We start from the raw sequence: 72,089 nt of genomic DNA, 5'->3' as shown, positions 1-72,089 counted from the left end.
TGAGCTGTTCTGACCCGAGACAGTGGTGGTATCACCGGGCTACGGACATAATGCTGCCTGCGCCCCACTCTCATCATGATATTTCTCGCTCAGCCTCATAACGCATCGTGAAAGATAATAAAGTTGTCACTTATGTGAAGAATAGCATATCTTTAGAAAAAAAATTTAATTTTCTGTCTCAGTGTCTTAGTTTACATGAGGATTATATAGCACGAGTCTTTCAAATGGAAAGGAAATATCAGGTTAATTTAGCCAGTAAATTCAGTACCATATGCGGAAGTGATTACACTGTCACAGTGTTGCCTAATGTTTGTGACGATGTTGCCAATTCTTAGCTGTGCTACTCCGTAGCAGTATGCGAGGAGAATCCCGTGCTTGTGTCATAGGATGATATGGAGAGAAGGCGCGGGGTTTGGTTAACACGGAGCGTTTTCTCCTACCAGTTGTGTCAAACATTCAGCTGTATAATTTTCCATCACGATTCCAGTTTCCTACAAAATATATACGAATAAAACACTTACCTTGTTACTTTGTGACAAAAGATTATTTCAGTACAATAAAAAGTCTTTGGAAATCACTTATGCCCACCTGTCACAAAAGTAGAATAACCAACACTTTGCACCTCGAGATCGATTGCAACTATGTGCAGTCTTGTGACGTTTAAATAAATTGCCTTAACGGCCCTAAATCGTGGTTTGTGAATCATTTACCGGACGTACTCTACCGCATTTCACTGGTTGGAAGGCAGACAGCTTACTGACGAATTCCACAGAAGGAAAAGTGGGACAAAATGTCTCCCACTGGAAGGTCACGTTGTTTTATTTAAATGATTACAAAATCAGGTAAAACGAACAGTCAGGTTGTCGGTATAAGCACATTACTGTTGTCAGTATGATGTTGCACTGCCCAGGGCCTGTAATGATAAAGGGCCCGTGTAGGTCAGACATATTGTGTACAGAAGTGGAAGAGAGAGCACCACTAAATTCTAATCCGTATGCATTGCATACACACAGAAATTACTTTACAGTGTACTTATCGAGCCCAATGAGTGAATTTCGTATTTTCCGGTGAGAAACAATACTGACAAACAGTCTTCGCTGCATTAGGTTACTTAATATGGTGCAACTCTGAGCTAGAATTTATGGTCAGCGACTAAGTGTAAGTTCAATGAGTCAAATGCGAGTTTTGCAACTGTAAAATACTTTCCTACATTATAGAAGCGAGTATTAAATTTCAACTAATATTGCGAAAATTTGGTACTTAGATAGCTTAGGATGCAAATCTTTCTTTGTATTGCAAAGGAAAACAAATGATTTTCTAATAACATTGTCTGTCATACACAACTAGAAACATGCCATGTGGACCAAATCATATGGAAGAACTGACAGCCACGTATATCGGAAGGCAGTAAGATCACTTGCCTTTCGGTTTGGCAGAACTCATTTTAGGCGCAAGTAAATGAAGAAAGGCAGCGCGTTGTTGTTATGAAGTAACGTCTTCATCAATTACTTTAGTTGTAATGTAATCTACGAGTAATTGCTGATGTTTGATATTAACATGAAAAGGATTCCATAGACAGGGAAAGAACCTGTTCTTGGGAAACTCCTTCTATAGTGAGCAAAAGGCATCCAATGATGCAGCGGTATGAAGAAAATGATAGTAATGGCGACGGTAATAATGGAATTATCCCGTAACTTCACACTTTCCTGTGGATTTTCTCGAACTAAGAAATTCTGCTGAATTTGTGAAAATTTCAGAATGGTTTCACATCGAGCCTATGATACCTAGAAGAGTCTTTACATCCTGATGACATGAGAATAGCATAATCTCCGCTTCAGAAGCTTGCTTCTACTTAACCATTTAATAGACTCTAGTTTTTCCACCGTGGCTAATTTTATAATCTAAGCACATCATCTGTTACAGCACACTCCTGGGGCTGGGAAATGTGGCCACAATGGTCTGGCGGAACGAACTATCACAGGTGCAATGCGTGGGTTCAGGCATTGACTTTTAAGAGGAAAAAACAGATTTACTTTACCCCTGGCATTAAACATCACGTTCCTGCATTACAAACTGGGCAGAGCCGGTTTAGCGGAAGACATGGTATACAGAAATACAGTCGCCAGTAAACTTACTTACATTAGAAAATTTTATTGTATTTGAAGAACCGATAGCCATTTCAAGGAACAGGGCTCTTACTGCACTTGTACTTGACTGCACTAGAGACGTTGAAAAATTTGGTGCTGGACTGTGATTGGAATTCGTATCTCCACTTTCGAGGACCTGAATCTCTCGGAACAGTATAGTTCAATCATTTCGTTCCTTTTCTCAAGACTGCTATATTGTCTAGGTCTCCTCCAAAGGTAAGTATGTGCGTCCAAATCCAGATCCAGTACAATAATATTCATAATTTCATGTCAGCTGGTAAGAAAAACCGATAGGAAACTTTTTATTTTACTTAGTTAACAATCCGATTACGTGTTGGGTTCGTATCTCCATCACAGAACTTCACATCATGCACTTCATCACGTGCACACCGGCCTGTTAGTGAAAATCAGCGTACATTGTTAATGTCTGTTCATGTGTTGGCAACAATCGCAATAGGTGTCGTTATTTCTGGCCAAACACGCACACATCTTACTATTGGAGAATAAGTAACTGATACTTAAGCTATATTCGTGGATGCACGGTAGGTGTGCATTTCGATTGTCGCTTAGACACAAAAGTTTGTATCCTTATTTCATATTCAAACACATAGCAGCTGGTAAGAAAAACCGATACGAAACATTTGATTTTACTTAGTTAACAATCCGATTACGTGTTGGGTTCGTATCTCCGTCACAGAACTTCACATCATGCACTTCATCATTAAATGCATGCACACTTTTTTACTTCAGAATAGAGGTATATTAGACATATTTCGTGGTTAATTAACAGGGACGAAAGGGTCTTGACAAAAGTTCCAGTTTACTACAAAAACCGTCATATTTTATTTTCAAGTTTAGATTTGATTACTGGTATTAGCAAAAACTTCGGTAATTCATGACTCTTCATGGCTATTCATCAATATGATATGATTAGATTAGATTAAATGAGACTAATTCTTGTTTCATAGATCATGAATACGATATTTCGTAATGATGTGGAACGTGTCATTTTAATGAAAGATTTCTTTACACACCATGATTCAATTTCTTTACAATTTTTTACTCTCTATCTCTCTCATTCTTTTTGGTTTTTATCTCTCTCTCTCTGTCTCTGTCACACACACACACAAAATCTTTTTATTTGTTTGTTGAGCTCGACTATCGGCGAGGCACGAAAACGTCTTTGAATGAGTTTCTTACTTTTAAGTACACTTACGAAAGAAATATAAAAACAACTATGAGAGTTACTGATTTATGATGCTTAGTTTGCAGTCAGTTCTGAGTATTATTAGTAGTTACGCTCCAGTTCCTAAACCTAGTTACAAAAATGCGAATCAGACACATTGCGTACTCCAGGCCGTAGCAGCCGCGACTTGGAGACACCAGCTATGTTAACTTCCCAGCCCGCTGTAAGATCACATCGGTTCGACTTCTTCCTGCAGGTATTGCAACTGAGATTTGGCCTCAAGGCAATGTATGTTTAGCAACTCTGTGATCGACGTGTTACTTTCTGGTGTGCACGGAATTAAGCCACAAAGTTCACTTGATTTTACCTGTCATTCCATTGAATAATCTGAGTTATTATCGCTTGAAGTGTAACAGAAGATTGTAAATTTACGGTTTTCAGCCCATGAAAGTCGTTGCACTTGGAAATCCCAAGTAATCTCGTCCTTCATATAGCGGTTTACGAGTTCTAGCCACTATTGATCTCGTAGGAGGAAGCTAAAGCACATACGTCTCCGCCAACTCTGTGGTTACGTGCTGACATGTGAAAAAGCGTCTGTTATGGTTCGCAGTGACAGTCTCAGTGAGTGTAGCGTTTTTATCCCTTCTGTGAAAGAGCTACGAACAGTCAGATCAAACATCGATAAAGAAATTGCAAGAAAATACTTTCGGCTCATAGTGCAATGGTGAAAAACTTACAGTGCTGCACAACAGGTAACGCCTCTTTCCGCTGCGGACAAGAAAATTTTCGGTTTCTAGGTATACATTACTTTATTTATGAAATGCCACATTTGCATACCACTTGAGTAATACACAACATACCAACTAAACACAGACCTAATCAAAATCTAAGTGAGTTGTATTTTACCAATTCGTGTCGATAGAGGCACGCTCATGTACAGATACTCAGTTTTATTAAAACAGACTTTTTTCGTAAGGTTAGCGTGGGTGGTTGTATTTCAATTTTTATAATACATTTATCGATTTTCGTAAGGTTAATCATCAATGATATATGCGAATTCTCTGGTGTTATCTATAACAGTCTGACAATGCACATGCAGTTTATTGATTACATGCATGTAGAAAACTTGTTCTGAGTTAAAGCTGTCAATCAAGGTTTGAAGAAGAATACAATGCCACTACCAGACGACAGCTAATGTAGAAAATACTTTTCCAACGTATTTTGGCACGATGTGCTCTTTCTATACATAATACAAAAGTTTCGAGATTCGTCTGCTGCCTGGTTGTCTATTAAATCTGAAATGAATAAAATGTAGCAGAAATTAGCTCTTTTCCCACATGCGACTATTTAGGGTTGAGAAATGAAGGGAAATATGTTATAAGTTCCATTACATTGATAACTTTAGTAGACAGCTGAATTGCGTTTTAAAAAATATAGTAGTTGTGGTACTCGAACTCGAGACATATAAACTACTGCGTGCGATAGTTAGAATTATGCTTCTAGCTGACACATAGCTACAACAGCTCGAGAAGTCAACAGCAATTCGTCCAGAACTTCTGCATTCCACAGCACTGTGGGATAATGCATATGGCGAGGTCAACACTTATGAGAGACAAACGGTTATACCTTTTCTTTTGCACTGCACGAAGATTTCAACAAACAGATAGCGCAATAGAGTAGCTCAAGTGGAAAGGAACACTTCCTATTTAAATTTCTGTAACCTACACTGTTGGCAGTTACGTGTTTTTGTTTCGGTGATTACAAAATACAGTTGAGTGTATGCACTGGGTAGCCGAGGCATCTAGTTCATGGTGATTGGTTCGACGAAGTAAATAAATTTACTGAACATGCTGTAAATTGATACAGGGAGCCTGTTTGTCAGAATTCTGAGCCAGTGTGCCAAAACGACGTTATGAAAGAAAAATGAATCACTGAGAAGGGGATTTGGTGGTCTGTTGGGCTGATGATAGGTTCATATATCTATGGTCTGGGTTCAGATCCAACTTTGGTCAGTGATTTTAGATAGGGAGAAACAGATTCCATTCTCTTCTGGCTACACCAAGTGAAGAAGATATAATGGCACTATGGTCGGAAATTCACTTAAAAAATGATATTCCTTCTCTACCAAGTAGACGTAAGGTTGAGCCACAATAAAGTCTGGAGTGGCGACGTGTAGGAACTCTATCACCAGTAACCCTTCTTATACTAATTATTTATCTCTAGTGACGAAACAAACGCTATGTAGGATCACAGGACACTTATTCCATCTTTTATCCGAGCTTCGGTATGTCGACAAAATTGGTTCTGAACTGGGAATGCAACTCAGATCGCCCTTAACGCGGAATTTGTTGCCTTCGTCATAATACAGCTCGGCTTCAATTTGTTGCTTGTTCAAAACTGCAGATTCCTCAACATCTCCACATATTGCGCGTGCGTGAGTTCGAATCCTGGCCCGAGACTAAAGATTTCATTATGTATTATCAAGCTCTACCATGAGAACACCTATCTGCTGGTGGATAAAAATTTCGATGTTTAATGTATTTTCATTCGTTGTCAACACTAACGATATTTGACGTTTTTGAATGTCAGTGAGACACAGAACAATTTGTGAGATCACTGTAAGTTCAAGATGTTATTCAGAGCTGCTTGTGGAGAAAAATTCGGTAGCTGACGTCTCTTTGTGTGTAGTCAACAACGATATGTGCGGGGCTCCATTCCCAGTCAGCACTGAACTCTTCGTCATATTATTTCTAGTTCAAACATGCTCACATGTCGCTGCTGGTGCAACAACGTTCGATTTCTCTAGAATAAAACAGCGATAGGTGCCGGGTTGGAGTCCTGGGAAGGAAAAAATTAATGTTTCGACTCATCATTTCAGTTAAAACATCTAGCTACTGCCGAGAAAATGCGATATGTCACTGTTGATTGTGGTTTTATATCTACCCGATTAGATCAACGGGTTCGAATCCCTGTCCAACACAAAGTTTTACCTCACGGCGTTTCAAATAAGTTACTTGTTAAGAAGCAATATTTAACATCTCTCGTAGTTTGTTAACAGGGACAATAGGTGCTGGGTAGGAATTCGCTCTGTTAAAAATGTTTGCGTTATGTTATTTAAAGTTGATATTTGCTAATTGATACTTTGCTTAGTCTTCATGACCTTGGTTTGAATCCATATGCATAACGAGACGGTTCGTCGTGTCATTTGAAGTGCATACATATTCTCTACTAACTGCGCGTGAATAACTTAAATTTTTAATGTCATTTTGTGTTAAATTATAAGTACGGTATGTTAATTTGAAGAGGAAATCATGAACACGACGAACTTAATACGTGCATTACCTACCTGACGTAATTATTAGAGTGTTAACATTTCAGGTATGTCATTTATTGTAATAAATGTGAGCTTACTAGCCTTAAGGACAGTCTTACCTGTGATAAGGTGTTCCCTGATATTTGTAGTATCGTAGTATTACTTTACATCTTGAGTTATTGCGATACAGAGTGGTGTTTTGTAGTGGTGACTTGCTGGAACCATTTACAATAGTCAAATGACTGTGCCAAGGAGCGATTAGATTACCTGCTAGACAGCTGCGTTATGTGGGTTGCATGCGAATCAGACGAAATGCAATTCAGGATACTTTTGAGCATGACTGTACATTAATCACTGGTGTAATTGATGGCATGTTGAATGCAAGCATGCAATCATACATGCATTGAGTTGTACAGGTGCCGAATGTCGGTTTGTGGGATAGAATTCCATACTTGTAGCACTTGGTCGGTGGTGTCGGTGGATTTGTCGTCCGATGATGTCCCATATATGCTCGACTGGAGACAGATCTGGTGCTCGAGCAGGCCAACGCAACATACTGACGCTCAGTAGAGCTTGTAGCGCTACAACAGGGGTATGTGGGCGATCGTTATCCTGTTGGAAGACACCATCTGGAATGCTGTTCATGGATGGAAGCACAACAGGTCTAATAACCCCACTGACCAACTAATTTGCATTCAGTGTGAATGGGATGAACATGAAAGTTCTCCTGATATCATACGAAATCGCACCCCAGACCGTAACTCCGAGAGTAGGTTCAGTGTGTCTAGCACGTGGACAGGTTGGTTGCAGGCTCTCAACAAGTCTCCTTCTAACAGACGGCCATCACTGGAACAGAGACCGAATCAGATTTCATCAGGAAACACAACAGACCTCTGACCTGCTCTCCATTCAGCTATCGCTTGACACCACTGGAGTTATAAATGCCTGTGGTTTGGGGTCAGAGGAAAGCTCGCTACAGGGCATCTGGCTCGGGGCTGTCCTTGAAGTAACCGATATGTAACAGTTCATTGTGTCACAATGCTGCCAACTGCTTCTCAAATTGTTGCTGCAGTCGCAATACCGTGGGCCAGAGCCATATGCCAGAGATGTTGGTCACCCCTCTCGGAAGTGCCACGTATCAGTTTGGAGCCCGGTCTTTTTGCGGCTGTTACGACTGTCACAGACTGCCCCTACCAGGCAGACTGCACTCCAGACACCCCTGTGCAGAATATAACATAAATAAGCACTCGCAGGCGCAACCAAGTGGAAAACAATTCTTCGTAGCAAACAGAACTTGCTAGAGACTAATGCGAACCTTCTTCTGCAGAAGTCGCCCCACAGATACACGGAAATCTGGAGTACTCCGACGGCCTCCGCCGGCTTTATAAGTCCAGCGCAGCCCCAGTACGGCCAGTTCCTCGCCAAGCTAGGACCAGCTCCGACGGACCTCACCAACGTTCTTGATGAGTAGTCGTCTGCATGTTATTTCTTTTCTTGTGTGTATATAGTGACTGTTTGAGAAGTGTAGTTCAGTTTCAATAAACGTCATTATATTGAGTGTTCTACAATACTGAGTATTCTTCAGTGGCGACAAGTATAGTATAACGAACCGACGACCATCATTGTTACGATAGCAGCACCTACGGAATGGCAACAATTCTTTCAAGGACTTCTGCACCACTTTTTGGAAACTCAGACACAACTGATCACCGAAATCCGAAGCCTCCACCGCCCCACAACGCCACCGCCGTTCCAAGCATTCAACGCTGAAGTTGCAGAATGGGAAACATACGAACGATGTCTCCGGCAGCACTTCACGATTCATCAAGTCACCCAAGAAAACAGGCAGCGCGCTTTTTTCTTGCCATGGAACCAATCGAAGATGTATGTCCTGCTCACGAAACTACAGCCGCTGGACCCCGAATCCCTCATCTTCACCGCTATCTGTGCGACGTTAAATGCCTTCTACAAACACCGTTATCATGTCCTCGCAGCCCACGTCGAGTTCTACGAATGCCGGAAGAAACCCAAGCATCCCTATCGCCAGTGGGCCGCCGATCTGCAAGGTCTCAGCAGGAAATGTAAGTTTCACACACATTTTTCCATGGAATCATACGCTGACGACATGGTGCGTTACCACTTAATAGAGGCAGCGCAGACAACGCTTTCCGCCACGACGCCCTCAAGTTAGAAGACCCGTCCCTCGAGCAGGTCATAGAACTAGTCTATAGGTTCGAAATTTCTACAGCCGCCGATCGTAGACTGGTATCCTGGGCAGATGTAGCAGCAATCCGTGACGACGCCACGACGGACGCCGAAGACGTCGCAGCAATCCAGGGCTCAACGCCGCGCTCCTACCGCCGCCGCAGTCGGAGAGCGCCTCCACAACAAGACGCCGAGTCGCACCCTCTCGGTCGGAGCCAGAAGCCACTGCAGCAACAACACAACAGCACCGTCGTCGTGTGGATCGTCTCCGCCTGCTCTCCTGTCCCACCTGCTATTCAACACATGATAGAGAAGATCGCCCAGACCGCTGGGCGCAATGCACACACTGCCGCGTCCGTTTATCGGGCTAAAGCAACCACCTCCAGCAACCGCTAGCCCAGGTGGACAACTCCTCGACATCAAACATTTTTATAGACGTCACTATCAATGATAAGCCTCTGCGTCTGCAAGTGGACACCGGCGCAGCAGTATCCTTGATTAATTACACTTCATATGCCAACATTGGTTCACCACCCCTCTCTCCAGCCCCTAGCGCCTATTGGCGTACAATAAGCAAGAGATAGCTCTCCCAGAACAATTCACTGCTCAAGTCAAGTACAAATGGGTTCCAGAATGAGATTTTCACTCTGCAGTGGAGTGTGCGCTGATATGAAACTTCCTGGTAGATTAAAACTGTGTGCCCGACCGAGACTCGAACTCGGGACTTTTGCCTTTCGCGGGCAAGTGCTCTACCAACTTTTTTTTTTTTAACCGACCGGGACTCGAACCCAGGATCTCCTACTTACATGGCAGGTGCTCTGTTCATCTTTTTTTTGTTTTTGGAAGGGAAAAATAAACATGTACTCCGATTTGTAATGGAAATAGAATGAACATAGTATTTAAGAGTTCTAGGCTGCCGTTGCGCAATATAAGAAAAGAAAGGAAATGTCTTCTTGAGGTGCACAAAAGACTATCACATCATTGTCGAAAGGAAAGTTGCTCCGCTGCTCTGCGAGAGAAGGAAAATGTTGAGAGGAAAATGGGAAGGAAAAAAAAAATGCCTTCTGCATTGGTGAGCATCTGAATAGTATCTTAAAATTCCGGCAAGAAATAAACTCCCAGGAAGCAAATAGGATTCAGACATACAGGCAACTGGCAACCTCTACTATCCAAATATTGTATTTGAAGCATTTAACCGTTAATTATGATTTTCAGCATATTTCCAAATATCCTCCTGTAGTCACAATGTTGGCTTATTTTAAAGTGTTCAATTTCTATGTAAGAATAATAGTCTAGAAAAGTAGCATGCTTATTCTGCATAATAAACGATGCTGTGTGGCCCATGATCCACGTTGTAGCGTTGTTTTTTGCTCGTGGATACCTCCGTTTTTGTGGCTGAGTGATCTCTAAAAGTTCTACACCACTGGGCGTCGTACGGTCTATCACTGACAATCGTTGACGAAGAAATGTTGTAATTTCTTCTGCATGTCCGCAAGTGAACCTATGAAGGATCGTATCGACTCTTCCGCATGCGTCACAGTTGGGCGTTGGTTGAAGGCCTATTTTATGTAGCTTTTCATTCGTTGCTACTTTATCGTTGACTGTGAGATACCAGTCTGCTATGACGTGTGATGGTAACATGTCGTTGTGCACATTCCGCCATATTATACTCCAATGTGTATGTGGATATTTTTCTTCGAGACGATTCCTGTGGTTTGTTGTCATGAGAAGGTCATAAAGCTTCCTGTTCGTCAGGCTTCCGGTATCGACGATGTTGTGTCGAATGTAGCTCATTTCCATGTAGTATAGTCGCACATGTCGGTAAGAAAGTGGAATGCCGGCGATATTAACGGGTGGGTCCAAGCTATGAGGATTCCACCGCTGAATGAGGTTTCTGATGAGACTGGTCCTCCGGGTACGAAACTCCTTCCTGATGCGATTTAGGAGCAGGATGACACATTTTTTGTGTACTTTAATGAGGTTAAGGCCACCTTTGGACGAAGGTAAGGTTAAGGTATCGAACTGAACTTTGAAAATATGCCCCCTAAAAATAAACCAACATAACGCTTGTTGTATACTCTTGGCTAGGTGGTCGGAGATTGGAAGAATTAGCGCCAAATAATTCATCTTGCTCGTAATGGCGATCTCGATGGTCTTAACTTTCAGTAGTATGTTCAAGTCACGGTCGGAGTGAAGCATCAAAGCAGCACGTAATTTATGAAGCATGTGTGACCAGTTCTTCGTCAGGAATTTGTCTGGTTTGGCTTCAAAAGTAACACCGAGGGTTGTGTGAGAATCCTTTACCTTGCACCAGGTAACATGGGCTATGTCTCCGATACCGCCACCGATTTGCAAAACTGTGGTTTTAGTTCTATTGAGTATTTCTCCTGAAAGAAACGTGAATGTTTGTAGAAGAGTTGCTGCTGACAGAAGTCGTTGCGATGATGACACAGTTACGCATATATCGTCAGCATACGCAATGCATGGGGTAGTGACAGACTCGACGCTAAGCCCGATCCCGCTATGCACTAAGTTGTTCATGAGCGGCTCTACTGCAATGGCGTACAAATTCATTGAGAGAGGACATCCTTGGCGGATGGACTGCTCGATGGAAACTTCTTTTGTAAAATGGCCATTAATGAGAATCCGTGAAGAGGCGTTTGTAGTAAGTTTGCGAATTAATTCTATGAGATGAGGTCCAAATCCTAGTTTCTTCATGCTTTGAAAGAGGAAATCATGACGTACACGGTCATAAGCCTTCTCAAAATCTAGAAAGATCAGAGCGCCCTGTCCTTTAGTTTCAGCATATGAACAGATGATGTCCCTCAAATCGCAGGCAGCTGAGATTGCACTTCGACCTTGCACTGCACTGTACTGGTAACTGCCTAAAACCTTGTACATAACGGTTTGCATCCTTAGCTTAATCGATCTGGTGATGATTTTGAAGTCGGCATTCAGGAGTGTGATGGGTCGCATGTTTTCGACCTTCCTGCTGTTCCCTTTTTTCGGTAAGGGCAGGATGATACCTTCCGTAAATGCCTTGGGTATGACTTCCAGGTGCCAGAGTTCATTCGCTATCTCGAGGAGTGTCGGACCGAGGACGTTCCAGTATCGCTGGTAAAACTCAGCGCTGAGACCATCAGGTCCTGGTGATTTCCCTTTCTTTGCACTGTGAACCGCCAGTCGGATTTCGTCCTGTGTGAAAACAGATTCCAACTTTGCATTATCCTGTTGTGACAAGCGACAGATCAAGGTCCTAAGAAAATCCTCGCACGAGTGTTCATCAACGAGTTGCTTCTTGTAAAGTTGACTATAATAGTCGTAGACGTGCGAGATGATGTCACGTTACTTCGTGATGGCATTCTCAGCGTCATCAACGACGGCTTCAATCAACATGGCTTTACACCGTTTCGTCGTTCTCAGGATGTGATACAGAGAGGCCCGTTCTTCGGCGGCAACGTCCTTAGGGTGGGCTCGCACGATGATGCCATGCATTCGTTGGCGTTGAATCGCCGTGATTTTCGCTTTATATCGTTTGATCTTTACGTCGATGTCTCGAGAAGGATTGTTAGTGCGACTGTACAGTTCTCTCAAACAGCGATAATAAAATTCAATAGTCTGTTTCTGCCAAAAGCTTTTTTGTCGGGCGTAGCTCATGACGGTCAGGCGTAATTTAGGCTTAGCACACTGAATCCACCACTGTAGAACGCTAGCGTAACGACGTCGGTGCCGCTGGAGCTGTTGCCACGTTAAGTTCACCTCCTCTTCAAGTTGGGCATCCTGCAGAAGGCTGACATTCAATTTCCAGTAGCCCTTCCCACGGTAAATTCGCTGGCGGTGTAGGTTGAGGTAACACTGATATGCACAATGGTCGGAGATATTGACAGGAGCTATGTCACAGTTCACAGTGTGTCGCTGGAGGGCATCGGACACATAGATCCTATCCAGCCGACTGGCAGAATGACTGGTTACGAAGGTGTACGCTACCCGTTCACCGTGCAGTTGTTCCCATGTATCGTGAAGACGCATGCCATGAATTAAATGTTCAAGTTCGATACATCTGTTCGTGTTAGGAGTTTGGTCTCTGTCGTTGAGCACACAATTGAAGTCACCACCAAGGATGAGATGTTCACGATAACCGCTAAGAAGAATGGGAACCTCGGTTTTATAAAATTTTGCACGATCTCTCTTATGAGTGCTACCTGAGGGGGCGTACACGTTAACAATCTGCACACCATTCACTCGAAGAGAAATGCCACGACCACTGGGCAGCCGCTGCACATCCGTAAAGGGTATACCGTCGCGCAGAAGGATGGCAGTGCCTACAGCATCCTGAAGATTGATGTTATCAATAAGAACGTAACCGGGCACTTCCAAGGCTATGACTACCTCCTGTAGGAGGGCAATGTCAACGCTGGTACCATACAAGAAATCATTTAGCGAACGGAGTTTCACCGCACTTTGAATTCTATTGACGTTAAGTGTGGTAATGTTGTAGGTTTGGCTGTCACCCATGATGGTTCAGAGGACAATGAGCTGTGAGTTTCGCATCGTCCTTCTCTCCGGCTTTGAACCAAACTCGTTGGTAACGTTTGGAGTACGAAACGAAATGTCAAAACCAATAACGGGCCAGGGAGGGGAAGGTCGCAGCGCGATGGTCATTGCGCGAGAGCAGCTACTGCTGCATCTCCTCGTTCTGCTGCCACCACGGCTCATTGCTGTCGGGGTGCTGCGCGGTGCGCGCGCCGCCCTGCCCGCCACCGCCGGCTGAGTCTGTCAACGTGGTCGCATCCGCCTGGCCACCACGCGGGGCTGCGACTGACGTCAGCGAGTTCCTGCGAGATCGCTGCTGCAGCTGCTCGCTGCTCTGCTCGCTCTTCCTCTTGGCCGTTACGGTGCTCTGATCCCTTTCAGCGCTCAGTAGTGCCTTCAGGTGTTTGGTTTGTTCACGAATGCGTTCTTGCCTCGCTGTGTCCTCGCAGCGCACGGAGCAGGAAGATTGAGGTTCAGTCTCGCTGCCACTTTCTGACATGTGTACGGGTCCTAAATCATTCGACTTTTCCTCTTTGCTACTATTCCCTTTGCTTCTCCTTCGGCGGCCTTTCTTCGTGTCTGCTACAGTCTCTACCGATAGGGGTGGTTCAGGCAAACTGATCTGCACCCGCTCCTGTATCTCACACGGCTTACTTTCAGAGGTGGCTAGAGCATCGTTGGTATCCAGCGGTAACTGCCCCGGTGAGGATGACGGTGCCGAATCGACGTCCGTCCTACCGCGAATGTCTTTGGCACTGCATTCCACCTGAACTGGCACCTCCGCCTCGCTGACATGTTCCGGCTGCCGGGCTGGTGGTACAGTCCCCGCGACCACCTCACTCAATAGTGGTACTAGCTTTTCACTACCGTCTGCAGGACGTTCCCGTGGAAGTTGAAATGGACGTCTACGTGTACAGTTCATCCGCAGATGTTCAGTTGAATGGCAGATCGAACAGGTAGGGGGTTGACCAATATAAGTTACCTGTGCACGACAGCCGCCAATGGCAACATACGAAGGTATATGCTTTTTCAAGTCTACACGTACACTGCGCACCCCGCTGTTAACTTGGTAGCGATAGGCACTCGACCATTTTTCATTTGTAACTGACAAAACAGCGCCGTACAATGACAGAGAACGTGCAATCAGATCATTAGGGCACTCAGGTGGCACATTAAATACCCTGACGGTTCTTACTCCGTATCCCGAAGGCACTATTTGGACATTACTAATACTGCCATCATTATGACGGAATGGTCTCACTCACACCAACATGCTCCTCAGCGAATTTCTCGTATGTGTCACGCGAAATAAATTTTATAAATAACGAGTACTGCACAAAGTCCAACTGGAATGTGTCGACTATATCTTCAGGCAATTTCAAATCCTCAAAGATCCACTCATGAATTTCAAACGCCGTCGGTCGCAAGGCAGCGCGATCGAAAACACACTGAACGCTGTTCGCTCTGTTAATTGTCTACATCTTACTTACAACAGTTATACAGAAACAAACGTTAACAGCGCTCGCACACGCTGCTCAGCTCTCCACCTCAGCACTGCTCGCGACGTAAACACTGGCCCGCGCTACCGCCCGTCACCGCGCGATGTGCACTGGAACCAACTGAGCTACTGGAAACATTCCCCAGGCTGTGGCTAAGCCATGTCTCCGCAATATCCTTTCTTTCAGGAGTGCTAGTTCTGCAAGGTTCGCAGGAGAGCTTCTGTAAAGTTTGGAAGGTAGGAGACGGATACTGGCAGAAGTAAAGCTGTGAGTACCGGGCGTGAGTCGTGCTTCGGTAGCTCAGTTGGTAGAGCACTTGCCCGCGAAAGGCAAAGGTCCCGAGTTCGAGTCTCGGTCGGGCACACAGTTTTAATCTGCCAGGAAGTTTCACAAATGGGTTCATTGTCCAGTCACGTTTCTGTTTGTAAACAATTCCTCCACAGCAGACTTAATCGGACTGGACGCCTTCCGCTTATTCGCATTTTCCATTGTGGACGACATTCACCTAGTGTCTCAGCTCGTTCCTTTCCCTGAAGTTGAGGCACTCTGTAAAGATTTCCAGGACCTGTTTCCACCAGGCATAGGCTGCGCCAAGGCCTCGCTCCAACTCCGTCCCGCCGCCCGGCCCCGCTACTTCTGGGCACGCGAGGTACCAGTGGCACTGCAACAGCCGCTCAAAGAAGAACTCCAACGTCTTCAAGATGAAGGGCTTCTCCATTCCGTGCGGTTTAGCTTGTGGTCCACGCCTTTAGACACCGTGCAGAAACCAGGCAGCCGCCTTCGCCTCTGCGGTGACTTTGAGTCTACGGTGAACCCACAGCTTCTCGTTGACGACTATCACCTTCCACGACCTGAAGATCTTTTTCCCAAAATTGGCAGGGGGCTCCTACTTTACCAAAATCGACCTAGGAGAAGCATATCTCCAAGTTCCTCTTGATCTTTCCTCCCGGCAATACACTGTCATAAATACTCCTTTCGGCCTCTTCCAACTAAACCGACTCAGGTTCGGTTTAGCCAGTGCTCCTGCAACCTTTCAAAGATACCTTGAACAACTTCTCGCTGATACCCCGGGCTGTATAAATTACTTAGACGACATATTCGTCTCCGAAGATCACATAGCCAGCATCCACCTCCTCTTCCTCCACCTCCGAACTGCAGGTCTGAAATGTTATACTTCCTATCTGGGTCACATCATTTCCCAGAATGGCATTTCTCCATCTTTCTCTTATATCGACGCCATTAACAACCTGCCCCGTCCCCAGGACCTTCATCAGTTGAAATCCTTCTTGGGCCAAATTTCATATTACAGGAAATTGGTCCATTCTGCAGCTCAATTGGCAGCACACCTGTACCACCTCTGCCGCAAAAATGTCCCATTCTGTTCGACCCCAGTCTGCGAGACCGCCTTCCATACCCTCAAAACAGCAGCTCCAATCTGCTGCATGTCTCATGCCTTATGATCCAAATCTTCCTTTGATACTTGATACGAACGCCTCTGAGTATGGTGTGGGCGCCGTCCTGTCTCACAAATTGCCGGATGGCACAGAGCGCCCCACAGCGTACATCTCAAAAGCTCTCTCCACAGCACAAATAAAATATTCCCAAATCGAGAATGAAGCACTTGCCATGTTTTTTGCCTGTTCCAATTTCTATCCCTTTCTCTATGGCAAGTCCTTTCATATTATTACTGACCACAAAGCGCTCCTCTCATTATTTGCGCCATCCGCGCGATTACCGAGCAAAACATCCCAACGTCTCCAGCGTTGGGCGTTGTTCCTATCCCAATTTCGCTACACCATGCATTTCCATCCCACCTCCCAACACGCCAACGCAGACGCCCTGTCGCGTCTACCACAAGGTCCGGACCCTGCTTTTGACCAGTTGGACCTACTCGTTTTCCAGATTCATGATGAGGTCCAAGAGGCTCTGAAGGCATTTCCCGTAACAACTGTCAAAGTAGCTGCAGCCACCACAGTAGATTCCCTCCTCTGAATCGTCGGACACTGCATACTCCATGGTTGGCCATCCTCGCCGCCTCCTCGCGATCAACACCGCCTCTGGTTGTACTATTCCATCCAACACCAGTGTTCGGTGGTGGAACGAGTCCTCCTTCGCTTAGATTCAGCAGGACCGATGGACATCATTCCAGGATCCATGCAGCCGACAATCCTTCACATGCTGCACCAGGGGCATTGGGGGATTGTTCGCACCAAATCCCTCGCAAGAATGCATGTTTTTTGGATCGGTTTCACGTCTGACATCACAGAGATGGTACAGCGCTGTACCGTCTGTGCCAAACAATTGCCCTCCCCCCCCCCCCCCCCCCCCCCGCCGGCCAAATTCCTCCCTGGCCTATGCCGAATGGTCCCTGGGAACACATCCACCTTCACTTCCCATTTCTGGGCCACCAATGGCTCCTAGTCATGGATGTATTTTCCCATTTCCCATACAGCGTTCGGTGTTCAGCAATCACAATGCACGTTTTGCTTGGAAGGCTTACTGCAAGCTATAGCCACAGACAATCGACCATGATTTCGAAGCCAGGAATTTCTCTCCTTTTGCACCGACAACGGCATCGAGCATCTTCTCATCCTGCCGTTCCATCTCCAATCCAATGGGGAAGCGGAACCCCAAGTCAGAACTTTCAAGACACAAATGCTCAAATATACCATAGACCACTCCCTGGAAGATGCTCTGACGCTATTCCTCAGTTCCTCTCCAGCCTCCCCAATATGGGACAAAAGCCCATCGGAAGCACTCCACGGCCACCAACCAAGGACCCTCCTACATCTTCTCTTACCATCTCCATGAATTCAGATTCCTCCTGGACAGTACCAGTTATTCCCTGGCTCCTTAGTCTGGACGCAAGGTTTTGGCACTCACACGAGTTGGCTGCCCGTCGTCATCCAGCCTACCCAGGATCGCCAACTATTTGATGTCATCTTGGATGGCCACATAGTCCGTCGCCATCGAAATCAATTGTGTCCCTTCTACCCTGAACGTCTGAATCGTACTCTACAACGCGGACCACCGCCACTCCTAGAATCCATTCTGGACCACCTACACAGACCTCTTTACTAATAACATCTACTCGTTGTGTGGGTGACATTTCAGGGCACCAGTCTCCGCCACTAGCAACACCAACACAGCAGCTGCAGACCAGCTGCCCAGCCCCTCTCTGGCGCCTCCCAAACAGCCGATGGACAGCGATGAAGACGAACCGATGCCATTGGTCCCATCCATGCCGCCATCACAACCCGTAGGCTGGTCAGCCCGCATCGAAGGACGTTCAGCATCATATTCTCCAAGAGGAAGCCTCCACAGCCTCCTCTGGGGAGCCACAGGCACAGATCTCCACGACGTAGCAGCTATCGATCTTTCACGCCGCCCCCCCCCCCCCCCCCGCGCCCTGGAAGGGAGGTATGTTACGTCTGTCACAATGGCGCCTGCCTGTACACCATATTACATACAAAAGCACTAGCAGGCACAACCAAGAGGAAAACAATTCTACAAAACAAACAGAACTTGCTAGAGGCGAGTGCGAAACTTTTTCTGCCGAGAACGCCTCACAGATACACGGAAAGCTGCAGTACTTCGCCGGCCTCTGCCGACTTTATAAGTCCAGCGCAGCCCCAGTACAGCCAGCTCCTCGCCGAGCTAGGAGCAGCTCCGACGGACGTCACCGTCGCTCTTGATGAATAGTCGTTTGGATGTTAATTGTTTTCTTGTGTGTATACAGTGATTGTTTGAGAAGTGTAGTTCAGTTTCAATCAACGTCATTATACTGAGTATTCTTCAGCGGCCCCGTACATTATCGTGACCACCAATACCAGCAATTGTGTATAGTGTGTAGTAGCTGCATTCCTGCCAACTCTTCCTGCAGTACCGAAGAGTGAACATCCCGCTACTAGAAGCCCGACGTCTTTCAAATTCAGTGACGCAATAATAATGACGTGTTTGTTGCCTTAAAGGCATTCTTGATCAGCATCAACTCACCACGTCTAGTCTGGAAGGTAACTAGCCCTCCCGACCGTTACAGCACGTATGTAGTGGAAATTTGATTTGCAATCTCATAGTGATGTTACTAGCGCCACTCTTATGCGAATGACGCGCAATTGGAATAGACATTATCTTTCAAATGAATAAACACGCTTACCAGCTCTCGTTCCTGTCACACAAACCCTTCTTGGTGTTGCGATTACTTTCCATCAGAGTATTACCTATTGACTGCGCGTCACTATGTTACTGCCTTTTAACTAGTTTGATGTTTGTTTTATCAAAACTTCCTGGTGTGAAACTAGGCAAGAAAATTTATTGGCTACTACTCTCCATCGTTGGCAAAACATTTTGCCCTTCCCAGTCCACCCCACGGTACATTTGGTACAGTATCTGGCTGACCTGTCGCTAGAGCGCTCAATTTGGGACTCATATGTTTAATTGACTATTTGCACTGTCCTGTGTCCGAGTTAATTGTTTACTCTAAACCGGTGAATGTGCGCGATGGCCCTTTCGCAGTCAACAATTTTTCCAATCATGTTTCGCAAGCTTATTATGAAGAGAGCTAAAATTCATGGGGAGGAGCATGTGAATTGTAGATGCATAGCCATTCCGAAAAATGTGACAGGAGAGGACTGCAAATGTCGAAGACGCTGTTTTAGTGTTATTGCAGAAGACAACAGAACTGAAGCATTAGCATATTTTGTGAATGTGGAATGACCAGGAGCTTTTCCTGCAAGGACTGATCACTGCTAGCGGTGTTAAAAGACACCGCCCAGGAAGTGAGAAGGAGTGCGGGCGTGAATATTCTTCTAGCAACTGTGTCCTCGTTGGAGACAAACGATTTGAGGTATGCAGAAAAGCTTTTCTAGGTATTTATGCAGTAAGTGATACGAGAGTTGAAAGAATTAGCAAACTGCTGTGCAGTGGGCAACATCAAAAGATGGAAGACGGCAATGTAGGTGTGTTAACGCTGTGCCGTCAGAGGAAACTGCAAAAATGGCAGATCACATGTGATCATTCCCCCTTAGGGAGTGTCATTGTGATATCCGCATTATGCACTACCTCGACTATGAACTTTCTGTGAAAAATGCACCAACGGTTATTGCCAAACTCCTAACTCTCCAGTGAAATACGAGTACAATAATAAGATTTTTCGTGAAAACTTTTCACTTGCTTTCAGAAGGCGTAAAGTAGGCACTTGCTGCATCTGCAAAGAGTTGACGTTAAAGATTAAGTCAAAGACACTGAATGAGGTAGCAAAACTAGCACCAGTAGCAGAGAAGATTATCCATATCCGAAGATCTAAGAAGTTTTATGCTGCCTTGCAAGATGGGAAAACATAGTCGCAGACTAATGCTAAAACCACTGCTTTATGTTTCCACTGCATGAAAAATGTTCAACTTCCTCGTGTCCCAGTGCAAGAACTGTTCTACTTGCGCCAGTTAACTGTTGCAGTATTTTGTATTCTACATACAAAGTCATCTGTTTATATCTCTACAAGAAGGGAATGCGAAGAAAGGACCAAATGAAATTTGTTTTTTTCTGTTAAACTACATGAATGAATGTGAAAAACTTACTTTTGTTATCCGATGACATCCTAGGACAGAACAAACGCATCACAATGTTCCTCCTGCATTTATCTCTGGTGGAGTTAGACCGATCTGAAAAGATTAAACATTTTTACCCCATCCACGATCATTCATTCCTGCCATGTGATAGGGTTTTTGGGGTAATAAAGAGAGCTATCGAAAAAGTAGAGAGAATGCACACAACTCATGAATTAACGGAGGTTACAGCAACTGCAAACTATAATTTCATCTTGGATGGAGATGAAATAGTAGACTTCAAGAAGTGGTGGCCATCAATTTATAAGACTTGCTTTTCTGCTGGAACATCAGACGAGATATTCCAAGGGCTGACAAGGTACAACTAAATATTTCAGAGTTTCATCATTTCCATCACAAATCATCAATGCCAGAAGTTGTGGGAGTAATGCAATTCTTTAGTGGGCTTCAGATCAATAACTACTCCTTGAAATCTGACCAAAGGAAGACACCATTGTTGTCAGATGAAAAGTGTTACAAGGATGTGCAGGTACATATTGGGCTGATGAAAATGTAAGACATTAAACAGTGTGTAGGATTTGTTCCTGAGAGTGAAAGTGTGTCATCCTTCAGGAATGAAATATTAAGTTGGCGTACACCAAATATGCAAGAAATGTTGGGTGGACCCCTCTGCTCCAAACATTAAATACTATTCTGTTTTGTTACTTGTTTTTCGTTTTGTAAACAGAGCTAATTTTGCGAAAGCGTTCTGAAGTGTCATATTATGGCCCTCTACGAAACATAAGAAGAGAGTACTGTATCCTCAATAAAAATGGTAAATTTGATTTTGTATTGCTCAAATTTTCTATCATCACATGCTCTGATTGCAAAAACAACCCAAATCCACAGGAAACAGGTTAGCATGTAGGTGTGAGATGCTGACAATAAACTTGTTGAGTGCTGCTTAATCTCAGCTTAAGTTTGACCTTATTCTAATAATTTATAAAGTATTTATATTGTTTTTCTCACTCTCCTTAAAAGTAGGTGAACATGATTTGGGTTGTTTTTGCAGATATCGAAACAGTTACAGATATTTCGGAAGAAAATGAAAAAAATTCTCTCTTTTTCCTGACTGAAAATAGTGAATTATTAACAGTAAAGAAATATGGATACTTTGAGGTATATTAAAAACTTTGATTCCCTATTATGTATGACTGCAAGAAATATAGCAAATTAGCATTACTAAAAAGAGATATAGTAAAGAATTATGAATTTTATAACCTACCTAAGATATGAAAAGATAAAATTTTTACTTTCATACTAATTTTAAATGTTTCCCATTGAATAACTAAGGAATATGAATCTGATTATTTTATCTATAATGGCAAGAGAAATGTTTAAGAACAGCGATTTCTATAATTTACCAAAAATATTATTTAACAAAAAATTATGTAAGCTTAAGAGTGAATGGGAAGTTTATCTCAAGTGTAGTACAAAACTCAGTTGAATTTAAATTGTTTTCTTCACATGCTATTTAAAACACAAATAGAGTAATCTGTAATAAAATTTTATTGATGTATATCAATAGTTCCTTTTAATTGTGTGACTCATTTAAAAACAAGAAATGAATCAACTTCTTAAAAAATTATTTGTTGTATAAAAATTCCTTATTTCTTCAGAAAAATTATCATTATTTCCATTTTCTAGACAACTATTCTGTCATTTAATGTTATGAAATACTTTTTCTTTTACTGAATAAACATTAGAAATAAAGTGAGTTACAACAAATTATGTGGCATGATAAGGATTTGTAATATCTGTCTCAAAATTCTTCTTATTGCTCAGTCTGGCAGCTTCTAGACTTGGTAATTCAGTGAAAGATATTGGGATTTTAGCATTTTTAATCTTTCTTCTCCTAATTTGATTTAATTATGAAGTTTGTATTTAACAGTCGGTACTGTAATTTCTATGCTTTGAACAATTAGTTTCCTTTGTTTTTTATAAATTCTTTATTTCGACTATAACATTACTTTTATCAGATAGTTTAAGAATCCCTAGCTATAGAGCTTACCCTAAACATAACAGTTAAATTTCCTTCCACATAATTTGCTTATGATCCTTAGTATAAAACAGAAAGCATGGCTACTGATAAAGTGCTTCATTCTCTGTACTTTTTATTTTACTTTTTATGAAGTACATGTCCTTTTAGATAAACTGTACCGGAAAGAGAAAAATTTAAAATAAATATATCTGATGAAGGAATAAATGGATGTTCTATTCTTGATAAAATTTTATTTCTTTTTTTTAGAGTTACAAAATTCAATAATTTGGTAATATCGTTATCCATTATTTTATATTAAATATTCCATCATATGCATGATAACTAGAATGATCAGCTTGAATAATTTCAAAACTCATATGTAATTGACTATGAGTTGGAAGTACACAACCATGTCCAGTACTTTCATTAATTTATATATATATATATATATATATATATATATATATATATATATATATTATATTTTTGATTAACAGAAAAACAAAAAACTGACAGGTCTATACTTTATTTCATTTATGAAGTTTAAAATTGTGTAACAAATTGTAATGTAGTATTATTTTTCAATACCCAATTATTATGAGGAATATCAGAATGAAGCCATTTAAGAGAGACTTTCACTTCTTCTTCTTTATGACTTTTTCATCTAGATGTATGTCTGGATAGTTAGATTAGTGTGGTTCATGTTGAAAATAATTTGTGTTCACTTATTTTCCATATAAAGCTTTTATTTTGTGTATGATTGTAATAGAATCAACAACTTTATCTATTTCGAAAATTCTGTTGAGCAATTAGTTCCAAGGCCTTTTATAAAAAGGTCTTTTAATTTATTTATTCTTACTTTGTTACCTATTTTAACTTTATGCTTAGTATCTTCTTCATTTGTAAGCAATATTTTCTTTCCTTCGCTTTAGTGACATATTATGACTTCATTTGCATTATTTACTGTTTCGTATATTACATTCATCGACATGTTTCTGACCTAAATGATCCCATTTATAATTTCTGCAAAATTCAAATACATTCTACATTCTACATTCTTTATATCTTAATGTTTTACTTAATCTTTCAACAATACATACTTTTCATTACGAAAAGTTGAATAACGATTAATTTTATATTTTTCCTAAGTCTTGAAAATCTGTGTTATAAAATAATTTTTCATTATCTGTTGATAAATTTTTTGGACATCTTTAGTTTAAAATTTTTGCAAAGGAATTAGATTTAATTTTACTTGTTTATTCTTAAGTGCAATAGCCGTAGCATATTTTAAAAATCAATTACATGTAATAAATTTTTATATACTTTATTTATTATTGATTTTTCATATAAATTACCTTAAAATATGCATGCTGTATATCATCAAAGCCAAAGAAGAAAAACTTCTCTCTGTTAAAACATTTTTCTGCTTAGTAGATGTAATTCATTAATTATATCTTCTCACATTTTATTATATACATTTCTTTTTAAGTTACTTATGCTTTTTAGCTTAACAAGTAGAACACATTCCACCAAATCCTTTTGTTACATTTTTTGTAGTTCCATTTGGATGAGTGAGAGTATATCTTCTACAAATATTATACAAAAAAATGATTGAATGAAACTTCATTAAGCTTATTCATTAATTTAAGATAAAATATCACCAAATAACATTCTATGTTTTTACCAATAACAAGAAAAGATTAAACATGGCTGCAAAACAGCAACTGCACACATAGGAGAAGCTGAAAAAAAATCAGTTAACCAGTTGCAAACCAAAGGTTCATATGGGTCTTGACATAGGTTATGATATTTCTAAAAAATCTTCAGAACAAATGCACCTCATTACATTGCATGCTGATACACAGTATTAGGTGAAGCTGAGTGGCTTCTACGAGGGTCGGTCAAAAAGTAATGCCTCCCTTTTTTTTTCTACTTAAAAAATTAAGTTAAGTGAAAAATTAGAATTTGGCGCCATTCCTCAAACCTTCTTCTGCAATCCACTGCAGTAGTAACTTTCTGTGTCAACAGGTGGCAGCACAGCAGAAGTTTGTAAGATGGCCGACATCGATGTTCGTTTGAGACAGCGTTGTGTGATTGAATTCTTGAATGCAGAAGGTGAAACGCCCATACGCATTCATGAAAGACTGAAGAATGTGTATGGTGTTGTGACAGTGGATGTCAGCACTGTTAGACGATGGGTTCGTCGTTGTAAGGAAGCTGAAGGGCAAACACCGTTGACTGACGAAAAGCGGAGCGGCAGGCCGGTGAGTGCAGTGACTCCACACAACATTCAACAAGTTGATGACATCATTCGTGGTGACCGTCAGGTGACTGCAGATGAAGTGTGTCGCATTATTTCTCTTAGTAAAGGCAGTGTGCTCACGATTATTAAACAATTGGGGTACTCAAAAGTTTGTGCACGGTGGGTTCCAAGAATGTTAACCGATCAGAATAAAGAGACAAGGAAAACAATAGCCTCCCAACACTTGCAGCGCTTCCGTTTGGAGGGAGATGAGTTTGTGAAAAAACTTGTGACCGGGGACGAAATATGGGTGCATTTTTTTGAACCCGAATCAAAGAGGCAGTCAATGGAGTGGCGTCACACAAGCTCGCCGAGGAAGAAAAAATTCAAAACTGTGCGATCGGCAGGGAAAGTTATGGCAACAGTTTTCTGGGATACAGAGGGTGTGATTCTGGTTGATTTTTTGGAGCAGGGATGCACAATAAATTCTGTTCAATACGTCACAACCCTCAAAAAACTTAATCCACGTCTTCAGCGAGTTCGCGCAACAAAATCAATGGCAGATGTTCTTCTTTTGCATGACAATGCAAGACCACACACCAGTCGTCACACCTCTGACGAGATTGTCAAAATTGGATGGGAAGTTTTGCCTCATCCCCCATACAGCCCTGACCTGGCACCATCAGACTTCCATCTGTTCGGGCCACTAAAAGAAGCTCATCGTGGGATTCATTTTGAAGATGAGGAGGCCGTCAAAACATCCGTGCGTCAATGGCTTAGGAAGCAGAGCTGTGATTTTTACCGTGCTAGGATACATGCCCTTGTTCAAAGATGGACCAAAACTGTAGAGATGGGCGGAGATTACATTGAAAAATGACAAAATGATCCTCAATGTTGTGGTTTTCAACCTATGTAATTGCATTTAAATTTCCTGACAATTAAACGTAGAAAAAAAAATAGGAGGCATTACTTTTTGACTGACCCTCGTATTATATCTAAAATTTGTGAATTTATTTTGACATATATTCAGTGTTATCTGGCTGCTAACTTAAGCCATGGCAAGAAATTTTAGTGTGTTTTTTGTCAATTTTACATATAACACAAATTGCTAGCTAGAGCTAATGTAATTTGCTATGTTGTTTTGTATCAACGCTCTTTCCTTATCAAATGATATTTTTAGAAATATTGAAACATAGATCAAGGGCTAAATAAACATTTCCTATCCAACTGCCTGGCTCCAACTCTTCAACAATTTCAAAGAAAAATCCATATTCAACATTGTGTAAATGTTGTTCAATTCCTTTTTTTAATCTATTAACTTCATCTGAATGAAAAATGAGTGTTGAATTCAAGATATATATTTTTTATAATAAACTTCCATTGGTCTAACATAATTTCCATTTCTTTTATTAAAATTTGTTGACATATTTTTTTATCCATTTATAAATGTTGTTTGGTGACAGCATCATAACTTCTAATTGGATCATCCACTTCCATATTTTTTCATGATTAAAAATTTTATATATTTCATTCTCAGATTGTTTAATTAAATTTACTATATCTAGCTCTGTTTTATTCTTATTTCTTGTAATGCACTTTTATTAAATATGCTATTGTTAACTATGTTTAGCTTTCAATTAATTTTTTACATGTTTTAAGCCAGTGTATTTTCCTTGATTTAATAATTTAGAATAAATATAAACGAAATATATAACCCCAAGTTCACCATCCTGAAGCTAAGATGAGACTGTGCAACATGAACGTTGCTTTTGGACATCTTGAGCTCGTTATTGGATATCAGTAATGATTTATATTGTTAGTTCTCATATTGCTAAAAATTTCCGATTTTTTGTTCTCAGTGTATTGTTTTATTCATTTAATGTAATAGTAAATAATTTACCTAGTTCAGTTAAATGTCCATACATAATTTCTCTACGAAAGTCTCAGTTTACCTACTGTAGATAATTATAAAGAAAAGATTTCACTTGCTTTTTTACCACATTTTAACTTAAAATTTTACATAATAAACAATCAAATATATAGTGATTGGTAAGCCAATGGAATTTCTGATAATCATCATCATTTTAAATTTTCTTTTTTCCTTTTGTTACGCATTTCCTGAATCTGGATAATAATTGAGCCTTAAAACGTCTTGACATACAGGAGGTTTTTGTCTAATCCACTTATTTTCATTTCTTGACTTTTTCGTTGTCTCATCATAATAAAAATACTTTATCTAAAGGTATCATTCTATAATTTTAAAATAACTGAAGTTGGTTTCAACTTCTTTCTTCAGTTTAGTGTACAACATGTGTTAGTAATCTATTATTTCTTTCATTTCAAATTTATGTGAATCTATCAAAATTTTCTTTTTAATTAATCTTTTAAATGATTTTTAGACATTCTTAAAGCTGTTTCAGATTATTATTTACTTTATATTCTCCATAATTTCTACTGATGAGAAAACTTTGGTGATACTCATTTTAAAAGATTTATTCTCTTTCTTAGTGATTAAAAAATTAAAAAATATATAATCCTATATCATAGATTAGCATGGACTGGAGTTGTATATAGTTAAGCACCTGTTTTATGGACCCCTTAATATTTTTTATAATTTGTTTCATCTTAATTATCTACATTAATAGAGATGGCTTGTTTACTATTTTCATAGTCTCATATTTTAGCTGCGTTCTTAGTTTTCGGTGAAGGTTTATTATATCGATCTATGACTATAAAAATTGTTTATTATTACATTTCAGTTTGAAGTTTTTAAGTCCAAAGAAGCCATCCATCTAATATTTGTAAAGCATGTGTGGTTGAGAACTCAATTAGTTATTTTCTCTCAGGAAAAATGTACAAAATGTTTTTATAGGACAATGTGTTGACCTTGGTTAAATGAAAATAAAAACAACATTTTTTCAATTTATGCATACTACTTTTCTGAACTTTATTACGATGACTCTTAAAACGAATTACCAGAGAAAAACAATAACCATTATGATAATTGAAAATAATTATAACAATAAATATCGATGAAAATACTAATTCATAGACGTTATTAATTGTCATGAAATTAATGATTAAAATAGTTTTTATAAGTACTCAACATTCAAAGATAACAAATGAATGAAAAAATATATTTGGGAAATAACGACAACAAAATATTGAATTATATTTAAATAGACTTTAATGTTTAAGGGGGCAAAAATTTTTTATATGAGACAAATTTTACCAGACACTTGAAAGTTATTAATATTACATAAATCTATAAAAGATATTAATCATAAAATACAAATGTAGTATATTGAATTATGATCAAAGATATCTCCCAGTTTTATTGAAGTTACGAATTTAAAAGATAGCTGTGATGGGTTAAAATATAGTTTAGGAATACAAGAACATACAAATTTATTATTTTTGAACGGGAATCATAAATTTACATAATTTTAATTTTATCAAAATTTAAAATATATTAGACTACTTCATTCATGGAAAGCATAGAAATATTAATTCTGAGTTTTATAATATTGGTAAGACAATGTAACTATTTTATTATCCAATTATTCGTTTACTATTATGTGAACTAGATGTTCTTTTCTTAAATTCAACTTCTTAAATATCATTTTAAATCTTTAATCGGATCTTATTTTTTTATTGCTCTTTATTGTTATAAATAATCTTTATAATCATTTAAACTTATTTTATTTCTGACAGCGTATTTGTTTACTGCTTTTGATATTTTCTCTTATTTATCATCAACTTTATAGGAATACAGTTTTCATTTTAATCTACTACTTTTCAACTACATTTTCTTTCATTTTTCCCTTGTTATTAGCGTGATGTATATCATAATTTAAATTTCCTGGCTGAATTCTAGATTAAAAATAATTAATTATAGAGTCGATATCTTCAGAAGATAAGTAGTCCTCATATTATTAATATGACTTCCAGTATCTTGATATAAATGCACAATTATAGTCACATGTTTGTTTTGATAACATTTTGGTGTAAATTATACATAAATACAATAAATACAATATTTTACGTTTATTTATTGGCTAATATTGATAGGTTTATTTAGTTAGATTTTATTCATATGCACAAGAGCTAAATTCTTACTAAAAACTATACAATTCTTAAAATTTGACTTGTGTGTATTTCATAATCTAGGCTTAATTATATATCTATTTTTTATTTTCCATTTTCCCCCCAAAAGACTATTATTCATTAGCATGTTGAAATCTTATTCATACTCTGCTTTGATCTCCGTTTTCCTATTTGAATCACTGTATTTTTAAAATATTCTCTCTGTTTCAATTAGAAACCTTTAGAAACTGTCATTCCTAAAGATAAAAATACATTAAGATATCTACAATGAACAATATTAATACATTTTTTATCTAAAGTATATAAAACTTTTTTCATTAGTTTCTGCTACAGTTTTGTGTACAGTAGGTAATTGTAAATATTTATGGAATACATGTAATTTTTTGTATTCGAAATATACTTAAGAAATATAAAAAAATTTCAAGTCTCTCAAACTGCAGTCACTTTTTAGAAACAACCAAAAGTGTTTAATCCCATTTAAAGTGATGGCAGAGCGATTTAAATTATTTGCTTCGAAATGCAGACATAAAAAAAAATGTAGCGTTACCCTGGTTCCCAGAACTTCTGGAGACAGATGTTGACTGTGGATATTGTATCACAAACACAGTCCCTTTGAATGTTTAGAGATGGCACTAAATCGACCCACAAATGTAAGCAACCACGCATGATCAGCGCCCATTAGACGAAGGGAGTCCGAAAGTCGATCAGTTCCAGAATTTCCACCAGGAAGTAGCAACAAGGCCCATCTTGTGTAGTTCAACCATACCTAGACTGTGAATACCACGGTTCCATCACATCCACATTGTTACTTTGCGCCAAGAAGGGCTCTCAAAGAGGAAAGTGGCCAGGCAACTCACAGTGAACTGAAGAAATGTTGTTTAGACATTAAGGAGATGCACAGAGACTGGAACTGTCTATGACATGTCTTGTTCAGGCCGTCCAAGGGCTATTACTGCAGTGGGTGAGCGCTACTAACGTTTTATGGCTCGGAGAAACACTGAGAGCATCGCCACCATATTGAGTGAAGCTCACTACAAATAGGCACAACAAGCCGAATCGACCCCTTAGGATTGGCATCAGGTTCTCTTCACCAATGAATGTCGCATATTCCATCCACCAGATAATCAATGGAGATGTGTTTCAGGCCACACATTCAGGATGAATGCCTTAAACTCCCTGTACTTCGAGTGCAGCAAGGTGGACGTTCGCTGCGGTTTTGGAGTGGCATTATGTGAGGCCAACATATGCAGCAGGTGGTCACAGAAGGCGCCGTGATGGCTGTATGATTCATAAATGCCATCCTCCGACTTATAGTGAAACCATATTGGCAGCATATTGGCAAGGTGTTCATCTTCATAGATGACAATTCGCTCCCCCATCATGCACATGCCTTGAATGGCGTCCTTCAGGATCATGAAATCGCTCGACTAGAGTTATCCAGATATGTACCCTATCAAACATGGCTGGGATATATTGAAAAGGGCTGTTTATGGACAGCATAGCCTATCAGCCACTCTGAGGCAACTACTCTGAATCGCTGTTAAGAAGTGGGACAATCTGGTCAACAGTGCCTTGATGAACTTGGGATAGTATGACATGACAAATACAGGAATGCATCAATGCAAGAAGATTTGGTACTTTGTAGTAAAGGTACTATTCTGTTCAACAGTCTGGACCACCCCCTCTGAAGGTCTTGCTGTATGGTGGTACATTATACAATGTGTGGATTCCATGAGCAATAAAAAGGGAAGAAATGATGTTTATGTTGATCTCTGTCCCCAGTTTTCTGTACATCTTCTGGAACTCTTGGAACAGAAGTGATGGAAAACTTTTTTAGACATATGTATATTAAAATCTCTGATTAATGTGTTGATCATTCCGTTGAAACATTTATTATTTGCTTTAACATGTCTTTCCAAACATTCAAATACACTTCATCTAATTCCTTTTCCAACCATCAAAATCATATCTTATTCATATAGTAATACAAGTGTTTGTTCAGTCATTTTTGAGGTCGAAATGAAAGCTAAAACTTTTGCAGTATTATACCAAGCTGTATCTTAATCAATAGCTTTTATAGAAATTTTTCGAAGAGTTTTAAAAACACCATCTAATTCTGAAACATCAGATTTTTTAAATACATATCCAGAGTTTTTAATAATTTTTTTAATAAGATTTTTGCAAAATTAATTTATCACAATTATAATAGTACGTTAAAAATACCAGTTATAGACTGTGTGGCTGAGTCATGGCTCATAGCAGGCCTGACCCAAGATACAGAGGCCTTTTACATTTCCTCTACTATAATTCCAATTCTAGAACTTAATTTAGGAATTTTCTTTTTCAAGCGTCTATTATATATTACATTAAGTAGAAAATTAATAATAATACATATTATTAGTAACACATTCTATTGTTATAGGTCAATTATTTCTTTTCCTCGCAGAGGTGAACATAGAGAATACATTTAATGATTTTTTTTTATAAATGGTGAATGTTAGAAAATGAATAAAGGCAATTCTGGTGTAAGTAAAATTCTAAATAAATTCATTATAAAAAGTGCAATATTTTCATGGAGTAAATTCCATATGATTATGACAGTCATTAGTTCTACTTCTTTGTTTCTTCATTCCTTTATATTTCAGTTTCATTTATTCTATTTCATTCAACTGGAAATCCCAGACAGTAATTTGATTATAATATTTATCTGCTAAAACAATCTTAAACTCATTATTAAGCACCATACACATTTTTTCTTGATGTCTAGAATTTAAATATTCACACCCAATAATTTTATAATAAGACAATGAAAAAGACTAGAAAAACAAATAAGTGGAATTTAAGAATGACATTCTAATTGTGAAAGGATTTTGAGACTCATTTATTATCCTCTATCTCTAAATTTATATCAGAGAATGATAGAAATTTTAAGATCTGAGCGCAGTCAGAGCTATTTCAGTACATTAGAAGTAATACGTCAGTTTGTTATTAATATAAATGTCAAATCCCTCAATTCATTTCTGAAACAGCTATAATAGAGGTCCTACCATAATCAATCAAATTATTATTTTCATTGATTATGGTTATTTCAAAATCTTCAAATTTGTTATGAATAGTGTCAAATGAAGGAAAATACTGTTTATAAATTGTTACTCTATAAAATACTACTTCTGTTTTTACAAAAAATCAAAAATATCTCTTCCTCTATGTGAATAACCGTTATATTTTATAATCATATCATTAGCTAAACTACAAATTACATTTTTTACTTCAAAATGAATTATTTTGAGCTCATTCTGATCTTAATTCTATCCTTAGCAACAGTAGTTAGGTTTTTGAGACCTAAAACATCTCTCCAAGACTATCTCATATATCTATATATAAGTTAATATCACTTACAGTAACTTTATTCCATATTTTACGTTCTTTAATATGAATGCTAGGTTCTTAGTGTGAACAAATTTCGAAAAAATTTTGAAATTATATTGGCAAACAGATAATTTTACAGTTTACCTATCAGAACGTAACTTACTATTTTTTGATATAAAATTTTGTGTAAAAAGTGTATATAGACCAAGTTAAGAGGCTTTTCTACAAATATCTTCTAGAAGTTAATTTAAACACTTCTGGAGAATTATATTTTAATTGAATTAGATAGCTTATTCACTATTAATAAATTATTATTAGACTAAAAGAATAATATAATAGACAGGGAACAACAAATGAGAATTTATTTCCATAAAATTAAAAATAAATATGATAAATGTTTACTGAATTATATTCAACAACCAATAATTAGATTAAGCATATGAACAGTAGCTTCGTTAATGTCTAGCTCCAGCATGGTTACCTAGGGATTAAATAACACTTTCATATATTTATTCTGAAGGATTAGATCAATTGAAGTACTCAGGTAAAGTTCAAAGAAGAAAAAATTATATCAATGGGCACTTTATTTATGCTAATGAAGAAACTACACTGTTAAATGAATGTGAAGCGAATGCAATTGTTTTGTTTGATGACCTTATGACAGAAAATCAAGATATTGTTAAACAATATTTTAACAGTGGAATACATTAATAATTATATTATTCCTGTTTTAGCCAAACATATAACAATAGACTGAGAGTATCAGAAGTTGTAGAGAGTTTCTGGCAGAGCATTAGGAACAGACTGACAATAATGCGGGAATGAACTACAGTAGAAGAAGAATTGGTGGCTTTGAGAGATAAAATATTGTAGGCAGCAGAGGATCAAGTAGTTAAAAGGACAAGAGACGAGGGCTAGTAGAAATCCAGGGTAACAGAAGAGATATTCAATTTAATTGATGAAAGGAGAAAATACCTACATGCAGTAAATGAAACAGACGAAAAGGAATACAAACATCTCAAAAATGAGATCGACAAGAAGTGCAAAATGTCTATGCAGTGATAGCTAGAGGTCAAATGTAATGCTGTATAGGCATATATTACTAGGTGTAAAATAGATGCTGCCTACAGGAAAATTAAAGAGACCTTTGGAGAAAAGAGAACCACTGGCATGAATATCAAGAGCTCAGATTGAAACCCAGTTCTAAGCAAATAAGGGAAAGCAGAAAGGTGGAAGGACCATTTAGAGGGTCTATACAAAGGTGATGTTCTTAAGGAGAGTATTAAGAAAATGAAATAGGATGTAAATGAAGATGAAATGGGAGATATGATACTGTGTGAAGAGTTTGACAGAGCACTGAAAGACCTAAGTCGAAACAAGGCCCCGGGAGTAGACAACATTCCATTAGAACTACTGACAGCCTTGGGAGAGCCATTCCTGACAAAACTCTACCATCTGGTGAGCAAGATGTATGAGACAGGCGAAATACCCTCCGGCATAAAGAAAAATATAATAATTCTAACCAATAAGAAAGGAGGTGTTGACAGATGTGAAAATTACTGGACTATTAGTTCAATAAGTCACAGCTGCAAAATACTAATGCGAATTCGTTACAGACGAATGAAAAAACTGGTAGAAGCCGACCTCAGGGAAGCTCAGTTTGTATTCTGTAGAAATGTTGGAACATGTGAGGCAATACTGACCCTCAAACGTATCTTAGAAAATAGATTAAGGAAGGGAAAAACTATGTTTATGGCATTTGTAGATTTAGAGAAAGCTTTTGACAATATTGGCCGGAATACTCTCTTTCAAATTCTGAAGGTGGTAGAGGGAACTGAAAGGCTATTTACAATTTGTACACATACCAGATGGCAGTTATAAGAATCGAGGGAAGTGAAAGGGAAGCAGTGGTCGGGAAGGGACTTTGACAGGGTTGTAGCCTATCCCTGATGTTATTCAATCTGTATATTGAGCAAACAGTAAAGGAAAGAAAAGGAAAAATCGGAGTAGGTATTAAAACCCATAGAGAAGAAATAAAAACTTTGAGGTTCGCCGATGAGACTGTGATTCTGTCAGGGACAGCAAAGGACCTTGATGAGCAGCAAAACAGAATGGACAGTGTCTTGAATAGAGGATATAAGACGAACATCAAATAAAGCAAAACGAGGATAACGAAATGCAGACGAATTAAATCAGGTGATGCTGAGGGAATTAGATTAGGAAATTCGACACTTAAAGTAGTAAAGGAGTTTTGCTATTTGGGGAGCAAAATAACTAATGATGGTCGAAGCAGAGAGGGTATAAAATGTAGCCTGGCAATGGCAAGGAATACGTTTGTGAAGAAGAGGAATTTATTAACATCGAGTATAGATTTAAGTGCCAGGAACTCGTTTCTGAAAGTATTTGTATGCAGTGTAGCCACGTATGGAAATGAAATGTGGATGATAAACAGTGTGGACAAGAAGAAAAGAGAAGCTTTCGAAATGTGGTGCTACAGAAGAATGCTGAAGTTACGATGGGTGGATTACATAACTAATGTGGAGGTATTGAATAGAATTGGGGAGAAGAGAAATTTGTGTCACAATTTGACCAGAAGAAGGGATCGGTTGGTAGGACATATTCCAAGGCTTCAAGGGATCACCAATTTAGTATTGGAGTGCAGCATGGAGGGTAAGGATCGTAGAGGGAGACTAAGGGTAGCAGTAGGTTTTGAAGCTTGCACAGGGTAGAGTTGCATGGAGAGCTGCAGCAAACCAGCCTCAGGACCGAAGTCCACAACCACAACAATAAAGAATGAATTGGTTAGTGGTGACTTAAAGTTTGATCATGTTAAAGAAGTGTGCACTAAATGATGGAGTAATTATGAATTGCGATTCATTGCAATATGTATGACATGAAGGATTAATAAAAGAAAATTTACATACAAAATTAAATATTTTTGTAGAAAACTTGTAAATTGCATGTCACAATGCGGAATATAAAACGTTAAAAAGGTTTTAAAAACATAAACATAGAAAATAAATGTTCAACATAATTATCAAATTCTAAACATAAAGGTTAAACTAAAAGAAAGTCAATAATATTTATTAATATTTGTTATCGTATTACATGTTGAAAAATATGAGCATTAGGATGTTAAAAAAGCTGACACAAGAATAATATGAGAAGAACAATTAAAATAGGTAATCAAATAAGGGAAACAACAACTTATAACCGAATATTATAAATCTAAAAAGGAGACCAACATATTGCTGATAGCATCGAAGATATAACACATGAAGTTTTAAATGAATTGAGGATAAAAAGAATTTAAAAAAGAAATTGTTCCTTACCATCATCATCAACAATATTTGATAAAAATCAAAATAATGATAAATAATAAGAATCAATATGACATGATTTTCCAGTGTATAAGAAAGGAACCAGAGTAAAAAATAAAAATACTAAAAATAATAAACCATTATCAAATTTTATTTAGAAGATCTTGATAAGTAATTAAAAGTCAAACATGGTAGAGACGTTTTTATTACTGCTGTATTATGTAATAAAACAGTCTAATTTCATTCTGGTGTAATAAATTTAGTATCTTCTGCCCTCTGGATTTACTCCCCTATGAAGGATGGCTTCCTTCTCCTATAGAGACACTCCCTACCCCCACCCCTTACACTATTTCAGACATGATTCCTATGGGTGCTCTGTCGAATCCTTATCAGCTTGGTGAACCTGACTGAGGTTAAGCTACTGGCAGAATAGCCATAGGCTCCGCTGGAGGACGGAAATCCTCCCACCAGCCACTGAAGGTGGCTTTGATAAGGCTGTGTGTCACAGGAAGGTGACAGATTAAAACTGACATGATTAAAATGTAATTTTTGGTAATATTGCACGTTAATAGTCAGCTTTAGCAGCGAGTATGTTACATGTAAAGTAAACTCAGCGTATCCAACTTGTGTTTGAGTTTGCAGAAAGTGCATAAACAGGGTAGTAAAAGTACAGCTATTTTATTTGAAGCAAACAACTCAATACATTTAAATTTAACATTTAGGTACTTTTTACATTTCCTACAGAAAAGAATTTCATTCCCATTTCCTTAAGAAACTTTGAATAACATTTGCTCTTGCAGAGTTGACGACGAATATTTCACGTTTTTCTTCGCTTTTGACGAAAATTCCTCATTATTAGTGGCAATAGCTCACATCGGACCTAACTGAGGCTATCGCCTACTGCGGAGGCTGATTGGAACTAAAATACAATGAAGTAGTGTAAATGGTTGACAGTGATTTGTTGTGCATGACAGTTAAACCGTTATGTTATTGCTAGTCGAGCCATCAGATCACCTTTGCGTTTGCGTTTCAGTGATGACGTTCGATAATACTAAGTGCCATATCAAGTTAGGAAGACCCATTAGGAACACCTGTAAAAAGTTTATTAAAATATGTAGTTACAAAAACGAGATAGAGTCCTTATTGATAAGTAAAGAAATATGTATATGCTCGACTTGCTTGAATAAGAGAGTAAATTGCAGTGCATCATACACACGAGGCCTGGCAGGTGGTTGGAGTATTTTGTGTTAGTCGCACGGCTGGACGTAGTGGCTAAGGACAGGCTATCACGTCGACAAAAGAGACAGCGCGCGAAATAAAATTTCGAGTAATGAATATGGCAATAAGAGCACAGGCACTTACGCTAACGTATTTTTGTAGTTAGAATTCATGAGTAGTACTACAAAACAGTTCAAGTGGGTCGCTCTTACGTGATCTTTAAATTCTTACCTTGTAAACAGGAATTGAAGAAAGGATTTATCGCCATACTTATTCCTGATGAAAAAACGAAGCGTTGGGTCGCAAACTGATTCTGTGACTGACTAACAGAATTAACGTTTCTGACAAAAACCAATAAATCAGTGGACTAGTTCGAGACCTAGAAGAAACTGTAAGTATCGAGTACCTGATTTATGTTAGCTGTAGAGATGGATAAGTTGGTAGACACTTGTGAAAACACATCATACAGTTTATTTAAGTCTTACTAAAAATTCATAATATCTGTTCTGTAATATTAAACATAAGCTAAGCCTTGAAAAACAGGGGCATATATCATACTTTGTCATTGTTGCAGTCATGTGTGGGACTGGTTACACAACCCAAAGAAAACAATTTTTTAATTAGTCTTTGTTATATAATATCTTGCACTATCGATTTTCGTGCACCGAGTATATATCTGAACTCATTTTTGTTCTATAACGTATGGTCCCTTCCCAATATGACTGCGTCAGAAACTACAAAGTTAATAATGTACATGTAATTGGAATTAAAATTTCACAATATGACAAAGGTTTTATTCAAAAACAAATTTGAAATGAGCTCTATATTACGTCAGAAAGGATTAGCCATTAACTTATATTTACTATCTCTCTTCCTGTTAAGCCATCAATAAAGCTCTGTTTTCACTCATAAATTATTCTTTTCTCGCTCAAAGAAGTGATCAACAGCAGTTTCTCATCATATTGCTGTCATTGGGACTGTGACAGCCCTCTTCTATCGAATGTCCTGATGAACTTGTTTCTCACCAACATCTACTAAATTCTCATGCAAAGGTTCGTCGGGAATTTTAATCTCGGCGCAGAGATCTATCAGGTTTTCTCTGTGTCACTGATTAGTCGCGCTCATCTCAGTGTTTGCTGAGATCTTTTATTTTTTTGGACAATATTGCGAAATAAGAATTTCGCAGCGAGTACACATAACAGCAAAATTCACAACACTGAAAGAAGACCGCTGATTCGGCCATCGAAATATTCTCCATAAAAGGGAAAAAGGACTAGGGAGAACATCCAGGAGCATCAAATTAACGTGTATGCTCCTCAAACATCCTATATTAATGAAATTTTCTTGTATGGTTACTACGGCTCATGCAGAATTTTGGTATTTTATGTTGCCTATCATCTTAATAACAGCGTTCTAAACTGATTCCCTCTTACTTGGTGATATTTAATTCAAAAACTGGAATGAAACAAACCTTCCACTCCTCATAGTGACAAAACGATAAACGAAGATATTTGAAACGTTCTTTATCTTTGGTTTAGCCTTCCAAAAGATACTTCATTAGACCCAGCCTAAAGTGAAGAGATAATAGTGATACTTTCTTCAGACCACGAGGTACTTGTGCTAAAACGGCATCCAAAGGGTTTCCATAGTTGTTACGATACATCCCATATAGTCAACTACTGCACCGGAAATTTCAAATTAGGATTGTTACTAACTGGAGTTCGTTTTAGTATATATCATTAAAATCTATAAAAGTGGCATTTTTAATTCAGTGTCTACTAACCGCCAAAAATATGGAAAACGGTAAGGTTATTTTGTTACCATATTACGGTTCGTCGTACTATAAACCACAAAAATGAGCTAATTTCGTTGAAAATTTATTTCATCGTTGTCCAATGGTATTAGGACAATGGAACGGATGTGTAAGTATCACAAGCAACACTCCTCATCGAAAGATCGAACGAAATGAGATACCAGCATCAGTACAATCAGTTAGATGAAATTCAATAATACCACTGACTTGGTAGAGGTTACAGTTATCTGAGAGAGCGTAATCATTCAGAAGAATGTCGTCAGACAGGTTAAAGAAAGGCAGTATACCAAGCGCTTTAGTAAAATTAACGCTGTGTGGTCAATTGTAAATGAAACTTCAGGTAGAAGGTGGCTGCTCATTGTGTTATATATCATCTATGGGACAATGAATCTTCCAATTATTCAACAGAGTTGTTTAAAAGTGTTAATAAACTGCTGCTGCCAATGGTCGTCGTGTTGTAAGAACGCCGGAAGACAAATGAGTCTCCCTTTCACTAAAGCTTCGTGTCATCTCCACTAGCTATGACAACGGTCTCTGTTAGGCACAGAAAAGGGCTTAAAAATTTCTCCCATCTGAAACCACTGATTAATGAATAGATCCAGTAGAGGAACCAAATTTCTGACATAGTGGTTAATAGTTTTATTCTGCGCTCCAAATGGTTACAGTGATTTTGTAATAGATTAAGGTCCGATGACTTACAGAGCCACCCGGGGCCTAGGTTTCTATCAAACAAGGAGTCTTTGCATGCAGCCTTGTGAACACATATTTTCTGATCTAAGAAGACGAGACGTCCATAGCATAAATATGACACTTGGTCTCTGAGACTGTGGAAGTGAAAATTCTAAGTAGTACATGTATGTGTACTCTGAGGTATAGTTCCCGAGTTTCAAGCAGTATTCAGCGCCACAGTAGAGGTGCTGCAGTTCTGGCTGCGGCAGAGTTTTGTAAAATCCGTGTTCGATAAAGGAAAATTTTAAAAAGCAAGACGGCGCTGGCAGCAAATTCAAAAATGCATTATGCCAGAAAATTTAGTAACAACTTTAAAATCTTTGTTACCAATTTCAGTAATCCAAAACTGTGGAAAGAGCCACGGTGTGCATTGTAAAATATCCCCCTTCCTTTGCCCTCCTCCTCCCTTTCAAAACAATGTAAGATTAATATTAAAATGAGAGCACCCAATTAGAGTGTAGTTTTGACAATATGAAAACTTCATTTCACTTGCCTTGGTATTCTGAAATATACCGTACTTCCGAAAGAAATACGCAACTTTTACTGCAATAGGCGTCAGAGTCAATATATTTGCGTAAAACACCGAGATGAGAGCGCACACACACACACACACACACACACACACACACACACACACACACACATACTGCATAGTGTTTCACATCCGTAATGTGTGTGAATTCCTAAGGGACCAAACTGCTTAGGTCATCGCTGCCTAGACTTACACACTACTTAAACTAATTTATGCTAAGAACAACACACATATCAATGCCCGAGGGGGGACTCGAACCTCTGGTGGGAGGGGCGGCGCAGTCCGTGAGATGACGGCTCAAACCGCGCGACCACTACGCGTGGCTTCACATCTGCAAATACAATAGTACCATGTCATTAAATTTGATTTCAGATGTATTTGCACAAAATATTTCACAGTTAACTTTGATAAATTGTTTGGCAATTCATGCTGTCACACACTAGAAGCACATAATTCAGCCATTCATCGTCAACGTCTTTCAGAATATCGTCTATTGCAAATAGTAGGTTGCTAAAATGTGAGTAAGTAATTGAAACATCTCCATAAGACAGTTTTTGACATCTGTATCTGCGTTAATGAAATGGAAACAGCACTCAATTACATTTGTATTACATACACAAGGACAATATTTCCTCAATATAATGAACAACCTATCTGTTATATTGATACATAAACAGTTCAGTGTAACAAATACATTGATATCTGTCGTACACACCTAAACACCAGTTTTTTATACTGATACAGAAACAGTTCATTGTAATATATTCAGTGTAATACATTCATATCTACATCACATTTCAAAACAATGAAGTGTTCAGAGTTTCTAAGGCTCTCTATCTTAAGGTAGTTAATTTTTTTGCATTTACCTCTGAAACAAATGGTTTTACATGTATGAACTAAACTCTCATCCAAATTAAACAGTGAACCTTCAGATTGTTCTTTACGAGATCTGCTATTAACATTTCTTATACTTCTAGTTTGTGATATTTTGTCAATAGGAAGTGACATTTTTATACATGCTGAGTTTTCTTACTTCGCACAATTAATTACTTGTCACCATTCTAGAAAACGATTGCATCAATGTTGTTGAGCGTACCACAATATATCATGCACATGTTACTGCTGATGAGAAAATCAAATCAACGACAGTGATGATCTAGTGTCTTGATGGCAGATAAACCGTTCAGTCTTTCAGATGAACCAATTCCGCCTCCTCAAAAGTGGTGTTGTCATGTCTAAGTGCTGAGTACTGGCCTTTTCTTCTCCCAAGCTGACAGTCTTTCAGTGCGTAATATGCTTCCCACATGTTGGAAGTAAGTACTTTTGCGTATTACAAGTAATTGATAAGATAATAGATTAATAGTGTGTGGTGCATGTTGCGCTTACATTTGGTGAGGACAGCGATGGCAGTGACTCAAAAGATAATGACAGCATCGCTGATGGTGCTACATCAGTGCCAAGCCACTGGAGTGAATATTCCAGCTTTTATATAAAAAAAAATAGCCCTGAGCAGTATGGGACTCAACTTCTGAGGTCATTAGTCCCCTAGAACGTATAACTACTTAAACTTAAGTAACCTAAGGACATCACACACATCCATGCCCGAGGCAGGATTCGAACCTGCGACCGTAGCGGTCTCGCGGTTCCGGACTGCAGCGCCTAGAACCAGCTTTTATAACGTGCTATCTTTCAGGCTCAGAAGATAACAATTTGATTACTAAGCTTAAGCCAGGGAGTCATACATTGTTGAAATAGCATCATATGCTGGGATTCTGCTCTTTGCAATGAACTTTGTGTTGAAAGAATTAAAGCTTGAAGTTGCCGCATAGTCATGGAAACTCGGTATATGCGGCAGGAAACAGATACTCAAACTCAAGACACTCTGCATCCTTGTGCTAGGCTGATAACAATTTAGCAGTACAAAAACGTGTTTTGCTCTTTTAGTCGCACGTAATAATCTGTGCACATCTCACAACAATGATCAAATTCCATTGCGATGAGGCAGAGCCCAGCTGAATGCATTTCAGACCCTGAATTGTATTACGCGTCCAGGCGTTGTAGTTACGTAGATTATATCCACCCACTTTGTAGGAGTCTATTTCAACTGATGGAATGTCCTTAAACACATCTGAAATACATCGATTATAAACTTAAAGCAAAATTCGAAGATTCTCTTTATCACGTGAAATACTGATCAAGTTATTTCGTTCTCTTCCTCTCTCACTGTTACAGATAAATATGCATCATCACCATAAGTTGCCACACTGCAGCTTAAATCTTCAACAAATTGCCCTACTAAAAAGTTACCAACTTCGTAAAATTAATACGGAATGAGTCCACCCTTTGCCTTGATGACAGTTCCATCTTCCCGGGAAGACTTTTGATGAGGCATCTGAATATCTGAGGACAATTTGCAGCTCGTTCTTCCTTATTGACCTAAACCAGAGAAGGTAGTGATGTCGCACCTAAAGGTCGGGAGTGGGGTCAACATTGTCACTGATACTAAAGGTATGCCATAGGGTCTAGGTTGGGGCTCGGGGCTGAACAGTCTAGTTCAGGAATGTTATAGGCCACGAACCATTCTCTCAAAGATTTACCTTTATGACAGGGTGAGCTGTTGTACCGAGCTGTTCCTCCACTGTACGCTGAGCGCTGTGTACTGAAATACGTTTACATCATTCGGTATTTATCGGTGTCTTAAGTGCAATATGGGTAATACACCCTAACCACGGAAAACGCTCCCATACTGTATCAGGATCACTTACATATTTCACTGATGCTAGGTAACGTTCAGTACTGATGACTCGTTTCCAGTTACCAATTGACCAGTGGAATTACTCTTTACACAACATGAAGTATTGCTTGGCACTGACTACAGAGAAGCACGCGACCGCTAAAGTCGCAGGTTCGAATCCTGCCTCAGGCATGGATGTGTGTTAGTTAGGTTTAGGTAGTTCTAAGTTCTAAGGGACTGATGACCTCAGAAGTTAAGTCCCATAGTGCTCAGAGCCATTTGAACGATCCACCTTGTGTATTTTATAATCGTCTGAATCATAAAGGGAACAAACACTATTAGGGCAATGATGGGAAGTTTACAGGGTGAATGCATGATTTCATTCAGCAACTAGGTAAAGCAAACTCGGTTTCATCTTGATACTGTGTATTCAATACTATGTTAGCAGAAACGGCGAAACAGGCAGTTAATTCTGGCGTGTACAATAACAAAAGCCTTTTTTTTAATCATCAGACTTCTGATTGGTTTAATGCTGTTTGCGACGGAAGCCTCCCCTGTGCCAATCTCTTCATCCCAGGGTAGCACTTGCAATCTGCTTCCTCAGTAATTTGTTGGATGTTTCCAATCTCTCTGTTCCTGTGCAGTTTTTACCCTCTACAGCTCCGTCTATTACCATGGAAGTTAATCCCATGATGTCCTACTATCGAGTGACTTCTTTTGGTCAGTGTTTTCCATGCATTCCTTTCCTCGCCGATTCTCCTGAGGACCTCCTCATTGGTTACCTCATCAGTCCATCTAACTTTCAACGTTCTTCTTTGGCACAAAATCTCAGGTACTTCGATTCTCTTATATTCTGCCTTCCACACAGTTCATATTTCACTACCATTGAATGGTGAGCTTCCAACATACATTCTCAGAAATTTCTTCCTAAAATTCAGCCGATGTTTGATATAAATAGATTTCTCTTGGCCAGGAATGCTCTTTTTGCCACTGTAGACTTCTTTCTATATCCTCCTTCCTCTGTCCGTCATGTGTTACTTTTCTGCCTAGGCAGCATAATACCTTAGTTTAATTTTCTTCGTGATCACGAAACCGGACGTTAAGTTACTCGCTGTTACCATTTGCTCTTAATCCATATTCTTTACTCATTAGACTCTTCATTCCATTGGACAGATCTTGTAATTCTTCTTTAGTTTCGCCGACAGTGTCATCAGCGAATATTGTCATTGATATCCTTTCACCCTGAATTCTAATTCCACTCTTGAACCGCTACCAGTCGCAATGGAAGGTGATTTTACTTAACACACGACCGTTTTCGGGCTTATGCCAATCTTCAGGTGGTTTACACTCATTTACATGGTTCAATACACATTGTTGGATGTCGCTGCTAAACTAGAAAACAAATAATGTGATAATGCCTGAATACCCACAACTCTGCTATCCCAGTCCCAACCCCAGAGCCTCATGGTGCAAGTCATGTAGAAGGAGGGAGGGAAGGAGTAATAGCCTTGTAAAAAAACATGGCTCTCTTGGACTGAGTGCTAGCAGCCACTAAGGGCTCCTTGCTAGAGTTATGGCGAAGACTCCAAGGGTAGTGAAGGCAGAAAGGGGGAAGAACTAGCGGAAGAATCAAAACAAGAAAAATATCCTCGATGAGACTGACTTCCAACAAGTAGCAAAGTGGTGAGAGTCTGTTCACCCCATGTGCGGCTGGAAACATCTTCCAAAGAGCTACCAGCCCTGAGTAGTATCTTTAGGGACTTGTTCCCATAACTCAACAAGCAATCAACGATTGAGATGCAATTTGTAAGAGCTTTGACCACACTGAGCACCCAATATCCCATTTCTAAGGAAAGGAGTAGTAGGCATTCAACTTCTTCGGGCCTACAAATTCACGCCAAGAATGAGTTGGAGCATTCTGAAACGTGCTTTAAATAGCAAATCCATTGAATTAAAAACAGAAACATAAATTACCTAGCCCCTTTTAACGTAAATTTACTCTTAAAAACAGGAAAGCTTTAAACTTCAACATACTTTCTAAAGGAAAAAAATATAATGTTAACAGCAGTACAAGAAAAGTTATTTACTGATGAACTTCCTTTCAATACAGAAGGATTCATGATATTTAAGGGAAAATCAGACAACAGAGTTATCAAAGAGGTACCCTAATCTGAAATGGGTTTCACTGTAAACAAAAAGATATTGAACTCAGTAATATAATTTAAATCGACTAATGAAAGACTTTACACACTAACGTCTAAATCGTCAAGCAACGTTAGCACTGTATTAATTACACATACATCAACAAATAAAGAAGAAGAACACAGAAATGGCAAACAGAAAATTTCTGGCAAACTGTGCACATACCCTTGATCACATTCCATCGAAAAGCACACTATTACTAGTTGGAGACTTAAATGCACAAACTGGCAAAGAACGTTACTACATATCAATAGCAGGAAAATTCCACGGACATAAAAGAACCAATAGAATCAGTGATCGACTGTAAGCCTATGCGGGCCGCATGATGTAGTATTAAAGTACACGTTCTTCAAAAACTTTCCCAAGAAACGAACTACATGGATATTTCCAAATGCAATTTGTGGTGAAAATCCACTCGAACACCTTGTGTATGTAGATGCACTACAATGGTAATATTCAGTATCAAGCTTGCCAAGAGCGCCGGTTTACATTCCGATTATTGAATTCAAGGTTAGACCTATATTGCGAAAAAATGAACCAATATCAACCCAGAAATTTCGACATACAGTGTTGTGAAAAAGAATATCTAAATTTTGGGAACAAGTATAAAAAGACTTTATGAGCCTTCATAATAAATTATCCCTCTTAAAAAGAAATGGGAAAGTTCTGGATGGAATGATGATTGTGATGAGTTGATTATTAAAGAAACAATGAGCTTGAAATATCTGGAGCACAAATAAAAATGACAAGAGGAGGAAGAGTTTTATAGAACAAACGAAACATGAATCAAGAGGACACAAAGAGAAAAAAGTACCACATATAAAAGATCAACTAATGTCAATTGGGACAAAAGGAACTTTTATTAAACGTTCTAAAGTTGTTTGAAGAAATATACACCACCAAGTTTACAGATTATAGATCCAAAAACACAAAAGGCCTATATAATAATACACAGAACTTCAGAATACATACAGACTGCTTCAAAGACTTACACAACTGTGATCGACAAAAGAAGAGTTTCATTCTGATAGTGCAATCCTAATACAACCAGATTCAAAGCAACCAACAGCAGAGGAAGTCAAAGAAATTAGAAAACAACTAAAAATTACAAGGCATTAGGAGATGACAATATAGTTGCTGAGTTGTGGAAACACTCCCCTGGCAACATTATTCTATGCCCAACAGAAATCGTTAACGAAATTTGGACAACAAACAGCTTACCATGGGAATGGACATTGCTGTTAATACATTCACCACATAAAAAGGGAAAGAAAAGGGATCCTAACAATTATGGAAGGATGTTCCTCTTACCATGACATATATGATCATGTCTATGACACTTTTAAAGGGAACTGGAGGAATACTTGTATCATAACTAGGAGAGTGTCGAGCAGGATTTAGGAAGAGAAGGTTTTGTGCAAAGCAGATACTAAATTTAATGAACATTATGTAAACGAGGAAAATAAGAAACCTGAAACACATGGTAACATTTGCAGATTTTTCAAAAAAGCATAGGACTTAATTCGTACAAATGCATTGAGCAACACTTCAAAGAAATTCGAACTCAACAATGAAACAACAGACATAATTACACGGACTTAAAGAAACACTACAACAGAAGTAAAATTTATGGAGAAAATGTCGAAACCTTTTGAAATAAAATCAGGAGTAAGACAAGGATATGGTGTATTATCCCTACTTTTTAACTGTGCATTATAGAAGGTAATGAGAGAATAGTGAAAATCTATCAATACTACAGGTGTTCAACTAGCATGAAACCCAAATAAAATCACCATACATTGTCTAACTGTAGCTGATGACATGACGTTAGTTACTGATTCACTGGATAGTGCCAAAGAACAAATCACAGAAGTACAGAAACAAGCAGAAAGCCTGGGACAAAAAATATCATTTGAGAAACAACATTTTATGACAAATATCAGCGACGTTTCTCCCAATCTTAAACTTTGCAACAACACAATATCTTAAAAAAACTGTTTTAAATATGTAGGAGAATTGATAACACAAAAGGAAATACAGTAATACAAAATAGAAGAAATAGAATGAGAAGGGAATTCCAAAAGACAGAAAACGTATATAAGAAAAACTTTGGCAGGAACAGAAAACTAAGACACCATCAAACAGTGCTAAGGCCTGGAACATTGTACAGCAGAAACACTTAAACTAACAGGATTTAGGGATCCTGAAAAACTGGATAAAGTTGAAACAAGAATTCTGTGGAAAATATTGGGATCTAGAGGTAATATTAATCTTGAATGCTAATTAAGATCAAGCAGAGATCTCTATTTGCAAATGGAAAAGGTAACTAACGTAATGACGAAAAGAATACAAAAGTTTTAGGGCTACATTCACCGAATGGATAATAACAGGCTTATGAAGAAGATACACGCTTTACTAACCAGCTACAAATCCAAACCAAAATAGTTCACCAAAACTCGCAAAGAGTGAAAAACACAGTAACTAGAATGGAAATGATAAATAACAGAACACTTCTTAGAGAAGCAACACAGAAGTTCAGGAAAGAAGAAAGTAGGCCCAGGATGAACAAGAACGACACCCTCATTGGATGACGGAAGTCTGGGAGCAGAGAACATTAAATACGAACATGAAATACCAAAGCCCAAAGGGTACTTCGATGAAATAATTAAACACATAACAGAAAAAATTCGAAGTGGCTAAGCCACATGGGTTGAAAATATTGTTGTAGATACATATAATTGGAGTGTCTATATCATTTCCACATCACAGTATCACATATTTTGCCATCACATTTAGATTTTTTTACACTTTGGCTGTATATTAATCCCAATGGTAATTATATGTGCCTCCATATTATTCCTCAGACACAGTAGTGGCGCTTAAGACGTTACTAACTTGAGTAAAACATACACTCATAACATCCAAGGTGTTACAGTGCAAAACACAGGTGATGAGGGAAAAGGGTAAATCTAAAAGTACACAGATGTTGCAGACACAAAAACGTAAAAGATATTACATATTACGAATATGAAACTGTTACCTGATTGTGGAACCACACAGTCATTTATACTGAAAAAAAGTGCTGGTAAAATATATTACACTCATTTTCAAATATTTATTTTTAATTAATAGTGGTGAGGTGGTAATGAGTTTCAGTTTTCGTTTTTAAATTTTTCATTAAAGACTGGCAGAACTGAGTTGTTTGCGACGTCTACTTGTTCACCGAGAATGAGGCTTGATGAGTTGGAGCTACGGACGTCAATTTCGACCTGTTCAAAATGATCATTTTCTTTCATATGCTTACTCTATGTAGTATCAGTTGGTTGTCGTAATATCTGTGGCTAAGTAGCCATATTCCTTTAGATATATTACAAATGGGGATTTATTGAGCTTGTTTACCTGGAAGCCATCTGCAGTATCTAATAGTGAAACTCTTAACGGTCTCTGTAGAACTGTTCATAAATACCGAATTTTGTTGTGATACTGACGGTTTGTGTGGCTGCAGTGAATGATGTGCTGTACCAGCCTGTTGTTAGCGCTGCAGGGTATCTGAATACCACTGTTAGAGAACAGTTTCGGAAGTTGGTATGAAATTTTTAGTATTAAGATGATATAGGCAGATGTGTGTATTATTTCTTCTATTCCTTCATTCACTTTCTTTGATAATGTTAATTTGTTTTTGTTAATCAAGAGGACATGATAGGACTTGGTGTGCACGATTAAGCACAGATCTGAAGACATATTTTGATCTACTGTGGGTGACAAGAGGAGTTATTTATAGCAACATCACTGGTGGCTGGCTTTCGGTAAATTAGAAAGATAGGTTTGTTATTTACGTTAGAGACTGTAAAACCAATAAAACTGGTTCCTTTATCTAACTGATGTTCCACACTGGAGTTATTGTTGTTGTGAATGCTACTGAGAGCATTAGTAAGTTTTTAAATTTGTTTGTTAGGGACATTGAACAGGTTAATGGTATAATTGACATGCCTGTTGTAATAAAGTATTTTATCTTTAAGTAAACTTTCTGACCCAAAGAATTACTTTTGTATGAGGTTAATATAAGTATCTGTAAAGATTTCAGCCAAATTACTGCCTACTGTATGACCATCTTCTTGCTTGTAATTTTTTTTTGTTAATAGTGAAATCATTACAGACAGTTTAGTGAGGTCACATACCTCAGTCTTCAACAATGTTTGTGTTTTAATTACTTCTTAAACAGCTGGACTGCATCATGAGTAGGTATGTTGATGAATGGGTTTAGTGTGCCCACTGAAGGAAATTTGGTAACGTATGGTAATGGTGTGTCTTTGATATCTTCTATAAGGTCATAGCTATTCTTAATTGACAATTTTTTTCATTATGATAAAAACTGCTGAGACCATCCTTCCAGTTCTTGGTGATAAATAATGCTGGACTAGTTCTTACAAAGTTTTGGTTGTTAACGTAGTTTTGGTGCTCATGAGTTCATGACAAGGCATTTTAAGAGATCAGAGTTACATAACAGAATGTCAGTAGGTTTCTTAGCTGAACTTGAAATGTGGATATGGTATCATTCTCCATTTCATGCATTTAGTTTTTATTAAGAAATTCCAATGTTTTGTCGATATATTCAGATTCATACATTGCAAACAGCTTAGAACCATTTGTCATATTTCACTACCAGATTTGTTTTCAGACCGGTTAGTGCAGTTTTTGCACTGTTGTGTATCTCTGGTTTGTAGGTTTTTGCGTATTATGTTCTTATCTTAAAGAACTATACTGATACGTTCATTACCGTTCTTTCTAGCTTACTCACACATCATTTACAGGAGACAATTAAATCCTTGACAATTAAATCCAGGGACACTCAGCCTCAGTCATTAAAGAGAACTAGCAAATACTACACACTGTCAGCAAAGGAAGGAAAATGAATCATGTTGACTTGGTCAAAATTTATATCCTAAACGCCAACTAAACACACCCCATTCTCAATGAACAAGCAGACCTTGCAAATAAGGTAATACTACCCATCTTCAACAAAACATTTAAGAACTAAAACGGTAGCTTATAGCCACCTCATAACTAGTAATTAAAAATATGTACTTGACAATGTCTGTGTAATCTAATATAATTTTCCAGAAACTGGTGTATATATTATAAATAACAATGTAGTTAAACAATTGTGTAATAATTACATTTCCAGAATTTATAGTATCTATTATGTTGCTGTGTGTAACATCACTATACTTCTTAAATTTAAGCTCTTTGACGATAACCTCTGTTTTCCAATGCAAACACATCGAATAATTTCGACCCTGGCTACTATACAGTTAACGTGTAAAAAGGCGAAATACGTTGGTAAAATATCTTCATACGATTGCTATCTGTAAGTACAATAATAATTTTCAAAACGTATCATTCAGTGACTTCCAGTTATTTCAGTTGTGTGTTTTGATCTAGAGATGAATGATTCTGTGGTTTGTACTGTTACAAGTTCTACACATACATTTATGTCAGGAGTGGCCAAGAGTTCGTCTCAGAGGCCATGCCCAGGCCGGAGTGGCGAAGAACTCAGCCTGGTTGGCAGATCTCCCCACGGTGGTGTCTGAGAACAAGAAGGGGGAAGAGGGGAGGGGAAAACACTGTACACGCCATATTCAAATGGCAGTGCAAGTGCGCTGCATACCATTTCATTTTATAGTTAACATTTCTCAACAATATTGATCACAAACAAAAGCAATTGTCAGTGTATTTTAATTATTTTTTGAGCGCTCAAGACTTAATATAATTTTGGTTTGGTACACAACGTTAGCAAACGGACATTTCACAGAGTTCCGAACTCACGTTGCCACGTAATCGTGAGTCGTATAGTTTCACACTCGAAAATAGGTCTTTCACACAAATATATGCACTGAAGTGTTATAGCATATTTTTAATCTTATTATGGAGACTTGGAAACTCTGCCTGGGGAAGGCAAAGTAGATATCTCGGACGTTTTAACATAAAAAGTTTTGTCATTAAAATTGGAATTAACATGCAAATCAGTCGGTTACATCTGCACATGCCCAGCGGCACTTTTAACTGAAAGAGCAAACGGTCTCGAAAACAGCACGGAAACAGATGTAAGGTTGACGGTGCCCTCAAAACATTTATAAAACGATCCTGATAATTCTTTCAAGGTCACAATGAATTCTGGATACCTCACGTTGCCTTTAGCGCCAATGAGCTTAGCGACTGTCTTTGTCAGAATGTGTCTGTTTTACTACATGATTTTCTTTCTAAATGCATTCCCCCGCAATCAGAAAGAAATTATTTTGCACTATGGGCAGTGTGTAACCAAGTCTACTTAAAATGTGAATTCTGCACTCCATTTCAGATACTCTGCTTCTCCTTCCTGAACTCCTTTTTTCTTCATAAATTCAGGAATAGCCAGTTTCAAATCCAAAAATCGTTCCAGGCATACCGCTTTAATTAAACAACGTACTTTGCAGTAATATATGAAGTCTCCACGCTCTTCATTTACTTCCACAGAAAGCTGTTACAACTGAGAATGAAGTAAAGCATGCGACTGAAGCAATTTTACTATTCGAACCACCAATTTCTTCACGAGCTCCGTGTCTACAAATTTAGCACAAAGTGCTTTTTGATTGGTTACAGAACAAAACCCCGTCGGTCGATGGTTATTATTTTTTGCTCTTTCGTTGTCAACAAACGTTTTAAATTTTTCCTAGATGGTATAGCAAATATGCAGTACCTGTCACTTACGCGAACTGAGAATTCTCAACCCTCTCCTCTGTCATTCCCATTTGTTTTCAAGGATTGCAAAGGTAAAACGATAAAGCCCCTCTTTTTGTGCAATGGACTTGTGAACGTCTTTCATATGACGAAAAAATAGTGAAGGTTAAACAGCTCTGACAGCACGATTCTGCCGAACTCAGAAAGTTGTGCCGATCGAATACTGGGCTACCAGAATGGTAAATGAAGTGTCGCGCAGTACGGAGTACTTACGAGAAGGGCAGAGTAAAGCCTAGTGACAAGCCGGGCCTTAGCCCGAATGCGGCTCACACACGCTCCACACGTGAAATTTGGCAGCCTGTGGTGGGTACTGGGTTATGTGATCAATGTCGACTGGCGAGCAGCACGAGCATGAAAATTGACTTCTGTCGCCGAGCCACTATCCACTTGAAATACTAGTTGTTGTTCTTGTTGTTGCTGTTAGTTTGATTTTGTTATTACCGTGTTTAGGAGCTCCCTGGTGTACCACAGTGGCTGCTTAGCGTTAGCAGAGCGGCTGCGTTTAGTTCTTCCCTGAAGTTCCAGGAAACGAGGGCCTCGACATTCGTCTGAAACAACTGTGGTATTTTGTTAGAATTTTTAGGGACCTATATCTCTAACTTGACTTCACTAAAATCTCTCTATTAATTAAGTGTGGTGACAGTACGTATATGGTGTTAATGGAGTGTGTTTACATTTTTATATACAGGTAAGGAGCATCAATTTCTGTTACGCAGAGTACATTCACCGAGATACCGAGACTTTGGCTGCGTAGTTGAGCACTCTAGTGAGTATTATTCCGCAACACGGACTGTCTTTGTCATGAAGGGGTTTTGTTCCCTTTCTATGCAGCACTGTGCCAGTCTTCCATCGTCGCACTCAACCGCGTATACCAAACCTGATGAGAGAACACGCAAACAAACGGCTGGTTTCATTGGCAAAGGAGTTCGGATAACACCAATAGAAGACTGTCAAGCGCCAGTGACTTCATTCAGATCCATCCAACATGAATATTTTTGGGAGAAATACTGTGAAGTGAAGTAATTTGTAGCATATTATTTCTAAATTTACTGGTTTTGGAAGCTACATTATAATATTCGCAGGTCCTTCAGTTTTGCAGGACATACGGTCAAAGCTGGATAATGCGCTTGCATAATATAAGGGTGAAATAAAATACGTTGAAGAATGAGTAGAAGAAGAAGCAGAAAGTGAGGATAAAAGAGGTTTAGACTAACAACTAGGTGCAAAGAAAAGAAGAAGGGAGAAAGACGTTATTATTGAATCAATTAACGAATGAGAAACTCAATGTGTGACAATTATTTTAGTTTCAAGAACAATGTACAAAACTTTAGCGCCAGTGTGGTGTCTACCGATACGGTACTATGAAAATTTCAGAATATGAGAAAACAATTGCTAATCTCAAAATCAAAGCAATCTACTGAATGCCAAAATACTCAACTTTTATGGGAGCGGAAGCTTTCTGAAACTACGCGAACAAACAGACATTCAAAAAAATTTTCCAGATATCAGAATCACTCAAGTCAACGGAAGAAATATTCTGTTTCAGGGTTCCACACATCCTACGTGTACAGTACACAATATTTGACCTGTATTGTGAGAAGCTAAAGCTAGGGCTACAGTCTGGCATTTCCCAACAAGGCCGTATCTCAGTACCAACTCACCACAATGCACAATAATAACCGACGTAGCCTAGAGGTCAGAGGGATTCCATCTTGAAACAGGAGAATGATTCAATGCAACTATTTAGAGAGGATTTATACCAAAACAATAAACAGTTTACAATAGGACATAAATAAACCTAATAAACCACTTCCTACTTTTACCGAAAACATGCGTTTAGCAAGTGTCTAGCTCTCACATAATCCGAAGCAGAGCGTATGCCAGTGTTTGACTGACGCAGGCAGATTCATAGCATGGTGTGAAGTGTCTCCTACTTCCTAGTTTTACCGAGGACGCCTTTGGTAGCTGCCTGGATGTGAAGTCATTCGAGGCACATCTCATGCCGGCGTTTGACTAACGAGATCAGATTGACAAAAAAAAAAAAAAAAACTGATGAAGTTGACACCTGTAACTTTTGGTTGTGACATACATTAGCACATTCTGAATAATTTTCGGCTTTTATCTTTATTATGTTTTTTCTTTAAATAATATATTTAGCAAAAATTATTCATCTGATCATTTTGAGATTTAACAACTATAACATTAGTATACTGGTGCATATTGACCAATCATGGAAAAGCGGTTTCAATTTTAAATATCATCCTTAGCAAATGGCGCAATGCTTTATATGTACCAGATGACAGTGGCACGTAAAGTGCCCTCCGCCACACACCGTTGGGTAGCTTGCGGAGTATAAATGTAGAAATGTAGTAGGCATGTTATGATGAAGTGGCGCTAGTAGCAGTGAATTGGGGTTAGTCCCGGCACACTCATTTGCGTCTGTATCTTTCACAACGATACAGCCCTTATTTCTATACATATATAGAAAAATACAATATATAAATTTTTACAATTCATGTGTGTAAATAACATAGAAACATGAAATAAAATTATCGATTATTGCAAAATGAATTTGGTGACTTAGAATATTCAGTCTTTCCTTTAATGAGAAGCACACGATGACTTTTCACTTTTCAGTACTCACTCATTTAATCACAGTGATGGGCACCAATGTGAGCATCCATACGAACTACTTTCATAAAAGTATTTAAGGTAGAGGGTATGAAGTCACATTACGGCATTCTCAATTGTTTTTTATTACAAAAGGGAATGAGGGGGATACACTGTTGAATGTGTCCTTCTCGCTTCCTTCTCCAATGTAGCTTGTAGGCTGCATTTCATGAAGTCTCCATGTCCCTGAGAAATATATAACGTAACCCAAGCTTCTGTTCTTAATTTACATGTAAGGGAGGACAAAACACATCCAATATTCTAGTTTCCTTCTGTTATTCCTTTAAATAACTGAGAAGTTACCAGAAAGATTTTTTTTCTTTTTTTCTTAAAATTAGAAAACTATTACTAACTTTTACTTCATTATCAAGCCTGCATCATAAGCTTTGCAATCATCTTTTTAACAATAGTTGATATGTCCTGGAACTCAATATATGTTTTTAAAATAGCCACAGTTTGGGGTAGTTTGGAATTTCTTTTACTTCTTTAGATGTTCTTTACCTAGAAAAGATAGTAACTTTTGCAAATTTTATCTTTATATGACTTAATTATTATACAGATTAGTATGCTGCAGAAATCCGCCCCGATAGCTGAGTGTTTAGCACGACGGAATGCAACGCCATTTTCCACCCATTTTCCACCATTTCACCGTATTAGTCAGCCTGATAATTTCATTTCTCGTGTTTCTCCCTACTTTCATTTCTTCGTGTATTTAGACGATTCTTTCTCTCTTTTATCTTCATCAGCCTACTGCCCCATTATTGACATACATTTTCGATGTGATCCTCAGAGCACTTCCACGCATCTTCTTTAATCAATATGAAAATGCTTTGGCACCATTTTTAAACTTTTCTGACTTACAGACAATCGTATTTCCAACTGAAAATTATTAATTTATGCAGTGTCTATTGTTTCAGACTTTTTTTTTAAATTTTGAGCTTGGGTTTCTTTTATAGAATTTATTTATTGTTGCTTATCTTTAGCCATTTTTTTCTATCATTTGTACTCATTAGCCACCCACTGTTATTTTAACATTCACAATTTATTCCAGCAGACTACCTCTCATTCTCTCTTGTAAGTCGTCATTAGGGTATAGTCATTTGCGAGATTCATTCTTATTTACTAGGAAGATATTATAAACTAATAGCATATGTACACCACGATGACCTATATTCCTTACTTACAGCTTCAGCCAGCTGGGACAGCACAGTACACCAAACTGTGTATCCGCCAAAGTGTGGCAGACTCCCTACAGAATTTCACAGGCTGGGACAAGGTCGCGAGTTGAACAGTGACCCGAATACAGAATGAATTTTCTTTCGTTCTCGTCTAAGGTCACAAACTTTTAGTCATTATACTACCGGTTTCGGTCTATAATGGCCATCTTCGCATTTGTTTTATAAAAACATGTTCTAATATACTAAAACCAATGCTGAATTTGTGTTAGGATATGACGATGCCACTATGACTCCACTACATTAGGACATGTTTTTAGAAAACGTCAGGAGAGTGTCATTATACCTGTAGTTCGAGACCGGTAGTCTGACGATAAAAAATTTCTTATTTGTTACAATACACGTGAACTAAGGGAAATTTATTCCATGGAGAATTTAATTTCAGATCTACAATATTCGTTAGACCTAGCTTTCTTAGTTTTCGGGTATTCCAAACGGTATGCGAGTGCATGAGGCTTATCTGTTATCCTGACTGGTCCTTGATAAACATGCATAAACTTCTATATTTGGGCTGAAAGTTTCTTAGATTTCTCTTTAGTTTTAACTAACTTTAGTTCAACAACTCTAAAACTGGTCAGGGAAGATCTTACCTATTGCCGTCTTTTTCTGTCCAAAGCTCGTTTACATATGTTTGCCCTATCCTGTGCCCTTTTTTCATCCAGAGACCTCTGAGATAGGATTGTAAAATCGTCAATATTCGAATTGACATTATGGGATTCTTGATTAAACATTACTTCACAAGTGGAAAAGCCGGTTGCGTCATTTTCTAAGGTTGTTGACGATCTTTTCAACTTTTTTGATATGATCGGCCCAGGTCGAATGCTGCCTGGAACAGTAAATCCTACACAACCTGCTCAGCTCACGCATCACCGTCTAGCTCATATTTCCCTGTGGAAAATACGCCGAGACCCTTTTATAGAAAATTCAGGCCTTTTCTTGTTATGCTTTACATTTTCCAGATACAATTTCCGGACCATTATCCGATAAGAGACCCTTATTCTTGCCAGTCTTTACAAATTAGGCCTGTTCCAGCTGGTCTGCCACCGTTTTGGCACAAGCTCTCTTTACTGGATATAAGTAGACTAACTTGCTATAAACGTCAATTACTGTAAAAACATGGGTACGTCTTCCCTTAGATGTCGGGATTGCGCCAAAAGTATCGGCTGCACGTATTTCCAGACGTTCGCTTGGTTCTACATTGTGCATATCTCCATGCACTATAATATCAGTATTTACTGCACGTACCTTCTCACAAATAACACATGATGCTGACCTTCTTGCTACAGTACGATGAATTTAGTCGAGAATCACTTTCTCACTTAATTCAGCGATGCATTTCTTCGTCCCATAATGACCATATCGTAGATGCGCGTAATCTGTCAGCAGATCCTCATGTTGTGATGGAAAGCTTATTTTCCATTTTGCTCACTCTAACTTCCTTCTTTGGAATAAAATTCTTTTATGCGGGCAATAACACCGCTCTACTTTTAAAAAATTAGGGACTACTAAATGGCTTTTGACTAACATAACTGGTCATCATAATTTTGCTTCCTTGTTAAGCTTTTACACACTGTCTTCAAGGTACTCTCCTCCTTGACCTTGTGTATGGCCAACATGTTGAACTGATTCCAATCTGCTTACGGAATTTTTAAGTCTCTTGATAATTCAGTACTTCTTGAGAGACAGCCGCGCGTTATAGCCGCACGGTCTTAGGCGCCTTGTCACGGTACGTGTGGCTCTCCCAGTCAGAGGTTCGAGTCCTCCTTCGGGCATGGGTGTGTGTGTTGTCCACAGCGTAAGATAGTTAAAGTTAGATTAAGTAGCGTGTAGGCTTAGGAACCGATGACCTTAGTTGTTTCGTCCCATAAGACCTCTCCACAGACTTCCAATTTCTTGACAGCCCATCTGCCGTCAGACTGTTCTTCGCTTGTATGTATTTAATCTGAAAGACAAAATACTGAAGGTACATAGTCTACCTGGTTAGTCTTGTGTGTCTCAGTTAGCAAGTTTTTAAAAACGTAAATGCCTTTTCATCACTATAGATATTCACTTTGTGCCCTGACAAATAATTCTCAGACTTTTGCATACCAAACACAATAGCCAGTGCCTCTCGTTTAAAATTCCATAATTTCGCTCAGCAGGCTGCAGTGAAGGACTCGCGAATGAGATTGTTTTGTGTATCACTTGTTCGCGTCCTGTTTCCATCTGGAACACCACTACTGCAATCCTATAACTACTAGCGTCAAGTCCCAGGCAAAAGGGGTTCAACAAATCTGGTTGGTGTGAACGCGGACTACTCATCAAAGAGTTTTAAATTCTTAAAAGTCAGACGGAGACTTTTTAAACCAAACCCACTGGGTATTCTTCTTCAGAAGTGAAGTAAACATGGTGCATTAAACAAGTAATCTTTTATGTGACTGCGTGGTGTCTGTTCTTTCGGACATGTCCGAAAAAGCAGACAGTACGCACAATCCACGGCTGTGAAACATTATGCGAAAATTAAAGGAGGATCTCTGCTGTCAGTTGCAGTGGAACCTTACGTGGAATCAGTGGCGACGAGTGAAAATGTGTACCGGACTGGGATTCAAAGCCGAGATTTTCCACTTACTAGGCCAGTGCGTTAACCACTGCGCCATCCGGCACACAGCGAAATCTGAACTGCGCGGACTATCTCTTCACCCCTCACGGCCGATCCATATTCCCACCGAGCGCCACCTATCTGCTATCCCTGTCCATTGACTCTTTGTTCGCTAATCTGTGATTCCCGCAGGAGTGCGGACGTATTTGTGCATCTGCACTGAAGAAAGTGGATCCACTGCTCTGTTGGACCGATGACCGTAGCAGTCTGGTCCCTTTAATCCCTCAAACCTCATTGCTCTGTTAGGCATATCAATTACTTGACTGGTAGAGTCTCTTCTTTTGGACACAATGCAGTCATAAAATTGATATGCTTCGTGGGGTCGGTGCCACACTCTAACCTGACCATCATCTATTACGAACTGAAAGTGTTACTCGTGAGCAGGCCGAAGTTTTCCAGTAGTCCATGATCCAACCGATATGGTCACGAACCTACGACACGTGCTACAGCCAATTAACGACTAATTCCGCTCCACTGTCCTAACAGATACGTTAGTCGTACGTCCCATATTGATTTCGAGCGAAGTGAGGTCATCAGTCTCCTAGAACTTAGAACTACGTAAAACTAACTAACCTAAGGACATCACACACACCCATGTCCGAGGTAGGATTCGAACCTACGACCGTAGCGGTCGCGTGGTTCCAGACTGTAGTTCCAAGAACCGCTCGGCTACCCCGGCCGGCATGACGCTATTCCATGACTTTTGTCATCTCAGAGTACTTGTATGTGGGTATCTGCCCAGTCCGATGTACGCAATGCAGTTTGCTGGGGCATAATGCTCCATCGCTCAGTCGCCACCTGTAACTTGATTCAAGCGTAGAAGGATTGGGCATTACGCCAGAGATGGCAACGAGTGAGCGGGGTTAGCTCTTAACCTTGCAGATAAAACAGCTTTCAAAATTGTTACAGTATTCCTAAGGTTAGGTGTTTCCTTGCGTTTCGCGTATTGTAGTTTGTCCTGTTGTTACACATACTCCTTACAATTAGTATGTGAGGGTAACAGATGTTTCTACTCCTGGAGCAGTTGAGTTTTTATTAATCAAGTTGCTCAGATCAGGGCAGAAAATGTAGACCTGCAAGGTAGTTAAATGCTATCAAAGCGGACGAAGCCTTGTCCAGTTTATCAGATACTAGTACCGCTTCCTTGGTTTCTCCTTTCTCAGGTAAGTCAACGGAGGATTTGTTAGCGTTTGTGGCAACAATTTCTTGACGGCCGTAAAGCTGCGTTATTGTGCAAGTAAACTATTATTACGTGTGTTGGGTGATGTTAAAACATACTTAGTGTACCATGAGGACATAACAAATGTTCAGTTATTTGATGTACGGTAGAGAGCCTTAGTAAATTGTACAGTAGGTGAAATAGCTGCAGGTATTATCGAGGGCACTCAAATGATGTGTCTCAAAGACAGGACAAATCCATAGGAACTTTCGTCTCATTATGTTAACGGAGAATGATGACATGAATACGACCCCTCCGCAGTAAGGAGAGCAAATGGCGTTAGACATACTTTTACACTGATTACCACCCAAGGTGTCGAGAAAAGTACGTGCAAAATTTCCTAGGGACTTAATTGTAGCTATATGCACTGCAACATCTTGTGATGAAATAGATACCTTACCCCATGTCTGGGAGAAGAAAATCAGATTTTCCGCTGACAACTTCGGGCCACATATAGCGAGATTGTCGTTAACCACAGTGTAATTGGTATGGGAATGAGCATATCTAGAATGGGACTGTAAGCGAAATGAAGAACTCGACTACAAACAGTGATACGTGATACTGGATGGAAAAATGAGTTATTTAATACAAAACATAGTAAGTGATGCGCTTTAGTCCTATTACTAGAAGAAAATGAAATGTATTCGCAGTTGAGAATATGGACTGCCATCAGCTGCATAATGGAATGATGTTGTGTAATGGAATGAAGAAAATGAAAATTTGCGCTGGACCAGTACTCGAACCCCAATTTTCCGTTTATCGTGAGTTACTACCTCATTATGTGGCTATCCGAGCGCAACTTACGGCTAGACCCAAATCTCCATACCTCTTCACCCATGTGTCTACAGCCTATAGTAGTACATCCATAATGTATATTCCCGAACGGGTGAGACAGTTTGCTTGATTTTTCAATGTGAATAAAATTCACCAACAGTAACGTAGATGTCACGTTGTATAACGATTGAAATTCACGATATCCAGTGATTTATGGTGCTACACGACAAGTTTTGTTTATTTGAATGGTATGGGGCCTGACTATGGCGAAATGAAACGCCAAAATTGGTTACTTTCAGAATAAAATAAAATATCTTAAAGTATATCGCTGTTGGTGAATTTTATTGACACTGAAAATTACTTACCAGCGAATGTCTTCTCGCCATGATGGACCAACAGAAATTTTATTAAAAGTCGCTTGCTCGGTGTCGGCGGATAAATACTCTATTGCAGTTCCTGTGTTATTTCGAATTACTATGCGAAGTTCTGCACTGCAACATCTTGTGATGAAATAGATACCTTACCCCATGTCTGGGAGCAGAAAATCAGATTTTCCGCTGACAACTTCGGGCATGCGTGGTACAAGTTGTAGACACATAGTGCATAAAATACCAGAGTTTGTGTCTGACAGCGTGTTGTACTAGTACAGCATAATGGTAAGGTGACCGCTCGCGATAAGCGGTAAACCCGGCACAAATTTTCATTGTTATCCTTCCATTATAAAGCTGATGATAGACCATATTCGAAATTTATGTATGTCATAACGTCTGTAGCCGCCGGAGTGCCTGTAACTTTGCATCGTAATTTGGAATAACACAGGCAATGCAATATCGTATTAAAATGGTTCAAATGGCTCTGAGCACTATGGGACTTCGCATCTATGGTCATCAGTTCCCCTAGAACTTAGAACTACTTAAACCTAACTAACCTAAGGACAGCACACAACACCCAGCCATCACGAGGTAGAGAAAATCCCTGTCCCCGCAGAGAATCGAACCCGCGAACCTGGGCGCGGGAAGCAAGAACGGTACCGCACGACCACGAGATGCGGACGTCGTATTAGTTGGAAGTTACACAATAATCGGAGGGATAGCAGCCGTATCTCGGAAATTGGTTTTGCAGGTAGTGGTGACTTTGGCGGAGTATGTGCATATAAACAGTGGTAAGTGTCATTAACATGGTGGCTATAATCGTAGCGTGTGTGGAGATCGTGCCAAGATAATGCTTACCAGGAACGAGCTGTAAGAATTAGAAGATGATGTACATAGATATGACTTCGTTAAAGGTCCAGCTTACATTCCTGAACGGAAACGCGCATGAGAAGGTGTCACTAATCTGGTTGTAGAATGTTGCTGGGATTACTATATTATAAAGTACTACCTACATCTTTATCAATACCTTTAAAACCTCATACGTTCAAAAGTGAGTTATGTATTTACCTGTTTACTTTCATTATTACTTCATTTATATTCCACGAAAGAACTGTGATAAGTGTATTTTTATTTTTTGTATATGTATGATAGTGTTAATGAGTACGTACTACGAACCATCGATCGATGTATCTTGCTTTTGTGCGTGAAATTATTCTGAGATACGTGGAGGATGTTAACGCTATAACTCTGAATTTCTGTAGGTTCACAGGAACATCATAGAAAGGCATCCATTCGAAGATGTAGCAGGTCCTGGCGTACTGCTAGACGTTACAGGTGATACATACGATCAGCGGCGTCGACACAAAGGTCGCAAGAGGGTGAAACGTGAGGCTATCCAGGAACAAATGAGTGCAACATATGAATACATTAAAAAACTTCTCTAACGTATAAGTGAAGAACATAAGCAACGCATATTCAGGAATTTCTTGCAGCTAAATTGCCTTGTTACGCAAAATGCGTAGTTACAGATCCATTTCAGTAGAAAGGTGTTATACGGAAAAAGGCTTTTTTAATTTGCATTTCGTTGTAATGTCCCGTTAATACACGCAGAAAGTAAACAGTGGAAATCAATGATGACTGATGCTAAGTGCAGTCTGTTTGCAGGTAGACAACGTCAAGTGCCCATTGACGAAATTGTAAGATCGGTATTGTGGATGGGATTTACCAGTTAAAAAATATTTCGTAATGGCAAATGAATGTGAACTCAATAACGTATCTGGATAAAGAAGTCACATTGGATGTTCATACAATATTTTATTTATGAGACTTTATTGACATTCCATTGCGTGCTTTCTCGAAGCATGATGCTTACCACTCTTCACAGCCGAGGTCTTCTAATAAGAGGCGTGAGAAGGAAGTACGAATAAGGAATAATCAGCCGTTATCTGTAAAAGGGAGCTCAAGGCCGCCAAGCGGCACTCCCAGTTAATTGTAGCACTACCAGCAAATGCGTAGAGGCGGAAGTTAGCTCGATTAGCGTAGTGCATGGAGTACAACACAAGGTTCTACTATGCACAGGGGTTACTATGTCTGTGGTAAGTTTGGACCTCATAGGGAAAAGGCAGTTATACCCTACGCGATATAAATTATGTGGCTTAGGGGATAATGACGTGCATTCGCAAGGTTCAGTGATGTTAAGTTTGCAGGTTGGAGCAGGACATTTCAGGGAATGTATGGAAGTTTTGACTCGTAAGGATGATGGCTACTGAGCGACAGATTTCCTCTGTAAGTGTCTCACCAAATCTGACCTCGAACAACGTACAGCAGAACTCAGTGGAACACCGTTCCCTCTAATAGAAACTGTTGATTGCGACGCAGTGCTGCAATCTTTCCCTGAAGATGAATAGATTAAACTGCATGCAAGACCACTAAGAATCAATTCATGTGATAAAAAACTGTAGTGTAGAGGAAAACTGGTTAGAGTGTGTGTGGGAATGGATCTTTTGGTGGATGTGTTATCTGTGGTTGCGCCACTAACAGGAACCGTGGATCTGTTATAGCGCGGTGTTTCAAGCAGAGCAGTGTTGTACACATACAAGAAACAGACGATGGACAGTGCGTGACAGACGGTATAGATCAGTAGATCAGTGTTTTTCAACCTTTGAGAAAAGAAAAAAAAGAACTCCCCCAGAACCGTAATTAAACTACGGCGGAGATTTCAAAGGCAATGAATTTAATTCTCTTTGTTTTGATGCTACACTGATCGGAAAATCAGGTTCTCTGTGCAAGGCAGTCACGGCGCTCTGCTGGCGGTGATAATTATATTCTTGCCGCGGTGAAGGCATGGATGTTCGATCGGGCCAGCGGCTGCAGAGGCGCACGTTTTCGGTCACTTCAATCAGATGTTCGAGTACGCCATTAAGTACGAACTCGATTACTTTGTCTTCGCTCTTTGTTCCGAGCAGGCATAAATTGGACACGTTTCTCGCAAGATGGGAGCAGTTCTCCACGTCTGGTTAAAAAAAAAAAAATGGTTCAAATGGCTATGAGCACTATGGGACTTAACATCTATGCTCATCAGTCCCCTAGAACTTAGAACTACTTAAATATAACTAACCTAAGGACATCACACAACACCCAGCCATCACGAGGCAGAGGAAATCCCTGACCCCGCCGGGAATCGAACCCGCGAACCCGGGCGCGGGAAGCGAGAACGCTACCCCACGACCACGTGAAGCGGGCTCCACGTCTGGCACAAGTGGTACTGGCGGAGGCGAATCAGAATCGAAAAAAGATCCTTTACCCAGAAATTGTTTGAAGTACGGTTTTACTGTCATGAATAGTAAACCTCTTTGTGTAATTTTCAGAGGAATATAGTCTTGTGAATCTATGAAAACATCAAAGTTTCAGCGTTAGCACTCAGCTAAATATTCCAGAAAGCTGATAAACCGCTGGATATCTTGAAAGGAAACTGAAAACTCATAATCAGCAGCATAATTCTACGATTCAGACAATAAAATATACTTCTTACTTGTTGAAAAAAATGTGGTGTTATGTTACTGATCATTTATATGTTTTTCTGCTTTAACAGTGGTTTTTTATCTGATTTTACGTGTCCAGTGTCAACGAGATAGCACTGTTAGCTAGCTACTAGGTCGCATGTCGAGACGCTAAAGCAGGGAAGCTGCGCACAGATGACGATAATCTTAGTTTTCGAGCAGCACTGGATATGGCTGAAATTACGTTATTTAAGCAGGAGACGAAAAAGCTAAAAGGGTAACACTTTCTGATACTACCTTTGAACGCAGAATAAATGTTATGGTCGATGAGATGCGTAACAGTTTGTCGAAACATTAAAGAAGACCTAACATTTTGCTTTGCAGACTGATGAATATAGTGATTTTCATATTGCTTGAATTTATAGTATTTGTGCGCTCTGAAGCAAACGAAACTGTTGTGGAAGACATTTTATTTTGCAAAGCAGTTCCTGCGAACACTATAGCTCAGTGTTTGTGAAACACATTTTTTGAAAGCAGTCGCAAGTGCGAGATTGATTGGAAAAAGTATATCGCCATTTGTAGTGATGCTGGGCTCATTGTGAAATTAAAATCAACAAAGCCAAAAAGGTTATGGGCACATTGCTTTCTTCATCCACGAGTTTTCGCAGCCACGGTTTTACCTTCTGATTCAAATGCTATGTTTAAAGAGGTGATCTAAGTTGTGAAATCTATGAAAGGTAAAGCGTTGCAAACCCAACTGTATAGAGTCATATGAGAAGACATGGGTTCCACCCAGAAAAATCTCCTTTTCCACACAGAGGACAGGCGGCTTTCTACAAGAAAGGTATTGATAAGAGCTCTGGAACGAAACGCTGAATTATAAAATTTCTTACAAGATCCTAAATCTGGATATTCGAATTAACTTGTGACCCTGTTTGCCTATTAAAATTAACATTTATCGCTGACCTTCTTAAGCGCCTAAGTACTTTAAACAACAGCCTGCAAGGGAGAGAAGAAAACATCATAACGGCCAAGGATAAAATAAGAGAATTCCTCTCCAATCTTCATTTGTGACAACATCTTTGCGCCGGCCGCGGTGGTCTAGCGGTTCTAGGCGCTCAGTCCGGAACCGCGCGACTGCTACGGTCGCAGGTTCGAATCCTGCCTCGGGCATGGATGTGTGTAATGTCCTTAGGTTAGTTAGGTTTAAGTAGTTCTAATTTCTAGGAGACTGATGACCACAGATGTTAAGTCCCATAGTGCTCAGAGCAATTTGAACCAACATCTTTGCAAAATATGACGTTTGAATCTTTCTCTTCACATGAAAATTTTCGAATAAATAGCACTGGATCAGTCGGTGGTAATAAGTTCTCACATTTCTTGCATGACACAGAGCTTTAATAATTTTGAAGAGAAACTATTAAGTAACTTTCTCGAAATAAACTCTCTGTCTGACAAAGGATATATATGGTTACTTAATCGTTTCTTCGGTGTATCAGTAGAAAAGGCTGATCTGAGCACGAAGACGAAAGAAACACCTACATATTTTGCTGCTGACGGCATACTTAAAATGGAATTTTATTCGCAAAAGAATGACGTCATCTGGACGAAGAGAAAAGAAGAATACTTACAGGTGAGAAATGACGCTTTGATATAATTAGTGCCATTCGCCACTTCCTACGGACTTGAATTAACGATCTCTTCAATGGTGAACATAAAAACTAAAATGAGAAACATGCTTCAATTATAAAGCGATTTGGTTTGTTCTGTTTCAAAAACAGATCCACGATTGGACAAATTGTTAATAATTAACCAGGATTTGCTTTTTCATTGTCTTTTTATCATAGTGTAGGACCTACACACCTTGCTTATTTTTATCTGACTAAGTAGCACATGTGAAAGGTGACGCTGGTATCACTATGAATAAAATCTGTTAAAAAATAATAAAATTCTAATAAATGTCAAGTACGATTTTAAATAATACAAATGAGGGACATTCGTCATTTATCCACATATACATCTACGTGACTACTCGGCAATTCACAGTTAAGTGCCTGTCTGAGGGTTCATAGAACCGCGTTCAAGTTATTTCTATACCGTTCCACTCTCGAATAGTTCGTGCGAAAAACGAACACTTAAATCTTTCTGTGCCATCTTTGATTTCTCTGATATTATCATGGTGATTATTCTTCATTATGTAGGTGAGCGGCAACAAAATATTTCCACACTCTGAGGAGAAAGCTGGTGACAGGAAATTCCATGAAAAGGTCCTGCCCCAAAGAAAACCCAGGTATTTCTTCCAGCCAGTGTTCTCCTACAAGAGGACGAAGTCTCTGAAAGTAAAAAGTATTTAGGTTTACAGATAAGAAGCAACCTATACGAGGTATAAATAGGAACGGAAATAGATAAACATATATGAATGAAAATTATTTCAACAGTGAAAAAGTCAGAATTATCAGGCGAGGAAAATTGTTATTTGGCACATAACAAGGAAACAAGATGCAAATAATAAACCCGAAAGGTGCTATTTACTGTGTTGTGCATACTGATAGGTGTGTTTGCTACTATGTATTTACCCTACAGAGTTAATGCATATGTTCTGAAATGTTTGGGTGACTGTTTCCCTATTCTTTCAGTTCTCGTGAGTGTGAACAATTTACGGCATGACCTTTGATCAGAACTTCCACTATGAAGTCTGCTTTAGTCACTAATAACATCTTTTGTCATCGCTTGTTCCTACAATTTGTTACTAAATTTAGATTTTTCCGTAAAACTGATAGTCCCTCATAAACTCTCTTTCACAATCCACATGCCAAACTACACAGCAGGCAGCTCTCATAACGCCAGCACTAGGGCTGACGTGGAAACGAAAATGGCAAAACGAAACAGCGGAGACTCAACACGGAAATAACACGCCAGGGGCGCGGCTGTAGACTCACTTATTTCGAGTAGTCAAATGAGACAACAAAGTTGATCGTGTAAAAGGGGCTAAAAAGGATTTCCAAGGATAGCGTAGGCAGTCTCTTTAGGGGGCCTGCTGCATTTTCTCTGTGTTCTTCCAATAAATATTAGTCTAACATTTTCACCGGGCGAGGTGACACAGTTGTTAGCAAAATGAACTCGCATTCGGCAGGACGACGCACAGTGGAGTATTAGACCCGAAATATTGGCCAAAGAGCGGAAAACTTAAAATTTCCCAACAATTCTAAAAACTCTATTTTTTGTTAGTTGACTAACTGGTGGGCTAAACGTTTCTGGAAGGTCCTAGCTTCAGTTGTAGTAGTGCTTTTTCTGGAAAATGGGGCGTGTATCCATTAGGTTATTAGCTTGAATCTCATTTTTTTCTGATCACACTAAACCATTTATTGAAACTGTTTAAACAGTACTAATGTTGAGTAACTGTACTACCTTGTATTTAAAATATGGGGCACCCCAGTTACTTAAATTTGTTTTCTAATATCAAATATTAAAATTTTACTAAACTATTTTTTCTTCCGTTTCTATAGCAATTTTGGACATGTACCCGGCACTGCCCAGCCAATTCTGAACTGTAGTCATGATTAGTACAGTCTTCAGAGACGGTTACAAAACTAAAAAATTCCAGAAAATTCCCCTACTAATTTATATGATTTTTTAAAAGAATATACTCTTTATTCTGGGCTTCTCGAGAAATTCAAGACGTTTATGTGTTTCACGAATTGAAACGCCCTTGCAACTAAATATGTAACTTCAGTGGCTCAATTTAGCCTCCAAAACATCAATGATATACATTTAGTAAACTTTCTATTTGATAATTATCAATTATTTAAGGAAATAAATAGAAATTGAAGTATTTCACATGAAAGAAATTAAAGAAACACCAAAATAAGGGATATAATAAAACTTCTGCTGTACAAAATTGAAGTGTGCGTATTTACAGTCGTCAGTGCTGCCATCTAGCGAACGCAAGCCGAAACATTTCGTTCTCAGCTGCCATTATGTGACTGTTCTCAGCGCTGTCATAGCTGTCACGGACCGGCAATTTTGTTGTGTATGTTTTATCTGTTATATGTGAGTGTCAAGTTCAGTAAGTTGCAGTTTCCTTATTGTTATTATTACGTTTATATTGTGTCGTGTTGTCTGTATTCTTTTCAAGCTGTGGACAGTTATGAGTTCTATTTTCGGTAATATGATTTCGGGGTTTGTTTCATGGGCCGTTTATTTTAGTTGAGAGATACGAATGGATAAAAGAGTGTTTGACGACTGTTCTCTGACAGGAAAACAAATTTACAATGCTTTTATACACATGTTTAATTTTTTAGGCACTACATACATTCGATAAAATATGTAAATATACTGCCTAACTACAGGTCACTTCCGTTTCAAAATTCAGCCTCATAAAATGGAAAAAGAATTTGCTAGAGGAGCTTTACAGATAATGATTAAGGTGTTGTCTAGTGGATCAATCGATGAGAAGTTGAAGAAAATTATAGATGGAGTCGCTGAAATAACAAGACGGCTAAGTTATGAGAGAAGCTCGTTAAGATGTTCGCTGAGTCATTTCCAATCTGAATTTAAGAGAAGATGGATCTTAGCAAAAATGAAGAGGAGAGATCCTTAGCAAAAATCATGATTTGTTAGCAGTGAGCATGAAGGCACAGACATATTTTTTCACATTATCAGTAACGCCACAAAAGATTTCAGCAAGTCAAGTGAAAGGAGGGAGCGGAGGAAAACTGAGGATCTAAGGCAATCTTCTTTTCATGAAGAGTTAGCATTTGCTGCCACTATGAGTCAGAGAGCTGATGGAAGCACTGACGTGGCTCAAATGATTAAAACAATTGCAGAGATCTCAACAAGGGCGAAAAAACTGAAGAAAATATTTCAATGTCTGGAGAAAAGAAGATAATAAAATTTACTCCTGAAGAAGCACTGGCCATTTTTATTGATGCACAACTAACCAGGAAGCAGTATGAAGTAATACAGAGTGCAAACAGAACTATATACCCTTGCTACTAGTTGGTTGAAATCGCGAAAAGACAGTGGTATACAACTGAAAACTCAATTAACGTCACTGAAATTTTAGCTGAAGTTAATTTGCAACGACTGTTAGATCATTCTGTATTGAGTTAGTTTGAATATTTAGAATAAGTCATACAAGGCTTAGATTCAGAAGCAAATCACAACTTCGAGCTAATATCGAAGTTTGGTTGTGGTGGCTCTCAGCAATCACAGTCTAAGCAAAAATTTTTGAATATCAGGGAATGTGATGAAAATATTTTTCACAGTTAATGTGTAACTGTTAAACTAGTTGCTAACATTAATGAAACTAAGAGAACCATATGGCAAAAACCAACTCCATCCTTCTCATTATTCTGTCGGCCAACACGCATACATCTCGTGCATGAAACATCTGACGTTGCAAAAGAGGAGATTCAGTACACTGAGCAGTAAATCAATGTGTCGAACGAAACCGAAGTTCCAATTACTAAAGGTGTTTTAAGAATGAAACACACAATGTTGCTGACAGCGGTTGATGGAAAAATGTGCAATGCTCCTACAAGCACAGCTTCAACAATGAGACATTATATCTGTGGTCTTTCGTCAAAAGATTTCAATACATTAGAAAAAAGCGTTACTAAAAACCCTGACACACTGAAGATTGGTCTGTCAGTTCTGCACATATTTATTCGATTTTTTGAGTCGGCACTACACCTATCATACAAAATCCCAGTTCGGAGATGGCAGGTAAGGGATGAAGAGGAAAGAAACGAATTGTAGTTGACACAAAGAAAAAAATTTAAGGAATGTTCCGTGAAGAAATGGGACCACTTGTTGACATTCCAAAGAGTAATTTGGAAATACAAATGATGAGAACACGACCAGACGCTTTTATTCTGCTTCTGAAACTGCTTAAAAATAACTGGAGTTTATGTAGGATTGATTAGAAGGTTCAAAGTTTTACTAGAAGCAGTTAGCAGTGGGCATCATATTGAGGTACAAAAGTTTCAAGCATATGCTTTAGAAACATCAAGACTGTATGTTGAACTTTACAGTTGGTACCCCACGACCCCAACAATCCGTGAAGTTTGGATACACAGGGCGGCTGTAATTAAAGAAGCTATTGTACCAATTAGTCAGTTGTAAGAAGAAGCAGTTGAGGTCAGAAGCAAGTATTTTAGACTTCATCGCAGAAACTTTTCCAGAATGGCCAACAGAGATATTTACAACAGAGATGTCTTGATCAGGCTTTTTCTTAGCGACGAACCTTATACTAGAAGCCCAAGAAAAAGAAAAATGAAAATAAGTATGCCTTATAGCAGTGATACATTGGAACATCTTCCAGAGACGTCAGATATTGGTTCTCCTGGAAAAATCCAAGACGAAAGTGGCCAGTATGGTGAATTCGAAGATAAGTGCGAAGATTTGAGTTGTAAAGAATTAGACTGAAGCTATTCACATGAAATCTAAATGTATTAAAACGTTTACTGATTTCCGCAATTGAATGAAGTGTTATCTATTTCAATGGTTTTCAAATTTCTTAAACGTTTTCAAAGGAAGGACCAATATTTTCTTTCTGCATTACAAACACCTACTAATAAAATAATTTTGTACTTTTAAATTTTTTACCGAAAATAAGTTCATAACATCCTCTTTATACCTATTAATCTACAAACGAGGGGCCTTATTCAGAATTGTAAATGCATGTGAGCTTTACAAAACTGTAAAAGCTACTCTCATCTTATTCCTGTTATACACAGATACCTAAAAGCAATCATCATACGCTCTCTTCTAATATATTATGACCTTATTTCTAAACAAGATCAGAAATTGATCTAGAAACTACTTTGCCAGAAGCACATATACGCATTAAAATATTATGCTCAATATATGTTTACGCAAAAACAAAATAATGTACCCTGACAGATAATATTATTAGTGGTAGGGAAATTTTTGAAATTTGCTCCGAGAGATTATGCCGAATCAACAACTTATAGAATATTCATGAACATGACATGGCATTGTGCTGCTCTAATCGATATATTCGTGTCGTTGTATAGACACCTAAAGTTGCACAGTAAATTAACGGTATCTCATACGCCTAGGTTGAAATTATGACACTAGAAGACCAGTAATTGTGGATTGTAGGGGAGCAGACAAAGGCAGGCGGCCATACATACTAACAAATGCACACCGAGTCCTCCCAAGTGCATCTATGAGGTTGGAAAATAAGTAATTTAGTGTTATTTGTTGTTATAATTAGCCTCAAAATGAATGTGAGTGATTTAAACAATTAAAACTTTGAAACATAATTTTGGCTAAGATTTTGGTAAAAAGACTCCACTGTGCGACGGTCCAAACCAGCGTCCGTCCATATAGATTTAAATTTTCCGTGATTTGCTTAAGGCAAATGCCAGGATGGTTCGTTCGAAAGTGCATGGCCGCTTCCCTTCTCTATCCTTCCCGAATCCGACATTCTGCTCCATCTCTAATGACCCCGACTTCGACGGGAAGTTAAACAATAATCTCTTCCTTCTCCTTCTGCTCAAAATTATGAATATGATCGTTCCAACTCAAGTTAAAGAAAATGGTTCAAACGGCTCTGAGCACTACGGGACTTAACATCTATGGTCATCAGTCCGCTAGAACTTAGAACTACTTAAACCTAAGGACAACACACAACACCCAGCCATCACGAGGCAGAGAAAATCCCTGACCCCGCTGGGAATCGAACCCGGGATCCCGGGCGCTGGAAGCGAGAACGCTACCGCACGACCACAAAATGCGGACGCCTCAAATTATTCGTAATAGAAATCCCTTGGAATATAAGTGCAATTTTAACTTTTAGATTTGTGTGATTTATCGTGTAACCGAAATTTAGCGAATATCTTTGGTTCTCACTGGATGACTTCCCACATTTCATAATTTACAGTCGTTTGTCCGTTTTCGCACCATGCAGATATCTAGCTTAAATCGTTTTTCAATTTCTTTTTATCATCTGACGACCTTATAGGACGGAAAGTGACAGCATCATCCGCTAACTCTCTAAGAATGCTTCTCAGATTGTCTCCGAAATCGTTTATATTCAGTAGGAACAGCATATAGCCCATAACACTTTCTTGCGGAACGCCAGATATTAATTCTATTTTACTCGATCAGTTTCAGTCAATTACAAAGAACTTTGACCTTTCT

Source organism: Schistocerca gregaria, chromosome X (assembly GCF_023897955.1).
Source record: "Schistocerca gregaria isolate iqSchGreg1 chromosome X, iqSchGreg1.2, whole genome shotgun sequence".
Lineage (NCBI taxonomy): Eukaryota > Metazoa > Arthropoda > Insecta > Orthoptera > Acrididae > Schistocerca > Schistocerca gregaria.
Note: the sequence above shows the minus strand (reverse complement) of the source record.